Source organism: Hippopotamus amphibius, chromosome 15 (assembly GCF_030028045.1).
Source record: "Hippopotamus amphibius kiboko isolate mHipAmp2 chromosome 15, mHipAmp2.hap2, whole genome shotgun sequence".
Lineage (NCBI taxonomy): Eukaryota > Metazoa > Chordata > Mammalia > Artiodactyla > Hippopotamidae > Hippopotamus > Hippopotamus amphibius.
This window is the reverse complement of record NC_080200.1, coordinates 3,332,819-3,401,368: the sequence shown is the minus strand read 5'-3', so window position 1 is coordinate 3,401,368 and position 68,550 is coordinate 3,332,819. Positions and strand designations below refer to the sequence as shown.

General features: G+C 58.3%; 3 protein-coding genes across 3 annotated transcripts; all 3 read left to right on the top strand.

Moving 5' to 3' along the window:
• Positions 1-25,458: 25,458 nt before the first annotated feature.
• On the top strand, positions 25,459-38,284 carry SEMA6B (semaphorin 6B). Its single transcript, XM_057709224.1, has 17 exons — positions 25,459-25,713; positions 26,455-26,604; positions 26,745-26,868; positions 28,517-28,577; positions 28,740-28,802; positions 29,206-29,307; positions 29,714-29,804; positions 30,152-30,271; positions 30,760-30,848; positions 33,127-33,344; positions 34,174-34,305; positions 34,543-34,692; positions 35,052-35,234; positions 35,323-35,469; positions 36,572-36,649; positions 36,779-36,837; positions 37,261-38,284. The coding sequence occupies exons 2-17, from the start codon at positions 26,484-26,486 to the stop codon at positions 38,181-38,183; spliced, it is 2,661 nt and encodes an 886-aa protein (XP_057565207.1). The 5' UTR covers positions 25,459-25,713; positions 26,455-26,483; the 3' UTR covers positions 38,184-38,284.
• A 4,564-nt stretch (positions 38,285-42,848) lies between these two features.
• PLIN5 (perilipin 5) lies at positions 42,849-54,765 on the top strand. The gene is given in 11 exon segments (XM_057709129.1): positions 42,849-42,976; positions 47,341-47,422; positions 48,175-48,370; positions 49,282-49,364; positions 49,769-49,949; positions 50,965-51,164; positions 53,280-53,310; positions 53,313-53,398; positions 53,935-54,024; positions 54,026-54,226; positions 54,228-54,765. Coding segments are annotated over 11 exon segments (1,443 nt in total). The 5' UTR covers positions 42,849-42,923; the 3' UTR covers positions 54,468-54,765.
• Positions 54,766-58,387: 3,622 nt separating this feature from the next.
• On the top strand, positions 58,388-68,265 carry PLIN4 (perilipin 4). The gene is made up of 7 exons (XM_057709395.1): positions 58,388-58,460; positions 58,996-59,143; positions 59,989-60,050; positions 61,948-65,500; positions 65,612-65,799; positions 67,754-67,810; positions 67,933-68,265. The coding sequence occupies exons 1-7, from the start codon at positions 58,410-58,412 to the stop codon at positions 68,263-68,265; spliced, it is 4,392 nt and encodes a 1,463-aa protein (XP_057565378.1). The 5' UTR covers positions 58,388-58,409.
• The last annotated feature ends 285 nt before the right edge of the window (positions 68,266-68,550 follow it).

Below are 68,550 nucleotides of genomic sequence, written 5' to 3'. Positions count from 1 at the left end.
CCTTAGCTGGAAGGACCCTACTTCAACTCCTAGCTCTGGCATTGCTTGGCTGTGTGGCCTTGGGAAAGTTAATCAACCTCTCTGGTCACTATCACCACCAATAGGAATAACAGCTGGCACATCCTCAGAGTATATTATGTGCCTGGGCTGTGTTTAGAAGCTTTCTATGAATGCACTCTATCTTCTAGCAGGATTCTGAGTTCCCAAGTAGTGTTGACCCCATTTTATAGATGCGAAAACTGAGGCACAGAGCAAGGTTATATGACTCATGGGGTGAAATAACCCAATCAGTAATAACTACAATTACACACACCGTGTGCTCACTGGGGGCCTGCTTTGCATGGAGTAGCTCATTTAATTCTCCTCCAAACCAAATGAGGTCATGGGGACTGCTAATAGAAGTCCCTTTTTACAGATGTGGAAACTGAGGCCCAGAGAGAATAAACAATTTGCCCAAACTCACAAATCTATATAACTTTGAACACACATCATCATAGAAAGTTCTACTGATGAGCATCGCTCTGTGAGAAAATGCTTCTATTTGACTTTGCTCTCTGTCTTCTGATAGGAGCCCAGGCCCTGGTAAGTTACAGTTAACGTGTAGATTTCTGTCTGCTAGAAAAAAGAACTCCCCAGTTATGGTTTTGTTGCATGTAGGACATTCACGAGTTTGTATCCAGCCTAATCTTATTCTGACATTCTTAAAAAAGAAAAATCCTGATAAATACCCAGTCCCTTAAATGTTCTCAGAACCAGCTTGACCATTTAAATGGTTCCCTGAATAATGAGTTAATTAATCATTGACCAGAGTGTACGTTTTCAACTTTCTGAGAACTGTACCTTGACAGCCCCATTTTGCAAATGGGGAAACTGAGGCCAGTTCCCTGCCTTCCCCGTCCCAAGCGCAGGGGCCCAGCCATTGCACACCTGGCTCCTCCACATCCAGGCACCTCCCCCCCCACACCCCCTCTGCCCGGCTCCCAGAAGCAGAGCCGAGAACCTGTCTTCCCGCAGCGGCTGAGAACCAGGTCAGCCAACCACTGGGACATCAAAGGGAATCTATAAATACAGCTGCAGAAGGAAAAATAGACACTTTTCTAGCCCCTCCCAGCCTTGCCTCTCTCCCACTCCAGATCTTTCCTGGCTAGACTCCCACTGTGGTAGCTGGGCCGAAGCCCCCAACCCCAGGGACCCCTACTGGAAAACAGTGGGGGAAGCAGCTGGCAGTTCCTTGGTTCCCCCCAATGGGCTCAACCTCTTCCGCCCTCCCCTTCCCCTACCAGGGGGACTGAGAAAAGGAGGGCCTCACTGGGCCCATCCCTGGGAGGTACAGATGAGATTCTAAGCCCAGAGGTAAGGGTTACTGGTTTGTAGAAATCTTCAAACTCCAGAACCCTGGACTCTTCCCTCCTTCCCAAAGAACACATAGGGCTTCTGCACTGTGTTGGGTGCTGGGACGCTGGTAGGACCAAGGCAGACAATTTAGACTTGACCAGAGCAGTCTGGAGGGCTTCCTGGAGGAGGTGACATGAGCTGAGCGCAATGGAAGATGGGAGAGATGGAGAGAGGAGAACGAGACAGGGGAGGAGGTTGCAGGGGGAGGAATTCAGAGTCTTCCTGGATTTTCTCCACCTCCTTGCTCCCCAAGTCCCCAAGTCTTTGCTTCCAAAATGCCTTTCAAGGGACTTCTCTGGTGGCCCAGTGGTTAAGACTCCGTGCTTCCAAATGCAGGAGATGCAGGTTCAATCCCTGGTCTGGGAACTAAGATCTCACATGCTGCACTGCACGGGCAAAAGAAAAAGAAACAGCTTCTCAAATCTGCCTATTTCTCTTCACCTCCCCAGCCCCTCCCCTGGTCTAGGCCCTCACGTAGCGTAGCTCCCCTAGACTAGTCCCTCCTCCCCCAGGGCCCATTCCTGCCCATCATTCTCTGCAAGGCAGCCAGAGGGACCTTTTTAAAAGTTAAATCAGATCATCTCACAGCTCACTATAAACTTTCCCATGGCTGCCTAGCACCCTTGAAATAAAATCCAAACTTTTCCCCATGTCCCCAACACCTCTCTGCCCTGCCCTCCTCCCTCCCTCCCCCTCATTCTTTCTGCTGCAGCCACATGGGCCTCCTCGCTGTCCCTCCAATATGGTCCTGCCCCAGGGCCTTTGCACATGTTGTTCCCTCTGCCCTTCCCCTATTTCTTCTTCCCCAGTCTGGCTCCTACTTCTTCAGGTCTCAGCTCAAAAGTCGCCTCCTCTGAGAAGCCCTCCAGACAGCTGCTGCTCTTCCTCTTTTCTTCCTGGCCTTTATAATGATCTGAAATTATTTCAGTCATTCGCATGGTTCCTTATTGTCTGTCCATGAATGCCCTGAGAGGGCAGAGATCCTGCCAGAGACCTCACCTCCATGGGCTTCAGTTTCCCTGTCTATAAAACAGGTGGGCTTGCCTCATTTGTCATTAAAGTTACTGTTTCCTTTACAAACTCTTTGTAATCGATATGCAAATTGATGCAGGTTTTATGTAAATGACACGAATATTTATTTCTCCTCCCCCTTCCTCCCGCAGCAAATTCCCCACTGGCCTAAGGAACCCAGAAGCTGAGGGTAGGTAGCTATCTCAGCCCACATCTCTTGGGGATATTTGGAGGTAGGGGGGCAGCCTTGGGGGCAGGCAGGAAAAGGGGCAGGGGGTGGGGGCGGGGGATAGAAATCTGGAGACCTGGGGGAAGACTGAGACCAAGACAGTAAAAGAACAAGATGGAGAGATGAAGAAGAGGGTGGAAGATGGAGAGGATAAGAGAGCAGCAGAGAGGGAGACTGGGAGGGATGAGGTAGAAGGGCCAGGCAGGGGTCCCCTGCCGCCTCAGGGAGTGCTGGGGACCGACCTGCTCCCCACCACACACTTGGATCAGTGGAGTGACCTTCCCACCTTCATTCCCATCTTAGCCTATTGGAATCCTCTGGCAGGGGAAACTGAGGCAGGACAAGGGTAACCACTGGCCCCACTGGCCATTCCAGGGCAGGTCTGGGATGCGAACTGACCCACGGCTCCATGGGACCCTGGAGGCAAGGAGGCTTCCGTGACACTTGCCTGGACCTTAGCCAATACTCCATTGTCTTTATTTATTTATTTTTATTAATTATTTTATTTATTTATGGCTGCGTTGGGTCTTTGTGGCTCCGCCCGGGCTTTCTCTAGTTGTGGTGAGCAGGGGCTGCTCTTCATTGATGTGTGCAGGCTTCTCATTGCCATGGCTTCTCATGTTACAGAGCACCAGCTCTAGGCGCGTGGGCTTCAGTGGTTGTGGCACGCGGGCTCAGTAGTTGTGGCACAGGGGCTTTGTTGCTCCGCGGCATGTGGGATCTTCCCGGACCAGAGGTTGAACCTGTGTCCCCTGCCTTAGCAGGCGGATTCTTAACCACTGCAACACCAGGGAAGTCCCTCCATTGTCTTTATTGAGTGCTGGCTGGTTTTCTTTTTTTCCTTAGTTTTGATTTTCTTTTTTGTTTTAATTGTGGGAAAATATACCTAATGTACTATTATTTTAACCATTTGTAAATATTCGATTTAGTGGCATGAAAGACATTCACATTGTTGTTCAGCCATCACTACTACCTAGACCCAAACTTTTCTACCTTCCGCAACGGAAACTCTGTCCCCATGAAACACGGACTCCCCACCCCCTCCCCCAGCGCTGCCCCCACCATCTACTTTCCGTCTCTGTGGATCTGACACCTCTAGGGACTTCGCCTACGGAGTGGAATCAGTGTTTATCCTTTGTGTCTGGCTTCTTTCACTGAGCATCACATCCTCAAGGTTCATCCATGTTGTAGCAGGTGTCAGATTTCCTGCAGAGGCCACACCCATTCTACCTCCAGCTTGCTTGATCCTGATGAAGGCCCGCTCACCACTCCATCACTGATTTTAAAATGAATTAACAAGAGCCCACTCGGAGAAAAGGACATTGGCCAAACACATGAGGATCTTCCCAAGAAGAGGGAACAGCAAGTGCAAAGGCCCTGGGGTGGAACCGAGCTCCATGTGTTGGCTAGGCCGGAAACAGGAAGTCCAGAGGAGGGTGGATTTCCAACAGGGAGAATGTGACACTTTTCCCCCTCCTCCAAGTGATGCTGGCTTCCTGCCCCCTCTGTGTCTCAGTTTCCTATCCACACCCAGGACAGACCCCAGGGAGCTCAAAGGTCCTTGGGTCCCTTACCACTTCTCCCTTCTAGGGATCAGGATGTCCCTTACCTCATCTGCATATTCAGCTGAGGCCTTGGGGCAGGGGGTTCTGGGAGGACCCTGGATACACCCAGGCCTTTCTGGGGATGTCACTGCTTCTGACCGGCAGGAAGCGCTGTAATTGCTCTAATTTCCACTCACAAATCAGGCAGTGGGTCCTGCTGCTTCTGTCTCTACTGCTTCCTGGGGCTAAGTGTGGTGCTTGGAGCTCCAGCCAGACACAGAGTCAGCTCAAGCCACAGCCCTGGGCCCAAGAGGCTGGAGAGAGGGTCTCAGGCTGGGTAGCCCCCAGCCATCCCCACCCCCACCCCGGCTGCCTGGTTGAAAGCCTACTGTGCATCCAGGTCTGGCAGACACTCTCCACTGCAACAGAGGGGGCCTCGGGCAAACTCTGGGGCCAGGCATCCTGGGTTTAAGTCCTTGCTCTGGTGCAAAAATGTGTACAGTACCTGGAGCTATGCAGCGCACACAGCAGGCACTTCATAAGTGCTCCTGAAATTATTACTTCACTGGATACCCCTCCCCCAGCCTGAAGAGGTGGCTTCATGTTGCCCCATTTTGCTGCTGAGGGGACTGAGTGACCCTGGGCTCCTGCCCAGCCTCAGTTTCCCCATCTGTACAATGAAGGCAGAGCTCTCAGGCTCCCATTCATTCATTCATTCATTCATTTGTTCAACACATTTGTTGAATGCTTACTGTGTGCCAGACCCTGTTCTAGACCCTGGGGACACATCCAAGAGCTGTGGCAGAGCTGATGGGGGTGGGGGGAGTGCAGAAAAGGGGGCAGGAATGGGAAGGGAAATAAGTAAATGGATAAAAGAAATACTGCTGGTGAAAAGTACAGCAAAGCCATCCAAACAGAGAAAAGGGGGTGATTATTTAGATATTTAGATGGGAGGTTGTTGGGGGAACACTTGAGCTGAGGCCTGGACTAGGTGAAGGAGGAAGCCATTCAGGAATCTGGGGGAAGGGTGGCCGCAGGGACAGCCAGTGCAAAAGGCCCTGAGGCTAGACTGTGTCTGACAGGTCAGAGGAACATGGAGGAAGGAGGAATTCAGTGTGGCTGAAGCAGAGTGACAGAGGTGGGGCCTCGGGAGGACCGGATGAAGGGGGCACAGGACAGGGTCATGGCCAAGGCGCCTGGGCACACACCAAGACAGAATTACCATATGGACCTTCCGCAGGGCTGCTATCTGCCTTCCAGCCCCTATTTGTGCCCATGTCCCTGAGATTTCTGGATAACAAGCATTTATTAAGTACTTACTGTGTGCGAGGTGCTGTTCTAGCCAATGGGGATTCATCAGGGAACAAAACAGTGCTGTGGGGGAGACAATAAACAATATTTGGTTGTAAAAAATAGAATAAAGAAAACCAAAGCAGGGTAAAGAGATAGAAAGTGACAGTGTGTTGCTGTAGGTGCAAGGCCAGGGTGGCCTCACTGTGGAGGTGACATTTGAGCCGAGACTTGGAGGAGCAGAGAGGCCATGTGAATAGCTGTGGGGAGAGCATTCCAGGCAGAGAACAGCAAGTGCAAAGGCCCTGGGGCAGGACAGCCTCAGTACAAAAACTGCATTTAGAGATACCATCAAGCCCTTAACAGCTATATCCCCAGCATTTCAGAGCAGAGCCTCTTCCTTCTCCAGAAAGCCCCCTTGGATCCTCAGTGCTTCAGGATGAGAATGGTACCCTGATGTGGCTGAAGAAGGAGGAGATGGAGGGTCTGTGCCAGGCTCAGAGGTGCCCAGGCAGAGGGCAAGGAGGAGGTCATCAAATCCCACTCACTCACATGAGTGACCACAAGTCACTTCTCTTCAGAACCTTCCAAGCTAGGAAGTCCTTGAGGCCTTGGAAATGATTAAAAGCATGGGGTTCAAATTTCAGCTTTATTTCCTGGCTGTGTGAGTGGCCAAGCCATTTCTCTCTGGGCCTCAGTTTCCACACCTGAGAATGGGGCAATAAGGGTAGTCATGCTCTAGAATCGTGGGGCTACATATAGTAGGTGCTCAATAAATGTTACCTCATCCTTATAAAGATTACTGTATACATAAGATGGGTCATGTTCTGGGCAGCAGGCCCAGGGGTGCTGTGTCATCTCTGGAAAGGGCCACACCCTCTCTGGGCACCAGATCCCCCCAAATCCTCCAGGGGCCCCAGGAGTGTTTTTGAACCTGGGGAAGAGTCCAAGAGAGGAGCCCCTCAGCCTGCCCCACTAGCAGGCAGGGGTCAAAGGGCAAGGGGCAGGGATGGGTCAAGGCCATGACCACCCACACCCCCACGGACACCCACCCCCCCACACACACCCCTACCCCACCACCAAGAGCTCTAGGCGGTTAGCTCTGCGGAGGGACCAGCTGGGCGGATTTAGTCAGCGCATCTGCCACCGGAACAGCTGCCGTTCTGGGGGGGCTGGAGGGGGATTTGGGACGAAGGAAAAATCTGTCCGAGGAGAATCGCGTCTGCGCTGCCCAGCTGCCGGCTCAGACTGGGGGGACACCCCGAATCCGCCCGGACCCCGGGCCCCTCCCCTGTTGCGGCCTCCCCCACGTGCCTCTGGGGGGAGGGGGCGTCGGGGAGGCCCTGACGTCACAGGCGGCCTCAGCCAATCAGAGCTGCCCTTTCCGAGCCCCCGGGGGATTCCCAGGCCGGAGCCGGGACCTGGGGCGCGACCGAGCAGCGACGACCCCCAACCTGGGCTTAAAAGGGGGCCCGGACCTGACTGGGTCAACCAAGGCTGGGACCCTCCAGGAAGGGGGCGCGGGACCCAGTTGACCCCTCCCAGCCTCTGCCCTCCTGCCTGGCTCCGGCGCGGCCCAGAGAGGGGCAGGGACCAGCGGGAGTCACACAGCGGGGCGGCGAGGTGGGGAGCGCTGATGGGGGGCGCGCAGGCGGCGGGGCGGGGTCTCCCTTCCCCCGCAGGCGCCAGGCACCGAGGCCGGGTTTAGCCTCAGCCCATCCCGGGGGACCCAAAGGCCGCTTGACCCACTCCAGGTCTCCCCGGGACCCCTCGGACCCGGGGCCGCGGCCCGGACGCGCTGGGAGGAAGGTGTCTGTGGCCGCGGGCACCCGCAAAACCCGCACTGGATTCCTCCCGGGCCGGAGCTGGACGGGAGCGCAGCCCTGCCCAAGCTGGCCTGAGAAACTGAGGCCCAGAGGGGCGGGGCTTTGCTCAGAGGCACCCAACTAGGAGGCCGCTGCCGGCGCTGGTGACCTCGGGCGAGGCCCTGCCCCTCCCCGGGCCTCCCTGGCTCACCCGGCGGGCAGGCTGTGAACTTCCTGCCACCCTCTTCCAGGTCAAGTCTCAGACAGTCAGGAGCCCAGGGCGGGGGAGGGAGCAGCCCGGTCTGACCTTGCCCTGGTCCGGGGCATGAAAGACCCATTCATGACTGCTGAAGCCTGGTTGGCAGCTGAGCCGGCCCGCGGGGGTGGGGCCTCCCTTGGGGCCTTTGTCCCCACCGGTCCCTCTGCCTCATGTACCTTTCCCACCACCCCCTGCACCTCGTGTGCTCTGCCAACTCTGTCTGTGGTCCTTCTGTGGCCCCCACGTCACCTGGTGGGCCTCTTCGGCCGCACACTGCTCTATCTCAGCAGGTACCTGTACCTTGGATTCTGCAGCTACAGACTCTACTGTCTCCCTTGGTAGACTGTAGGCAGGAAGCCAGTTTGCCTTGTTGACTGCTCAGCCCAGGACCAGGCACGCAGTAGATGCTCAGTAAATGTGTGTTGATGGAACAGGTTGCCAAGGAGCCCAGTGGGGCCAAGGCTGCAGGTGGGAGGGCACAGCACGTGGAATGGTGTAGAGGTGGGAGGAAAATGCAAACCTTGGACACCAAGCTGAGGTGCTGGGACTGTGCCCCTATCTCCACCCCCTACCCCCAACCACCAGGCAGGCCTCAGTCTCCCCAGGGGGCGGGTCGCAAGGGGCTAGAGTCCGGGCAGACGCAGGCAGGTGCTTGGCTGATTTGCCTGGGACACGGGCTCAGCCGGAAAGCTGGTCGGAGCAAAACCACTGGCAGGAAGGCCTGGCTGCTGGCGGAGGTTTGTGGTCGCCAGGACGGCCCCTGGGCAGCTTCAGGGGGCCTGGAAGAACTGGGTTGTCTCCGTGGATGCCAGGGAGGCTGTAGGTGGCCCAGGATCCAGTGTCCCACTGCGTGTGCCTGCCACTGGGAAGCCGCACAGCCTGCCTGAGCCCCCAGACTGCTGGGAGCCCTGAGTGGGACTCAGCAGGCAAGGCACACACCACAAGTGCTCAGTAACCAAAGGCTAGAGGATTTATGCGAGCTGGTAGACCTCTCTGTGCCTCAGTTTCCCATCTATGGGAGCCTTGTGGGGCTGCCCTGAGGACTGAACGATGCAATTTGTGCATCAAACATAAGCCCACAGCAGGTGTGCAAGAAATGTCACTAGATAAATACGCAATACCGAAACTTTTATTGAGCACCTCCTGTATACTGGAGATGCCAGAGGGACCAGGACAGAGTGCAGCCCACTGGGGGAGATGTACAGGGTCACACCCACATGGGGAGGTGCTTTGCACAGAGAGAGACATTGAGGTCCTGAGAGGGGCTCCCGCAGTTCTAAGGTCACAGAGGGGCAAGGAGGTTACAGGGAGGTCTCAGGAAGATCAGTTCATCTAGGAGTCCCAAAGGCAGGGGACAGGAGTGCTCCCCACCCGCTGAGGGGATGCTGCAGCCCCCTGGGAACCTCTTCCCATCAGGCCCCATGGGCGCTGGGACAGAAGACAGCAGTGGTCTCTGCAGCCAGCTTGCTCTGTTCAAATCCCAGGTCTGCCACTTTCTAACTGGGTGACCTTGGACAAGACGACCCCCGTGCCTCAGTTTCCTTACATGTCTACTGAGTGTTGTGAAATCTAATGCTTGTGGACTGGATAAATGTCCTCCTATATGAAGAGGGCCACGTAGACCCCCGGGGGGGCTCCTGATGCCACAGCATCCGTCATCCCCGATGATCTGATAGAGGACTGGTCCTGGGGATGCGGGTCTGGCCAGAGTGGACCGGGGAAGTAATTCGGAGAGGGGAGCGGCGATTAGGCCCTCCATCGGGACGAAAGCAGGGTGCCTTCTCTTGGGTCGCTCCTCCACCCCCGCCCCCGCCCCCAGCGCCTCCGGCCGCCCACCCGGCTCCGCCCTCCGTTCCGCGCCGCCTTTGCTCCGGGCCGGGTTTTGCGCAGCTCCGGCTGGGGAAGGTGGGGGGGTTGCCGAGGGGGGGCGGAGGTGGCGGAGTCGCGAGTCGCAGCGGCGGCCGCGGCGGGCAGAGGAGATGCGGCCGCGGCGCGCCCCCGGTCCGGCCGCCGCGCAGCGCCCCCCCCGGAGCCGACGCCAGCGCGCCGGGGGCCGGGGCTGAGCCCCCTCCCCCAGCGCAGCGCCGCGGGCCCGGGGGCGGGGAGAGCGCGCGCCCCCCGCCCCCCCTCCCCACCCCGGGATGCCTGGCTGAGCCGGCCGGGCCGGGACAGGTGCGCGCACGGACCCCCCCCCACCCGCGCCCTCCCGCCCTCGCGCTCCCTCCCGCGCACTCGCGGCGGCCGCGGCTCCGAGGTGAGCGCCCCGGGGCGTCTGCCAGAGGGGGCTGGGGAGGCGCTGTCCTGGGGGTGTCTGTCTGCACGCAGCCGGGGGGCTGAATTGTTGGCTGGGTTGGCCGGGTCAGGCGCTCTGATGGGGGGCCTGGGGGCCCCGCCACTGGGAGGGAGATGGATTGGGGCCGGGGAGGGGGTTTGTGGAGCGCTGGAACGGGAGGATCCGTCGGCCACGCAGCTGGGGAGGGGGCTGGATCTTAGGGGGGGGTCGCAGTATGGAGCGATATAATGGGGGTCCAGGAACAGCGCTTAGAAGGGTCTGGATTTGGGCCTGGGGCGCTGAATGGGACTCCATAATGGGGGTGTTTAACGGCACCGCAGCTGGGGGGGGCCTGGATTGTTGACGGGGGGCCTGTATGTGGAGCTATAATGGGGGTTCTGTCGGCACCGCAGCGGGTGGAGGTTTTGTCCGGGGCGGGGGGCGTAGGAGGCACAATAAATGGGGGCTCGCGGCTGCGCCGCTGGGGAGCTGGATTTGGGCCCAGGTGGGAGGTTCAGGGCAGGCAGGGGGCCTGCTGGCTGGGGGTGGGGGGGGGTGTTGGGGGGCGGGGCCCTGAGCGCTAAGTCCAGGGCCACCCGGGGCTGGTGCGGTGGTCCCGGCGAGGGGAGGCCCCTCCGCCCCACTCCGCGGTCCAGCCGCCGCACCTTGGGCGCCCGTGAGCTCTCTACAGCCTCGAGCCCGGCCCAGAACCGGCCCAGGGCCCGGGCCGCGGGGGAGGGACCGCGGCGGGGGGAGAGAGTCAGCCGGTCCCGATCCCCCCCGCTGCAGTGGGGGCCCAGGGGTTCGGGGCCCCCCAAGAGCTGACAAAGGGACAAAGAAAGCGTCTCTCTTCGAGCGCGCCGGGAGGGGTGGGGGGTGCCGAGGGTGGCCCCCTCCTGTGGGCGCTGATTGGTCTTCAGGGCGAGGGTCACGTGCCCCCTGTCCCGCTCTCCCCCTCGGGGTGCCCTCCGAGTTTGGGGCACCCCCGCCCCTGCCCTGCCCCTGCCTGGACGTATAGACGCTGAAGCTGGGAGTATTTGCAAGTGTCCTGGGGCTGGGGGCGATTCCCAAATCCTCAGCCCCTGTTTGGCCCTCTCTGGCAGAGGTCTTTGGCATCCTCACGGTGAGGTTGTCATCTTTGACCCCCCAGACGGGCGGGGAACTGGGGCTTGGGGTTAGAGGATTGCGCCCTCAAGTTTTGGGGGTCTCTTTTTGGGTTTACGAAGGAAGGGGAGGGCTAATGGCTTCAGAAGGGCCCCCCCAATTTGCAAAACTGAATTGCTTCGTATTTTCCTGGGCTCCCTCAGCTTCTCAAGCGTACAGTGCACTTTCCAAAATCAAAGTTCGGTACCCCTGGGGCATCCCCTCTTCTACAGACGCCAGCCCGGCCTTTTCCCACATCCTAGTAGATAGGGTTTCTTTCAAGGATGAAATTTTTTGGATGTATCTGGGCAATTGCTGAAACTCTGTTTACACAGAGTACAGGGTATGGGGGCGGGGTGTATGGGAATCGTGGGTGGGTCAGGATGCTCCTGGGAGGGGGTCCTGAGCTCTTTGGGAAGGTAGCTGGAGGTCCCTGTGGCCCAGAGGGCGTTGGATATTGGGTAGGTGGCAGCTCGACGGAAGACTCATTAAACTGTAGCATGTCGACCCTGATCTGGCCCATTCCCAAAAACAGACAGGGAAACTGAGGCCGGGGGAGGCGGCAGAATGGGTGGAGAAGGAAGCCAGGCCTCTCCGCTGCTCGGGCTGTTAGATGGGGTCATGGGGGAAAGGAGCCCCTCAATCCGCTGAAACCCAAAATGCCAGCCCAGAGGTTTCTTTGGAAACCCCAGCCCGCCACCCAGCCGACCTGGGCAGGGCAGAAATTAGACCTGGAGCTTCCAACGCCCCACCCCTCTCTCTCAAAAAAAAAAAAAAAAAAAAAAAGCATCATGGAGAAGGCTGGGGCCTGAGAGGAGGGGTGCTGCTGTGTGGCCTCTGGCACGTCTCTAGCCCTCTCTGGGCTGCAATCTCCCCAAAAGGTGCTATTGGTTTTAGGACCTGAATGGAGAGAGAGAGATAAGGCAAAGAGAGGTCCCAAGGAATCCTTTGGATTCCTGTCCTCTCTCTCTGGTCCCCACCTGCCTTCTGCCGGGGCTGAGCACCCACGGGGCCTCAGGGTCCTGTCGCCTCCTCTGCTTTGAGGTGAGAGGGTGTCTCCCAGCAGAGGTATTGAGTCACTGGGGAGAGGCTATCCACCTCTGTCCTCTGGGCAAAGAAGGTGCTGGAGATTTGGGCTGCAGGAGGGTTTGGCATCTGCAGCGGCCGCCCGGGGCTTGAGCTGGGAGTTGTGGGGTTACCTGGGACTGGACCAGGAAGATAGACATCACACTGTCCTTGCAAAGGTGACCCTGACATCAGCTGGCAGGACAGGTAAGCTGGGTCCCCAGGGGCTGAAGGACGTGCCAGTCGCTGCGCATCTCCCGGGAAGCAGGGTGTCCCTAGCTGACCCTAGGGTGTGGCCCTGTCCTGTGTGTCTGGCCCTTTACCAGGTGATGATGGGGACCCAGAGAGGACTCAGCCAGGGTCAGGACAGGGGGAAGCAGGGAAGGCTGCCTGGAGGAGGGGGTGCTGGCACTGGGCTAGAAGGATGTTGCCAGAAGGGGAGGGGGACAGGGATTCCAGGTGGAGGGTGTGGCGGGGAAAGCCACCGAGGGGTGTGTTGGGGGACCCCTGAGTGGCTGGGCTATTTTAAGGGGGAGAGACAAAAATGAGGCCTGAGAGGTGGCAGGGGCCGTGGATGCCAAGCTGGGGAGCGGGCTTTATCCCAAGGGCAATAGGGAGCCATCGAAGAGCGTAGAGCAGGGGAGGGAATGGACAATGTCTCAGACCTTGAGCAGCCGTGGGGAAGGGTAGCAACCAGGAGACAGGTTTTCTAGAATGCTGGAAAAATGTTTAGGACACAGATGCCGAAATCCTAAGCCACTTAAAGGGTTGACCATGGCGGGGGGGGCCTCATGTAGCAGAAACAGGGACGTCGAGGCTCATGGCAGCCTGGGAGGGGGCTGCGGCCACCTACCCCACATCCTGTGGTCAAGCTACCTAGGAGTCTGCTTCAGGGGACAGACCCCCAGGCCGGATACCCCCACCATTGTGATCAGTGGAGGTTTGGCTTGCCAGAGCCAGGGTTTGATGTGCGGCCTGAGAGGTCTGGGCCTGAGCCACATAATTCTCTCTTATTATCACGGTCGTTCATCACCTGCCCTTGAGGGATGTCCAGATGAAGTGGCAGGCATTAGAATGTGCTAGGGAGGCGACTTGGGAGGCCGAGGACCCCTCTTCCATCTCTTTGGACTGGGATACAGGGGGCTCCCCACCAGCCACCCTTGAAGCCCCTTCCCTGGCCCCAGGGTCCAAAGGTAGCCCCAGGGCCTGCTGTGAGGGAAGCCCAGTCTAGTGAGGACTACATTTCCCAGGATGCATCTTGTCCCAGGCTGAGCCTGCCTTCCAAGGGCAGACCTAGGAGAGAACTTCCCAACTGCAGGATCCCACAGAGGATTGTGGGTTCGTGGGTTCTCAGGAGGGCTCTGGGGGAGACCTGGTCCAGAGCAGTTGGGGAGATCAGTCACTAAACAGTTGCTCCCAGTGGCCCCCATGTGCCAGGTAATGGGCTGGGTGATGCTGGGATTCCAGAGAGGGAGATTTAACTCTAGTGCCTGGTTGGCCCTCAAGGGTCGTCCAGGCTCAGGGAGGGGAAACAGGCAGACACTGGCCCTCTTTGCTGCGTGGGATCAGAGTTGGGGCAAAATGGGGCTGGGGAAGCTGACTCTTCCCAGTGGATCAGAGAAGATGCATCAAGGAGGGGCATTACAGCTAGGACCATGACGGATGTGTAGGAGTTCACCAACGGAAGGCCACAGGTTTTCTGATAGTTTCAGAACCTTCTCCCTTCCCTGAAGGCCCAGTCAGAATCCCCTCAGGCAGTTGAGACGGCCCTTCTGAGTTTTTGCCCTCAGAGATTGCCACAACAGATCAGACTTACCTGGGTTTGAATCCACCTCTTCATTCACTCACTCACTCATGCCCCCTCTCTGAGCCTCAGTTTCCCCATCTGTGAAACATGGATGCTATTCTCCCACCCTCAGGGTTGAACATTTAAACAAGAGGATGTAGGCAAAAAGCCAGGCATGGTCCTGTTCTTTTTCTTTTTAAAGAACTTTATTATTTTTTGGCTGCATTGGGTCTTCATTGCTGCTCACGGGCTTTCTCTAGTTGCAGAGAGCGGGGGCTACTCTTCATGTGGGCTTCAGTAGCTGTGGCACGCAGGCTCAGTAGTTGTGGCATACGGGCTTAGTTGCTCAGTGGCATGTGGGAGCTTCCCAGACCAGGGCTCAAACCCGTGTCCCCTGCGTTGACAGGTTGATTCTTAACCACTGCGCCACCAGGGAAGTCCCACTCCTCTTCTTTTCTTACTCTAGTAAAAGAAATAACTTTGAAAAGCAGAAACTTGTGGCCTTTGGTTATGATCTCTTTGGGAGCTGCGGGGTCTTTGCTCTCATTTCATGAGTTGACAGATGTTTGACAAGTGCCTACTATGTGCCAGGCGCTGGGAGCCCAGCAATGACCAAGGCAGGCCAGGCTCTGCCCTGCCAAGCTCACACTGTTCGGGAACATGGACACTCACTCGGGAAAGAAAGTAAATCGAGTATGACAAGTGCCCTGAGGACAATGACACTGGATGATGTGGCTGAGAAGGGTGGGGCTGTTTTAGCTGATGGTGTCAGAGAGGGTGTCTCTGAGGAGGTGTCCTTTGAGCTGAGACCTGGAAAACAAAAAGGAGCCAGTCATGCAGAGAACTGGAGGAAGAGCATTCCAGGCAGCGGGCACAGCCTGTGCAAAGGCCCCGGGGCAGGACCATGCCTGGCGTGTTGGAGGAACAGTGAGGAGGCCTGTGTGGCTGCAGCAGAGTGAACGAGGGAGAGAGAGGGAGGAGGGGAGGTCAGGGAGGGGACGGGGCAGGTCGAGCAGGGTCTTGTGGGCCACGGGGAGGGCTTGGGCTTTTGCCCGAAGCAAAAGAGATCTCTGGAGGGCTGTGAGCAGAGGAGGAGCAGGGCCTGACAGGTGCTCACAGGTGCCTTTTGACTGCTGCAGGAAGTGCAGACTGTGGGCAGCAAGGGCCATAGCTGGGGGACCAGGGTGGAGGGGTCTGTGCTGGTCTGGGTGAGCAGTGATGGGGGCCAACCAGGGTGATGCAGGAGAGGGGAAAAGAAGTGTGTGGATCAGGGTAGATTTTGGACTTGCTAGATGTGGGGGACTGAGAATCCCTTTCTCTGTGGCACATAGTGTGTGATGTCTGGACCATATGACCTGGGTTCAAATCCCAGTTTGGCCATTTCTGAGCTGTGCAACCTTGGGCATGTTACTCGCCCACTCGGAGCTGCCTCAATTTCCTCACCTGTAAAATGGTGAGGAAACCCCTCCTACCTACCCCACCAGTACTTTCTGCAAAGCCCTTTGCACAGGGCTTGGAAAACAATAGGGGCTTCATAAATGTTTGCTGTTATTCCTCTTTGAATGTCTAAGCCCCAGGGTCTGGGAAGAAATGAGGCCCAGATTGGGGTGGCAAATTCCTCGAGGTCACCCATCAAAACGGGGGCCCCTGTCCCCTCACTGTTTTGCTCCATTGATGTACAGTTCTCAGGCCCCCACCCGCCAGAACCCACGTCACTCTGCCAGCATCTTCACCATTCCTGAGCCCTGACTCACCAAGACTTGTGGTCCACTGTGACCCCAGGGCCATCCCCCAGCACCTATTTCCGCCTTTGTCTTCTTCAAGTTCATCCCCCAGGTTTTCCGTTCCGAGCAGCACTTGACACGACCCCACCTGCCTCCTGCCCAGCATCTCTCAGCAGTGTCCCCCTCCAGACCTGCCTTTCTGGTCCCATCCCACTCGGGGATCCCTGTGGCCTCCCAGACAGGGCCTCTAGGGAGGGGCAGTGACTGGGGGACAGCTGGGTGGGAGGATCAGCCTGGGAGAGAGGAGGGCTCCCAAAACCCCAAGTGAGAGGGGCCGGGCTCACCATCTTCTGCTTCCTCCAGGTCGAGGACCCCGAGGGCAGGTACCAGATCTGTTTGGCCTCCCTACAGTGAAGCCCCCTAGAGCCCATCCTCTGTCCCTCAAAGCTGGGCCCAAGAACAGGACCCGCCTCTTCTGTGTTTCCTCTAAATTGAGGTTGAGACCACAGTCTGTTTGCCCCCAGGCTGGCTCAGAGCCCCCCCAACTTGGGAATCTGTGGGTTCCTGACCCCCAAGCCCCAGCCCCAGCCAGGATTCCCTAGGAGCCCCCAGCCTCCTCGAGTGGCCCCCTCCGAGGCCCCCTAATTACCCGCTGGGTAGAAATGACACTTTAATTTCTTCAGAATGGTCGCCGCATCACCGAGAAAGCAGCCCCCCCTTCCCCATTCCTAATTACAAGACGCTGCTTCCGATTTGCCTCCCGGCGGCCAAATTTCCAAACAGTGATTAAAATTAATTAGCCGGGAGCCCCCCCGTCTGTCTGGGCTGGGAGCCCCGGGGACCTGTCCATGTCCCCCACTCGAGGTCCTGCTTCTGCCACCTGCCTCCCTGAGCAGCCTGTCACTGCAGCAGCCTCTCTCTGGGTCTCTGCTTGCTTGTCTGCAAAATGTACACTTAGGCTGTGCAGCCTTGTTGACAGATGGTACTTTGTGGGCGCTCAGTAAATGTCAGCAAGAGGCGGTATAGCCACGTGGCCTAGGTTAGAATCCCGACCACACCCTTCTGTGCTGTGTGACCTTGGCCAAGTGTCTTAACCTCTCTGAGCCTCAGTTTTTCCTTCTGTGAAATGGAGATAATGGTCCTGGTCGCTGCCCCATAGGGTCGCTTTGGGCAGGAAAGCAATTGAAACATGCGAAAGGCTTGGTCTGGCAGCCAGCACACAGTAGGGGCTTCATCAAATTTTAGCTTAAATCCCTGCTCTGCTGGGCTGCCATGGGGTGCACCTGGGAGATGACTCAGGGACTCTAAGCACCGTCCTCTTTAAAGGACATGCTGAGCATTAATTGGGTGCTTACTGCATGCCAGGCTCTTTGCATCATCCTGGTCAGGGCTGAGTCCCCGGCCATGTTGGCACACAGTAGGTGCTCAGGAAGTCTGGAATAAACACATCCGTGTAGCTCTTTCATACATCGGGACTGTTTGTGGGATGTTCATTCAGCCGGTATTTGGTGAGCGCCTACTATGCGCCAGACCCCCCGCCCCCGTGAAGCTGATGTTCTCATCCCCGATTTACAGAAATGGAAGCCAGCCCAGAGAAGGGAAGGCTGTAACCCTAGGCTGCCCAGCAGTCAGTAGTTTATTAAGCACCTACTACGTGGAGCTCATTTCCCATCATGATAACCAGTGGGGATGGTTATCACGCTCAGGTCACTGATGGGGAAGCCGAGGCTCCAGGAACCGAGAACACAGGGAGGGAGGCTGAGGACAAACGGGATGTGCTGGCCGCCTCCCAGGCTGGGGAGGGATGGGGTAGCCAGTGTGGAGCGAGCGTTGCAGGGCTAGGGGGCCTCTCTCCTCAGGACCCCCATGGCCCGGCCCCCGAGGGACACCCTCTAGCCGTCCTGCCAAGTTCCTAGACAGCCCCGGAGCCCTGCTGGGCTGCGCCGGGGGCGACTGAGGCAGCTGGAGGAGGCAGCTGTAAGCAGAGCCGGTAACCAGACCTGGTCGGCGCAGGGGCCCGGCTGCCCGGCCTGGTTACTCGATCCCCCCGGGGACGCCGGGCCCCGGGGCTGGAATCCTGGGGCGGCCGGGCTGACAGGAGCTCCTTCTATAGAACAGGAGATGGCATCCCGCCCCCATCCTTGCCACGGCAGATGGAGAAACAGGGGCTCTGAGCCTGGCCCAGGGTCACTGAGTCACCTGCTGTGGTATAGAGGGGCCCAGAGAGGGCGAGCTGCTGGCCCAAGGTCACCCAGCAAGGTCATTTCACAGAAAGCAAGCACGTGTGCCAGGCCTTATTTTACAGGCGAGCAAACTGAGGCTCCTTGTCTCATCTGGAAAAGGGGGAAAGTCCCAGGGGTCTTCTCTTATGTTATAGCAACCTCCCTGCGCGCCAGCATCTTCTTGCTGTTCCTTTGACAGTTCCAGCCTCCAGGGCTTTGCCATTAAGGTTTCCTCTCCAGGAGGTCCCCTGACCACCGACCACAGCAGCCCCTTTGCCATCACTCTCCCATCATTCTCTGCATTTTCATCTTGAGGCTTCAACATCATTGTCAGAAACCAAGTTCTGTTTTTTGGTAACGCGTGTACCCCCATTTCCCTCCACTGGACTGGGAACCCCCCAAGGGCAGGGCTTTGCAACTGTCTTGGCCACCACTGCGCCCCCCCCCCCCCCATGCTGGGAACAGTGGCACACAACTGGTGCTCAATAATTGCTCATCCAATGAGTGAATGAATAGCTTCCAATTTGGGGTACAAGGAGCCAGAGCTGGTCACAGATGCTCCCAAGTTGGTGAGGTTGGGTGGAGCCGAGGGCACGGTCATGGCTGGGGGAGCCCAGGGAAACGGAGCTCCCTGGGGAAGGCAGTTATGGAAGGCTTCCTGGAGGAGGGAGCATCCCGACATAGACTTTTTTGGGGGTGGGGGGGGCTGCACTGCGTGACATGTGGAACTTCCTCGGCCAGGGATTGAACCTGTACCCCTTGCCATGGAAGGTCAGAGTCTTACCCCCACTGGACCATCAGGAAAGTCCCCCCATGTAGGTAGACTTGATGAGTAAGCAGGAGTTGGCTCTGGGGCTTGGAGGAGAGAAAGCAAGGTTACTATGTTTGGGTGATTGGGAGGGAGTTCTGGGGGCAGCCTAGGTCTTGAGAAGGTGGAAAAGGTCCCCTAGCAGAGGGGACAGCCTGAGCAAAGGCCCGGCTGTGGGAATTGTGAATTCTGGGCCTGTTTGGCAGGAGGCGAGGTCAAGTGGAAGGTTAAAGTCATTCCCAGGGTGGGAGCTGTCCTTAAACAATCAAAGTGTGAAGTTGGCGCTTTCCTCTGGGGGCACTAGGGAGCCATAGCAGGCACTTGAGCAGGGGAGGGGCAGGGTCTGAGCTGAGCTTGTGATGTTCAGTAAAGGAGTTGCTTGGTGGGAATGGGGGTGAGGATTAGAGAGGAGGGTGGGCATCGCCCTTCAAGCCCACATTCTCAAAAGCCCAGGCTGGGAATGCACATTCTAGAAGAGGGACCAAAACGCTAGCCCCCACACCTTTCAATTCTGGCAGTCTCCAGAAGCAAGAGGGATTGAAGGCAGTTTGAAAGTAGAACCTCCAGGGACTTCCCTGGTGGTGCGGTGGGTAAGACTCCACGCTCCCAATGCAGGGGACCAGGTTCGATCCCTGGCTGGGGACCTAGATCCCGTATGCCAAACTGAGAAGTCTGCATGCCGCAAGTAAGACCAGGCACAGCCAAAATAAATAAATCTTACAATTTTTTTAAAAAGTAGAACTTCCTTGCTAAGGCAGGGAGTGTGGGGGCTCTTCCCTACCTACACGCTTATTCCAGGGGAACTCGTGGCTAGACCCTCCAGCACAGAATTGGAACACGAAACAGAATTGGATATTTTTTGAATAATACCAACAACACGATAATATTAATAACTGATGCCTACTGTGGACTTACTGTGTGCTATTCCCGTGCTCAGCCCTTCACCTACAGCTGGGCTGTCCACAACAGTGGCCACTGGCCACCTGTGGCTAATGAATCGCAGTTGAGATGCACCGTAAATGCAACACACATCCCAGATTCCAAAGATTAAGTAGAAACAGACTGTGGACTGTCTCGTCCATCCTTTGTACGTTGATTACAGGTGGAAATAACAATATTTGGGGTTAAATGAAACATACTATGAAACCGAATTTCACTTTTCGAATGTGGCCACCAGGAAGTTTAACACCACACGTATGGGGACGTCCCTGGTGGTCCAGTGGTTAAGACTTCCCCTTCCAATGCAGGGGGTGTGGGTTCGATCTCTGGTTGGGGAGCTAAGATCCCACATGCCTGGTGCCCAAAAAAACATTAAACAGAAGCAATATTGTAACAAATTTAATAAAGACTTTAGAAATGGTCCACATCAAAAAAATCTTTCAAACAAACAAAAGCACACGTACGGGTGGTTTTCTGTGGGACCGTCTGATCTAGATTATGTCCTTTCACCCTCACAGCAATGTTTTGGGCTTGGACTTTTAGTCACTAGCAGTTTATAGATGGCGACACCAAGACTGAGACAGGGAAGTGACCATTGGAGGTCTGGAGGCTGGTAAGAGGCAGAGCTCGAATTTGAACCTGGGCTACAAGATTCCAGAGACTAAGCTGCCACCCCGGGGCGCTTCGGCTGGCAGTGTTGTCTGTCCAGCCCTCATTCCTGGCCCTGCCAGCAGGGATTGGACGGAGCAGGGTGAGAGGGTGGGTAGACACAGGCTTGGCCAGCCTGGTAACTGCAGTTAATTGGGGTCCTTGGAAACTGTTTCACAGCCAGAAAGCCATCAATGGGGGGGGAGAGGGCAGCAGCTTTGTGCGGGGGGGGGGGGGGGGGGGGGGACTAACAGGCTCTGACACGCTATAGGCATGTGCACGCACGTGCAGACAGCCTGCCCCTGCTGGGGCACACGCGTGTGCTGTGGTTGCATCTGTGGATACGTGTGAACACACAGATGTCGGGGCCGGTGGACATTTGCGGGGGGGACCCACTCGCCTGTGGACACACGTGCATGTTGAGGGCGGGGACGGGCAAAGGTGAACCGAGGAGGAGGTCAGATCAGGGTTTCAACTCCCGATTGCTGACACAGTTCCCTGGCTTGTAACAAGACCACCAATGGTGCCACGTGCTGTGGGGACCCTGCGGTGGCCAAGACACACCGGGCCTGCCCTCTCGGGGCTCCCGGTCCAGGAGGGCGGATGGGCTCTGAACAGACTGTTACCGGGGTGATCATTCCCGTTGGCGAGATCTGTGGAGAAGCCGAGCTTCTCAGGATTCTTCCGCCTAGAATGCAGGCTTTGGTTGGGCACGTCTGGGGTGCGCGCAGGACTCAGCACTTTCTTTCTTTCCATCTTTCTTTCTTTTTTTGCTTTGGCCATGCCGTGCAGCATGCGGGCTCTTAGTCCCCTGACCAGGGATGGAAGCCGGGCCCCCTGCACTGGGAGCGCGGAGTCTTAACCACCTGACCAGCAGGGAGATCCCAGGACTCAGCACTTCTAAGCGCTCCCAAGTGAAGCTGCTGCTGCTTGTCTGAGGACCACGTCCGGAGTAACAGAGGGTCTAGAGGACCCTTTGAGAGTGTGACACTGGACATTGGGTGGGGGTGGGTGCATGGGGAGGGGAGAGGTTGCTGGAGCCCAGGGGGTGGGGGTGGAGACCTGAAATAAGGAGGGAGCCCTGTGGGTATCTGAGAGAAGAAACGTTCGGGAGTGAGGACCAGCACATGCAAAGGCCCTGGGGCAGGACTGTGCCTGGTGTGTTGAAGGAACAGAGAGGAGGCCCGTGTAGCTGGAGCAGAGCTAGCGAGGGGGAGAGAGGGAGGTGGGGAGGGGAGGGAGGGGACGGGGCAGGTGGTGCAGGGCCTTGCGGGCCGCAGGGAGGACCCCCGAGGGACCATGGAGGGCTGTGGGCAGAGGAGGGGCGGGGCCTGATTCAGATGCTCGCGGGCGTCCTCCGGTGGCTTCTCGGGGGAGAACAGACCATGGGGGTGAGGCGGGATCTGACTCAGGTGCTCACGGGCGCCCTCTGGTGGCTGCGGCGGGGAGGACAGACTATGGGGATTAAGGGTGGAGGGGACTGTGTGGTCCAGACAGGAAATGTTGGGGGCTGAGCAGGGAACAGACTAGTGAGGGGTGAAAATTCCGGATGAATCTGGCAGACCCCACAGGACTTGCTGGCTTTGGATGTGAGGGTGAGAGAAGGACGGGGCGGTGTTGGAGGCAGTTGGGGGGTGACCCCCAGGTGTGGCCTGAGCCATCAGTGGAGACGGGAGCCTGTCTGTCAATAAATCAACCTGCTCTGTCTGTGCGTTCAGCACCGTTCCGGTGACAATCCTAGCAGGTTTTATGTTTTACGATGTTTGTTTTGGAACTTACCAGCTGATCCTAAAATTTATGCTGAAGTGCTGGGGTAGCCCAGACACCCTGGCCAGGTGGGAAAGACGTTTCAGAGGAAGTTTGAACTTATGGCGAGGTTAGAGAAGCTAAGGCCGTATGGTACCTGGGAAGGTGGAGGGCGGGTGAAGCAGGGTGGCCTGGGGGGGATTTGCATCCCTGCCTCAGTTTCATCATCTGTACAGTGGGGCTGTGCCCGGACTTGGAGCGATGGTGGGGAGGTCGGGCAGAGAGGCGGGGCCACAGCTCGAGCCCTCCGGGCTGGGGGCGGGATCTTGGTCTCTTTATGACCGTCCCTCCCACCCCCACGGGCGTGAATGCTCGTCCCCAGGGCTGCAGGCAGGCAGACAGGTGGGTGCATGGGTGCCCTGCACGTCTTGGGGTGCACACCCCGACCACGCAGCTCCCCCCTCTCAGCCCCAGGGTGGGGGGAGCAGCTCCCGGTGGCCAGGTGCCGGGGCAGGTGGTGGAGCTGCTTCCGGGCAGGCAGGCGCCGGGCGCTGCTGGCAGAGACGCCTCGAGTTTCACGGAGAGAAGCAGATGGTCTTGGGGAGACGAGGGAGGTGCCGAGGCCTCCGATAACCCCAGGTCAGGGAGGTAAACTGAGGCCAGGCACAGTGGGTTGGCCCCGACGTGACCTTGAGCATGCAGGGCTCAGTTCTGCAAGAGCGTCTAATTGACGAATGTCGATTGAGCGGGTTTCAGTCTTGGCACCACCGTTTCCATTTGGGAGCGTAATCTCGCCTCTCTGCGCCTCAGTTTCCCCATCTGTGCGAGGGGCATATTAACGACACCCATCTCTTGGATGTGTGTGCGGATCAGGTGAGTTCATTTAAGTCCTTAGGACAGTGCCTGGCACATCGCAAGTGCTTGGTGTTTGCTATTTTTATTATTTATTGAGCTTCTACTGTATGCTGGGCCTTGTGCTGGGCGACAGGGACACAGTGGTGGCCAAGACAGACGCAGTCCTGCCCTCTCGGGGGGTTCAGAGTCCAGTGGGGAATACAAACAGTTCACCAGGTGTTCAGAAGATAGGGTGAGCAGGGCACTCCTGCAGAGGCAGGCAGGAACTTGGAGGAAGTCCATCCGGGCTGATCTGGGAAGGCTTCCTGGAGGAGGTGTCTGAGACCTGATGAACATGTTCATTAGGTTACTGGGAGCAGGAGGAAGGTGTTCCAAATAGAGGGAACAGCATGTGCAGATGCCCAGAGGTGGAGATGGAAAAGAGGGAACTTCATTTCAAGGGCACTGGGGAGCCATAGAAGGGTGTAGAGTGGAAGTTCTCAGCTGGGGGTGGTTTTACCCTCCAGGGGATACTGGACGGTGCTTGGGGACATTTTTGGTTGTCACAACTGGGGGATGCTCCTGGCAGCAAGTGGGTGGGGGCCAGGGATGCTGCACCACAGCCCGCAGTGCCCAGGACAGCCCCCCACAGAGAATGATCTGGCCCCGGATGTCAGCAGTGCCAAAGGGGGGAAACCTGGTTTAGAGCAGAAACAAGTGAGGTTTGGGTTTAGAAAGATTCCTTTGCTACCTTGAGGAGAGTGCTTAAGGGGCAGGACTGGAGGCCAGGGGACCAGGTGGGAGCTGGGTTATGGGGCACTCAGGGGAGGGGACTGGGAGGCTGACACCCTGATCTTTGGTTCAGGGACAGTGGGGCTGATAAGAGAAGCAGGTTTGAGGCAAGAAAGCCCAGTTTGGGTTTCAGGGGTCTTAGGGTGGTTCTGAGGGGCTGGGGGCAGCTGTGCCCAGACGGAGGACAGGAACACCCTTCTATCCCCAAGTTGCTGCATCACACAGTTACAAAAACCAGGAGAAAAAGTGAGTCACTGAGGTACCATCCCACCCTGGGACCTCCGTGTGCCCATCTGTGAACTGTGTGTTAAGTAACTGCCAGCCTCACCACGCTGAGGATGCGTGAACAGATGGTTATGAATCTTGCCATGACTGTTCACACCCTCAACCCCTAGGAGCAAAATCCTGGAGCCAGAGAGCCCTGAGTTCAATCCAGCTGCCGCACCCTCTCAGGTGGGTCACAGCCCTGAATCAGCCTCTCAGTTTCCCCATCTGCAAAGTGGGCTGAATGTTATACCCACCCTGCTAGAGCCATCGGGGGTCTCCATGAACCAATTCCTGGAAGCCATCCAGCCCAGCCTCTGATACTTAATATACCAACAGCCACAACAATTAGCATTTAATGAGCACCTGCAGCTTGCCAGGCACTGTGCTGACACCCACCATAGGCCTGTGGGGTCGAGACTGTTACCATGCCCATTTCACAGATGAGGAATCTGAGGCCCAGAGGGGTGGAGTGACCTGTCCAGGGTCACACAGCGTGTACGTGGCAGATCCGGGACTTGAACCCTTGGAGCCCGCCTGTCACCACGATGTCGTGTGGAAGTTTCTGATGTTAAATATTATTCCAATAAAACATGGGGTGAAAGGCACAGAGCACCACCTCACACCCGATAGGATGGCTACTGTCAAAAAACAGAAAATAGTGTTGGCAGGAGAAATTGGAACGCCTGGGCGATGCCAGTGGGAACGTAAAATGGTGCAGCCGCTGTGGAAAAGAGCTTGGCGGTTCCTGCAAAAGTTAAACATAGAATCACTATACGATCCAGCGATTGCACTCCTGCGAACACACCCGAAAGAACTGAAAGCAGGGTCTCAAAGAAATGTTTGCACACCCATGTTCGTAGCCGCTCACAAGAGCCAAAAGGATGGAAGCAGCCCCAGTGTCCGTCGACAGGTGAATGGATAAAATGTGGTCCATCCACGCAGTGGACTATTACTCAGGCTTAAAAAGTCAAGAAATTCTGGTACTCGCTACAGCATAGATGAACCTTGAGGATGTGATGCTCAGTGAACTAAGCCAGACACCGAAGGATAAATACTGTCTGACTCCACTCCCAGGAGGTCCCTAGAGGAGTCAGACCCACGGAGACAGGAAGTAGAGGGTTGGGGAGCTAGGGGCTGGGGGAGGGGGTGAGGAGTCAGTCTTTAATGGGGACAGAGTTTCAGTTTGGGGAGATGAGAAGGTTCTGGAGATGGAGTGTGGGGATGGTTGCACCAGAATGTGAATATACTTAGTGCCACTTAAAAATGGTTAAGGTGGCAAATTTTATGTTATATACATTTTACCATAGTGTTAAAAAATGTTTTAAAAAAGGCGGGGGAGGGGACAGAGCAGACAGAACACCGCAGAGAGAGACGGGATGCCCCCCGCCCCGCCCTCCCCCCAGCAGGTGTTGTGAGAAGGAGGCTCGCAGGGTGGGGTGGGGTGGAGAGCAGCAGGGCTGGTGGTCGACTTGGGGATCTTGAATGCAGTGTCTGGGGCCTGGCTCAGGGGTCGCTAGAAGTCACGGGAGGTTGCGGCGCAGGGGAGGAGCCGGAGAAGGAAACTTAAGGAAGCAGAGCCCGATCCGCGCACACGTGGGATTCTGGCGTCCGCTGAGTCACAAATCCTGGAAGTTCAGGGTCACGGAGAGGAAACGCCGCTCTTCCACGCAAGGACTTCCTGTTTTTTGGCCCTGAATCCTCCGAGGCAGGCGCTCCGGGGCCAAAGTTCCCGCCCGGCGTCCACCTCCACGGGTTCGGAATCCCCGCGCCCCGAGGCAGCGTAGGGCTCGGAGATGTCCCCGCTGCTCAGATGGGGACACTGAGGCACGGGGCTTGCCCGGGACTTCCCAGAAGGACGAGACTGCGGGTGTCTTCTTGAGGCCTCCGGACTTGCACCCCTTCTGGAAGGGGCGTGGAGGGCTGGGTTGCAGAGGGTGAGTTCTGCTCACACCATCAACCAGATCATCGCTTGGGGGAGGGGGGCGGGGGGAGGGCCTTTCCTCTTCCACACACCTGGAAGTTGCCTCAAATTCCCTTGAGCCGGAGCGGGAAGCAGGGAGAGGTGGTGAGGCTTCTGTCGCAGAGGTATCCCAGCAGAGGTATCCCAGCAGAGGTCAGAAAGGCTGGACTCGGGAAAGAAGTCGGGCTCGCCGGGGCCTCTGAGGTCCCTGGCCAGCTGGAATATTCTGCGATTCGAAAGTCCTGCAGTTCCCAGATCGTGGTTTATAAATTTCCAAGAGCATTTGAATTATTATTTTTTTGAGCCTTTCATTTTAAGATTTTTGTGTGTTAATTCTAAGAATTCTTAAAACATACGTTTTGAGGTTGAATTTTTTGTAAATATATGTTTTGAAACGTATCTATTATTACTAGCTTTCAATTGAAAATCATTTAATTTTTAAGTTATTCTCATTATTAATTTTTTGTTAGAAACTGTTTCCTGAGCTTTCACTAAAATGTGGTCAAGAAAGTTGTTCTGGTAATTCATAAGTGCTGGTATTATTGTTATTGCCGTGATTGTTTTCGTTTTTAAATGATTCCTCCCCAATGGGGAAGGTTTCTGGAAATTGAAGGTCCCGGCCGCCGTGGCTCTCGCGCTCCCTCTCCTGGCAGCAATCGGGACTGCAAGCCACACGGCTCACCGCCCCGTTCACCCCCACCCCCCTCGCTCCCAGGTGTCGCCTCCTGTCGCCCCGACCTCGCCATGCGGACCCCGCGAGCGCCCCCTCCCCTCCCGGCCCTACTGCTGCTCCTGCTGCTCCTGGGAGGCGCCCAAGGCCTCTTTCCCGATGAACCACCACCACTCAGCGTGGCCCCCAGGGACTGTGAGTGGGGGTCCTGGGGAGGGGGAGTCCCAAGGGAGGGTCTTGCACCCCAGCTGGATCTGCTGCGCCCCCTCCCTTGGGGGCTTATCAGGCCAGGCTCACCCTGGCCCTGGATCACACCCCTTCTTGCCCTCCCCCAGACCTGAACCTCTATCCCGTATTCGTGGGCGGCGGGCCAGGGCGCCTGACCCCCGCAGAGGGCGCTGACGACCTCAACATCCAGCGAGTTCTGCGGGTCAACAGGACACTGTTCATCGGGGACAGGTAGGGGAGACTGTCGGGCAGAGCCTGCAGGGTGCGGTGGGGAGCAGGTGGTCGCACTTTATGGAGGTTTGCCGTGCTAGGGCCTGGGGTGTGAATGTGTGTCCCTGGGGTGGGACTTTTAAGGGTGCTGAACTCTGGGTGTGGTTGGAGCCCAGAGCTTGCTGTGGTGTGTTTGCAGGAGGGGACGGCTATTTCCTCCAAGTTTACTGGGTGCTACAGAGGGTGCTGAAGTGGCACCACAAGCGCTTCTCTGAAAAGATGGCATTTGAGTTGAGACGTGAATGATGAGGAGCCAGCTATGAGGAAATCTGGGGGAGAGGGAGAAGTCAGGACAGAGGACACAGCCTGTGCAAAGGCCCTGGGGCAGGGCTGTGCCTGTTGTGCTGGAGGAACAGTGAGGAGGCCTGTGTGGCTGGAGCAGAGTGACTGAGGGGGAGAGAGGGAGGAGGGGAGGATAGGGAGGGGATGGGGCAGGTCGTGCAGGGCCTTGTGGGCCACAAGGAGGGCTTGGGCTTTTACCCCAGGGAGGTGGGAGCCCTGGAGGGCTGTGGGCAGTGGAGGGACGGCGGCATGGCTCAGGTGCTCACAGGCGCCCTCTGGCCGCTGCGGGGAGGACAGATTGTACTGGCGAGGGCAGGAGCCACTAGACCAGGGCAGAGGCGACAGCGGTGGTCCAGGTGGGCAGTAATGGGGGTTGAACGAGGGTGGTGGCCGTAGAGGGTGTGAGAAGTGAGTGAACTCTCGATAGATATTGAAGGCAGAGGTGACAGTATTGGGAGGGAAGGAGAAGAGGGAAGTTGAGGGTTACTCCCACGATGTGACCTGTGCTCCTAGAAGGACAGAGTTGCCTCAGCCGGGATGGCGCACAGGGGGGGAGCGGATCTGGGGGAAGATCGGGTGCAGCGTGGCCAAGCTGAATGTGAGAAACCTGTGAGCCCCCTTCATGGAGACCTTGAGGGTTAGCTGGACCCCAAATCTGGAGCCCAGGGGAGGCCCCGGCTGGAGACATGGGTGTCATCTGGGCAGAGACGTGGTTCCAGCCCTGAGAGTGGACGGGCCACCCAGGAGGGGTGTGGATGGGGGAGGGAAGAGGCTGGAGGACCCAGGTGTGGGCCCACCAGGGACAGAGGAGGGCCCAGAGGAAGCCGGGCCAGTGCAGGGTCCGGGGGCCCAGGGAGGTTGGAGTTCCCAGGAGGAGGGCGGATTGGCAGGGGGAGACACCGTGGACAGGGGGAGGAGGACAGAGAAGTGACCGCTGGACTTAACAATGGCCAGTGACCTTGATCAGGGCAGTTTCTGCGGCATGGGGGGAGGGGGGAGAGCCTGGGGGAGACTGAGGGGTGCTGAGTGGGGACGGCGTAGGTAAAGGCATCAGACAGTTCACTGTGTTGGGTGTAGGCCATGGGGTGTGTGAGCGCGAGGTGGCGCGGCAAGGCACGTGGGGTGTGCTGGAAGCCGTGGCTCACTTTAGGGCACGAGGAGGCGTGTTAGGGCAAGCACAGGCGCGTGAGGGCACCCCCAGTGTTGGAGCTGCGCGTGGCAGAGACACGCCCCTGTTTGGAGCGTGTTGGACAGCACGTCCGCCGTCAGAATAGAATCTGTATAGCGGGGATGCCCCCCGATCTCATTGACTACACCCCTCCGCTAGGGACAACCTGTACCGGGTGGAGCTGGAGCCCCCCACGTCCATGGAGCTGCGGTACCAGCGGGTGAGGAGGGGGTGCAGGCGGGAGGGGAGGGCGTAGCGCTTGGGGCTTCCACCAAGGGGGCCGGACACTGCTTTTGGGAGCAAGGCGGATTCGGGCCTGCCTAGCAGGGTTCCTAGGGCTGTCAGGGACCCTGCCGCCCTCACCAGCTCTCTGTGTCCCCAGAAACTGACCTGGCGCTCCAACCCCAGCGACATCAACGTGTGTCGGATGAAGGGCAAGCAGGAGGTACGTGGGCCCTGGCCGTGCCCCCACCAGCCATGGCCACGCCTCCAACCACGCCCCAATCCATCCTGGCCACTCACCCCCAGGGCAAATCCTCTGCTCTCATTCCAAGCCGGGGCCCTGGTGTTGCCATGGCTACTCCCAGAGCCTGGCCACGCCCCATAGGTGGTCCTCAGTCGTGGCCACGCCCTTAGCCCGTGTCTGGCCATAGCTCCACCCCTTCAAATGCCCTATTTCCTTGTCTGGGCCCCTCCCTTAGTCATGGCCACTCCCCCAGCCTAGTCCTAGTCTAGCGCCCTGCTTTGGCCACGCCCACATCATTGGCCCCTCCCTTCAGCTCTGCCCTGGCCCCGCCCATACCCATGACCACACCCACCCTGGCTTCTCGCTTCCTCCCCCAACCCAGGGCGAGTGTCGAAATTTTGTAAAGGTGCTTCTACTTCGGGACGAATCCACCCTCTTCGTGTGCGGTTCCAATGCCTTCAACCCTGTGTGTGCCAACTACAGCGTGAGTCACCGCCCTTCGAAGCCCTGCCTGCCCCGGGTTCAACCTTCGCGCCTTTGCGCACCGGCCCACCACTGGCCATGCCCTGTCCCCAGGCCACATCACCTCCTACAGGAAGCCTTCCTGGATATGCCTCCCGGCCCCTCACCCGGAGCTCCAGATGAGGCTTCCCAAGGAAGCCTGTAGAGGCTACAGCTACGTAAGCTACAAACCCATTATAGGATCCATTAGGATCGACTCAGACCCACTTACAGATCAGTAAACTGAGCCCCAGAGAGGTTCAGTGACTGACCAAGTCACACAACATCCCACGTGGCGCCAGGATTCCCCTTGGAGTAGGGGCCTGGGAGAGCCAGGGGCTGCTAGGCACAGCCCGGAGCCCTGTCACTCAGGCCCTGTCCCCCGGCAGGTGGACACACTGCGGCCCCTCGGGGACAACATCAGCGGCATGGCCCGCTGCCCATACGACCCCAAACATGCCAACGTCGCCCTCTTCTCTGGTGAGTGCCCCTGACTCTGAGCATCTGATGGGCCCCAGCCCCGAGCAAGGCCTGGCATTTTCCACTCTGGGAATCAGGTCATTGAGAAGGTGCCTGGGAGACCATCACTCCAGCTGGGAACCCAGCAGACTCTCGAGAGCGGGACCCAGTTGAGGTCGGGGATCAGCTGGGGAACTGGGGTTCAGCCTGAAGTCAGGGCCCCAGCCGGGTGGGGCTCAGCCTGGGGCTTAGGGCTCACTTAGGCTCAGGGCTCAGTCTTGAAGATCAAGTTTTGACCCAGCCAGCCCCTGGCCTCTACGATCTAATCTCTCACCTGCCTCCTCCCTCCCCGACTCACCCCCACCCAGAAGGGATGCTCTTCACAGCCACCGTTACCGACTTCCTAGCCATCGACGCTGTCATCTACCGCAGCCTTGGGGACCGGCCCACTCTGCGCACCGTGAAACACGACTCCAAGTGGTTCAAAGGTGGGGCCATAGGCGCAGACCTGGCAGGGCTGACATTCATTGAATTCCCCTGCCAGAATAACAGTCCCAGAGGAGACAGGCAGGGACTCCATCTCATCTTTGGAACCTACTGGCCTCTTTGAAGATAAAGTTAGAGGAAGGGTTGAAATTGGATCTAAAGTAGAACTTGCTGGAAACGGGGGACTTAGAAGCCCGAAATGGAAAGGCACAAGGGGTACAGCAGGAGCTCAGCTTATCACGTGAGGGAAGAAGGTGACAAAATAGGAGACGTTGCTGTTTGTGGAAAGAAGACCCAGTGATTGTTAGGATTTTGACACCCCCCCCCCCAAAAAAAGCCCCAAAACTTTGAGTCTCTTTTATTTTGCCTGAGTAATCAGCAGATGTCACCCCTTCATTGTAAAAGCAGCCAACCAAGCTACTGTGTTCCCAGCCCCAGAAACTCCGTTTCTCCTGTCACGGGCTGGGTTCTGACTCCTCCTCTCCTACAGAGCCCTACTTTGTCCACGCGGTGGAGTGGGGCAGCCACATCTACTTCTTCTTCCGGGAGATCGCGATGGAGTTTAACTACCTGGAGAAGGTAAGGCCCTATTTCCCCTCCCAGAGAGGCCCATGCAGTGGGGCGTGCAGCTGAGAGGTTCTGATCTCAAGAAGTGGGGCGCAGAGGTGGGTCCGTGAAACTCCACCTGGGGCAAGAGGGTCCCTCTGGTCCTCAGGGCTCTCCACTCTAGCCGGGTCCAGACCCCTGGGGCTTGAATACATTTCTGGAGCAGTCCTGGGTGAGGGTCCTGTGTCTGAAGTCAGATACACCCCTGGGTCCAGTGCTGGTGCTGTCGTTGTTCGCCTGTCCATCCACCCATCTAGCAGTCATTTATCCACCCTTCCTCCATGGAAGGATGGATGGCAGGAAGGATCCCCCCATCCGTCTGCGCATTCACCCTCCCACTCAGCTGCCGTCTCACCTACCCATCTATCTGTTCTTCAGCGCACCCGTGCTTCCAATCAAACCATTTATCCATCTCTCCACCCGCCCACCCCCAGACTCAACCATTCTCCATTCATCTATCTGTCCACTCATCTACCCTTTCATACACTTATATATCCACCCACCCACCTCCCACTCATTGACTTCATCCATTAATCCTTCTCCCTGTCCGTTCATTCATATACCCAACCATCCATTGATCTCTCTGCCTACTGATCGTCCATCTACCACGAATCTCTCCATTTACCTGCCCACCCCTCTATATCCAATTATCTAGCCCCCATCTCCTCCTCATAACCTGCTCATCCATTCCATTCAATCTTCTCTTCACCCACGGATCTACCCATCCATTGATCCATCATTACATCCTTCATCGGCCTCTCCATCCATCCACACGCCCATTCATCTACCCATGTATCCATCCTTCCTTCCATCCATCCTTTCATCCATCCATCCAGTCTTCCTTCCATCCATCCTTTCATCCATCCATCCATCCTTCCTTCCTTCCATCCTTCTTTCCATCCATCCATCCTTCTTTCCTTCCATCCATCCATCCATCCATCCATCCATCCATCCATCCTTCCTTCCTTCCATCCATCCATGCTTCCTTTCATCCTTCCTTCCATCCATGCTTCCATCCATCCTTCCTTCCATCCATCCTTCCATCCATCCATCCTTCCATCCATCCTTCACACGCCCATTCATCTACCCATGTATCCATCCTTCCTTCCATCCATCCTTTCATCCATCCATCCAGTCTTCCTTCCATCCATCCTTTCATCCATCCATCCATCCTTCCTTCCTTCCATCCTTCTTTCCATCCATCCATCCTTCTTTCCTTCCATCCATCCATCCATCCATCCATCCTTCCTTCCTTCCATCCATCCATCCTTCCATCCATGCTTCCTTTCATCCTTCCTTCCATCCATGCTTCCATCCATCCTTCCTTCCATCCATCCATCCATCCATCCATCCATCCTTCCTTCCATCCATCCATTCTTCCTTCCATCCATCCATCCTTCCATCCTTCCATCCATCCTTCCTTCCATCCATCCATCCTTCCGTCCAATCTTCCTTCTGTCCATCCTTCCTTCCATCCTTCCTTCCATCCATCCATCCATCCTTCCACCCATCCATCCATCCTTCCTTCCATCCATCCACCCATCCTTCCTTCCTTCCATCCATCCACCCATCCTTCCTTCCTTCCATCCATCCATCCTTCCTTCCTTCCATCCATCCATCCATCCTTCCATCCTTCCTTCCATCCATCCTTCCATCCATCCTTCCTTCCATCCATCCATCCATCCATCCATCCATCCATCCATCCATCATCCTTCCTTCCATCCATCCATCCTTCCATCCATCCATCATCTCTTTCTTATCTTCATTGTCAATCCTTGTCTCCTTCAAATTCATCCATCCATCCGTCCACTAATCCATCCATCCATTCACGCCCCCATCCCTCCCATCCCTCAATCCATGCAGACATTTAAGTGCACAGACTGCCACTTACTACTAGCGTGACCCTGGGCCTCACTTTCCCCTCCCCCGTACCACAGGGCTATCAGTAGGCCCTCCCCTGTAGGGCTTACCGATACTGAGAGTGAGGGATGAGGAGGATGAGGTGCCTGCCACCTAGCGAGTGATCCGTACGTGGGAGCGATGAAGACTGTGACTGTTGTGGTGCCTGTGACCATCGTCATCCCATTTCCACTGGGGAATCTGGTGCCCGGGGGCTGCAGTGACTGGCCCGGGACCCACAGTGACCCAGGGCCAGGCTCCTCCCTCCCGTCCTGGTAGCGGGCAGTAGGACCTGTGGGCAGGCCTTTCGGAACACAGTGCTCAGGCCCCCATCTGTCCACCAACATGCCAGGTGGTGGTGTCCCGTGTGGCCCGGGTGTGCAAGAATGACGTGGGCGGCTCCCCTCGCGTGCTGGAGAAGCAGTGGACGTCGTTCCTGAAGGCGCGGCTCAACTGCTCGGTGCCGGGGGACTCCCACTTCTACTTCAACGTGCTGCGGGCCGTCACGGGCGTGGTCAGCCTGGGGGGCCGGCCCGTGGTCCTTGCTGTTTTCTCCACGCCCAGCAACAGGTCAGCGGACACTGTCAGGAACAAGCTGGGGGCATTGGATGGGCATAGGCAGAGAGTTCCCACGTTATCTCAGCACATATTCCCCGGGTCCTGCACTGGGCAAGATGGGACTGCCAGGAGGCTTCCATCTCATGCCAGGGGGCACCAAGCCAGACACTGACCGTCCAAGGCCCTTTGGCCAGAACTTGGCAGATAGGGGGACATCCTTATCCCTCTGCCTTTGGAGGAGGGGTCAGGGACAGCTTCCTGGAGGAGGCATCAATGGATGTGAGATGGACGAAGAGGGAAGAGCAGTGCAAGTTGGAGGAACAGCATGTGCAAGACCCTGAGGCTGTAATGAGCTCGCTATGTTTAAACCACAGGAAGGAGGCCCATGTGGCTGGCATGGAGGGAGCAAGGGGGAGAGTGGAGGATATGAGGGCAGGGAGGTGACGGGCTGTGAGGAGGAGCCTAGATTTTATTCTGAGAGCACTAGGGAGCCATGGGAGAGTAAGGAGCCAGAAGAGGGACCAGGTCAGGTTTGCATTTTTGGAAAACTCCCTGGGGAGTGGGTTGAAAGGGAGCAAGAGTGGCACGTGGGAGACTCGATGTCCAGGCAAGTGACACAGTGGCCCTGGACATGGATGGCTGTGGAGGGGCTGAACTGTGGTCCAGTCTGAGAACTGCTCAGCAGGTGGAGTGACTGGATTGGGCTGGGGGCAGCAATCCCTGGCCCAGGGGACTGAATATGTGACAGCTCCAGTGGACGAACACTCCTCCACATGCTCGCTCAGGGTGGTCCCCCCCCACCCCAGACTCACTGTTCCCTTTCATCTGCCCCCACCCACAGCATCCCCGGCTCGGCCGTTTGCGCTTTTGACATGACACAGGTGGCTGCTGTGTTTGAGGGCCGCTTCCGTGAGCAGAAGTCCCCCGAGTCCATCTGGACACCCGTGCCGGAGGATCAGGTGCCACGGCCCCGGTGAGAGCCCCCTCCACCCTGAGACGGGTGCCTGGGTAGGATCCTGACCTGGACCGAGAGCTGGGACTTCCAGGCAGTTATTTATTTCAGTAGCTGTTGCTGAGTTCAGCTGTACCCATTATGCAGGTGGGGGAAACCAAGGCCCTCTGGGCAGGGCAGCAGGTCCCCTGGTGAACCAGAGCCCCTATATGGGGGCCTCCACGTCTGCCCTGACCACCCCCTTGTCCCCCCCCGCAGGCCCGGGTGCTGTGCAGCTCCTGGTATGCAGTACAACGCCTCCAGCGCCTTCCCGGACGAGATCCTCAACTTTGTCAAAACACACCCCCTGATGGACGAGGCGGTGCCCTCACTGGGCCACGCACCCTGGATTGTTCGGACTCTGATGCGGTCAGTCCCTACGTGGGGCTGGGGTCCTGGTGGCTGGGCCTAGATGGGTAAGGAGGGAGCACAGGGCCAACTTCTGACATGAGGGTGGAGCTGGATACTCACGACCGCTGGGCATGTGGCTCTGGGGCTGCCCAGAAAGATGGAGACAGAGAGAGACAGAAAGAGGGGGAGCGAGACAGGGACAGAGAGACAGGCAGGCCCAGGTAGGAGCTGGGTTTGGGGGTCTGTTTCTCTCTGTGACATGCCTCCTTGGAGTCACACCCATGTCCACCTTGCCGGGCGTGGGTGGTGTCTCTGAGTGTGCCCAGGATCCCAGGGGGCTGGGAGGCAGCCTGACCTCTGCCCAACCCTGGCCCCAGGCACCAGCTGACGCGCGTGGCCGTGGACGTGGGCGCTGGCCCCTGGGGCAACCAGACTGTCGTCTTCCTGGGTTCTGAGGCCGGCACCGTCCTCAAGTTCCTTGTCTGGCCCAATGCCAGTGCTTCGGGCACCTCCGGGCCCAGTGTCTTCCTAGAGGAGTTCGAGACCTACCGACCGGACAGGTGAGGCCAGGCAGAGGCCAAGGGACAGGGCCAGTGGGCAAGGAGATAGGGCATGCTCCTTGAGTCTTACCAACCTGCTCACCCCCAGGTGTGGACAGTCAGGGGGCAGCGACACAGGGCAGCGGCTGCTCAGCTTAGAGTTGGATGTGGCCTCTGGTGGCCTGCTGGCGGCCTTCCCCCGTTGCGTGGTCCGAGTGCCCGTGGCACGCTGCCAGCAATACTCAGGATGCATGAAGTGAGTATCCCCGCCACCCCTACCCGCCCCCACCGGGGCCAGCTGTGGGCAGGGGAAGCAAGGGGAGGTGAGCACGGGAAGAGGGAGAAAGTCAAGTTCAAGTCCAGGCCCCAACAGCATCCTGACTCACTGAAGGATGAGCAGGGCATCAGACAGAGCATGTGCAAAGGCCCTGGGGCAGGACTGGGCCTGGTGTGTTGGAGGAGCAGCGAGGAGGCCCACGTGGCTGGAACAGAATGAGCTACAGGGAGAGAGGGAGGAGGGGAGGGCAGGGAGGGGATGGGGTGGGGGGAGGTCATGCAGGGTCTGCAAGCTGTGGGGAGGACTTCCTCTCCTTCCCCCACCCCTGGGGTGATGTGGGAGCCCTGGAGGTCTGTGGGCAGAGCAGGATGGGATATGATTGACCTTTCTAAGAACAGCAGGAGCAGAGGCTGGGGACCAGGGAGGCAGTTGTTTATCTGCCTCTAAAATGGGTGGGAGGGACTTCCCTGGCAGTCCGGTGGTTAAGACTTCCCCTTCCAATGCAGGGGGTGCAGATTTGATCCCTGATCAGGGAGCTAAGATCCCACATGCCTGGAAGCCAAAAAACCAAAATGTGAAACAGAAGCAATACTGTAACAGATTCAATAAAGACTGCATTTCCAATGGGGGGGGAGAGGGGAGGCACAGTTTCCCTCCCTGATCAGGGAACCAAGATCTCACTGTGGCACGTGGCGTAGCCAAAAATAAAATAAAATTTAAAAACAAAAATAAAATGGGTGGGAAAATCAGATGCAGATAAAATACTGGCAACACCTCTGGACTCAGAGTGAGCCCTCTACAGGGAGCACCCTGGCGCCGTGCCCACCATCTTGGCAATAATGACACCATCACACAGACCCAAAGCACAGACCCAGGGGCAAGCCTGTCTGGCCTGTAATCCCGGCTCTGTCCCTTGGGCCAAAATAAACTTTCCTGAGGCTCAGTTTTCTCATCTGTAAAACGGGGAAGGAATAGCCCCCATTACTGAGACGCTTCTTGAGAACTCCCAGAGTTGACGGGTAAGAGATGCCTCAGAAAGGACCGTGGTTGATCTGTCCCCCGGGTCCCTTATCTGCTCCAGGAACTGTATTGGCAGCCAGGACCCCTACTGCGGGTGGGCCCCGGATGGTTCCTGCATCTTCCTCAGCCCAGGCACCAGGTACCGGGCAAGAGGGAGGTTGAGGGGAGGGTATCTCACCCACCTGGTGATCGGGAGTCCTCTCTCCCCACCCCCACCCCCTCCAGTGCGAGGGGTTTCTGCTGACTGTGCCTCTCTGCCCCTCATCAGAGCCACCTTTGAGCAGGACGTGTCCGGGGCCAGCACCTCAGGCTTAGGGGACTGCACAGGTGAGTGGGGGAGGGGAGGAGGCTTGGGGACTCTGAGTCCTGGTCCTCTGGGGCTCTGATACGCATTGCAGCCCACACCCAGATGGGTGTGGGGGGGTGGGGCTGGCTTCCATCAGGGCTTGGGAAGGACGGGGGGCCCCACTTCCAGGCAGGGAGGGGAGAAAAGGACAGACGGACGGCTGGGCGGGGGTGGCGGTGGCGCAGAGAGAGGCCAAGAGACAGAGAAATGGGCAGACAAACTTTGAGAAGACAGATGCCAGGGGACAGACAGATGGGCGGACGGGCTTTGAAAGGGTCAGAGACACGCCACGAGGCAGAGAGGTGGACAAACGCTGAGTGGACAGACCAGCCGGAGGCCGCGGGAGGCGCGCAGGGGAGCGGCCCGGGCCGGCCCCTCTCACGCCGCCCGCCCTCCCCGGCCAGGACTCCTGCGGGCCAGCCTCTCGGAGGAGCGCGCGGGGCTGGTGTCGGTGAACCTGCTGGTGACGTCGTCGGTGGCGGCCTTCGTGGTGGGCGCCGTGGTGTCGGGCTTCAGCGTGGGCTGGTACGTGGGGCTCCGCGAGCGGCGCGAGCTGGCCCGCCGCAAGGACAAGGAGGCCATCCTGGCGCACGGGGGCGGCGAGGCCGTGCTGAGCGTGAGCCGCCTGGGCGAGCGCCGGGCGGGCGGCCCCGGGGGCCGGGCCGGGGGCGGCGGCGGCGGCCCGGGGGGGCCCCCCGAGGCCCTCCTGGCGCCCCTGATGCAGAACGGGTGGGCCAAGGCCACGCTGCTGCAGGGCGGCCCCCACGACCTGGACTCGGGGCTGCTGCCCACGCCCGAGCAGACGCCGCTGCCCCAGAAGCGCCTGCCCACCCCGCACCCGCACCCCCACGCGCTGGGAGCACCCCGCGCCTGGGAGCACGGCCCCGCGCTGCTCACGGCCTCCGCCTCGTCGTCCCTCCTGCTGCTGGCGCCCGCCCGCGCCCCCGAGCCGCCCCCCGCGCCCGGCGAGCCGGCCCCCGACGCGCGCCTCTTCGCGCGCCCCGGCCGCGCCTCCCACGGCGACTTCCCGCTCACCCCGCACGCCAGCCCGGATCGCCGGCGGGTGGTGTCGGCGCCCACGGGGCCCTCGGACCCGAGCTGCGCCGTCGCCGCCGCCGACGGCCTCCCCCGGCCCTGGAGCCCGCCGCCCACGGGCAGCCTCCGGAGACTCGGCGCGCACGCCCCGCCGGCCGCCGCGCTGCGCCGCACGCACACCATCAACAGCGGCGAGGCCCGGCCGCGCGGCCGCCACGCCCGGCCCGCCACGGACTTGGCCCACCTCCTCTCGTACGGGGGCCCCGACAGGACTGCGCCCCCCGTGCCCTAGGCCGGGCCGCCCCCCGCCCCGACTCGGCGGTGCCAGCCATGGGAACCGGGAGCGAGAGACCGGGCCAGCTCCGAGTGGGTGCTCAGACCCCCGCCCCAGCCCAGCCGCGCGTGCGCGGGGCCGTGGGGAGGGGGGCCCCCCTCCGCCGCCCGGAAGCACAAGGGGCTCGGGCCCCCCACCCCCTGCCCCGCCGCGCCCCGCGGCCGCAGGACCCTGGGGGGGGCGGCCGGGCGGCCGGAATTTGCTCTGGACTTGAGGTTGACCTTCTGCGCGTGGAGTTTTGGTTTGTTTTCCAATTTGGCGTTTCTTTTGCAGTTTTCTAACCAATTGCACAACTCCGTTCTCGGGGTGGCGGCCGGGGGGCTTGGAGGCGGTGGGAAGGGGAGGGGGCACATCTGCAGACCCAAGCTTCCCCCCCCCCACCTACCCCCACCCCACCCAAAGGCCCCTCCTCGACCCGGCCCCCCCCCCGGCGTGTGTGGGTGTGTGTGCGTGTGTGTGTGTGCATGCCGTGTCCGTGTGCAAGGGGCCGGGCAGCGGAGGGAGGCGTGTGCGTGTGCCCGCGGGCTGCTGCCGCGTGTGCGTGTCTGTGTGCGAGCGCGGAGGCCCCAGCGGCCTGGGCGTTGGCTGAGCCGACGCCGGGGCTTCCAGAGGGCCGGGGGCCTCCAAGGTGCCGGTTAGGAGTTTGAGGGGAGATGAGGAAGGGGTTTCAGGCAGGGGGTCGGGAGCGCCTGCCCAGAAGTTATATTGGCAGCTAAGGGCTCGGGCGGTCTGGGGGACGGCGAAGGCGGGCAGGCCCCCCTGTAAATACGGCCCAAGGGTGGTCAGAGGGTCCCATGCCACCCGTCCTCCGTGACCTCCCCCTTGACCTCCAGCTGACCATGCATGCCAGCTGAGAGTCCTGGACGCTCTCTGGACTTTGCCTCCCCCACCCCACCCCCATCAATAAAACTGTTTACAACCACCGGCCCCCAAGGCTCTGTGTCTGCTCTGTCTCCTGGGGGGTGGGACTTGGACAGTGACCTGGCCTGGGGCAGTCAGAAGCACCCGGGAGAGTCCTGGCTCGGTCACAGCAGCAAACAGAATTCTGGGGAGCTGGGTGTGGAAATGCAGAGAGTTGAGGGGGGTCCCAGTCTTCTGGGTGGGGGCTGGTTTCTGACTGGTCCTTCAGCAAATCTTTATTATGTACCGCTATGTGTCAGACACTGTGTGGAGACAAAGACCCCTGTCCTCATGGAGTTCGCAGCCTAATGGGGGAGGCCGACCACATACAAGCAAATTAGGACTTGATTGGAATTAGTGCTACGTGGAATGAAGAAAAAGCCAGAGAACGTGCCAGGTAGGGGGGTGACTGTATGTTGGGGAGGCGGGCACTTGAGGGCCTGCCAGAGGAGGTGACTCTTAAGCTGAAATGGGATGAGCTAGAAGGAGTCGCTGTGGGGAAATGTGCAGTGTGAGTGTTGTAGGCAGAGGGAACAGCCAGTGCAAAGGCCCTGTGGTAGGAACAAGCTTGGGGGAGGGCTGAGGCCGTTAGTGTGGCTGGAGCAGCCTGGGTGAAAGGGGAGCGAGCAGCTAGAGATGAGGAGGGAGAGGAGCACAGGGCCCCAGGCAGTCAAGGCCTCGCCTGTGAGGAGTATAATTTTTTTTTTAATTGTGGTAAATAACATTTATGATCAAATGTACCCCTTGAACCATTTTTAAGTGCACAGTGCAGTGGCATTAAGCACATTCACAATGTTGTGCAGCCACCCCTACCATCCATCTCCAGAGCTCCTCCATCTTCCCAAACTGAAACTCTGTCCCCATTAAACACTAACTCCCCACTCTTCCCTCCCTCCAGCCTTATGAATTTTAAATAGGACAGGAAGCCATCTGAGAGTTTTAAGCAAGGGACATGATCTGATTTCATTTTAAGAGATCGCTTTAGCATTATGTCTCTGCAGTTCACAACTCTTCCTTCCCGCCTGTGTCAGTTAAGCGCCTACTGTGTGCTGGGCTCTGGGAATGGAGCAACGAATAGGACGGACACCCCCCCCATCCCCCCCTTATCGTAGGGAGACTGATTTAAACAAAGAAACACAAAACACGATGAAGGCATCTAGCAGCTTCCTCCTGAACCTGTGTGTCTGTTTTTTTCAGCTTGATTGAAATATACTTGACATATAACATTGTGTAGGTTTCTGGTGCCTATCTTGATGATTTGATATATTTGATATATATTGTAAGATGATTATCACTAGAAGATTGACACATCCATTATTTCCCAAAGTTACTTTGTATATGTGTGTGTGGTAAGGACATTTAAAATCTACTCTCTCAGCATCTTTCAAGTATACAGTAGTCTTGTTAAGTCATCACCACATTGTATGTTACATCCCCAGGATTGCCCTGACTAGGGATCGAACCCACGCCCCCTACGTTGGAAATGTGGAGTCTTAACCACTGGGCTGCCAGCGAAGTCCCAGTAGTTCTATGTTTTAATTCTTTGAGGAACCGCCATTCTGTTCTCCACAGTGGCTGCACCAATTTACAGTCCCACCAGCAGTGTACAGGGTCCCCCTTTCTCCACATCCTCACCAACATGTTATCTCTTGTCTTTTTCATGAAGATGTGGATTCTAATAGGTGTGGGCGACATCTCTGTGGTTTTGATTTCTCCTGATAATTAGTGATGTCGAGAACCTTTGCATGTACCTGTTGGCCATGTATATGTCTTTTTTAAAAAATTTATTTATTTATTTATTTATTGGCTGCGTTGGGTCTTCGTTGCTGCACGCGGACTTTCTCTAGGTGCAGCGAGTGGGGGCTACTCTTTGTTGCAGAGCGTGGGCTTCTCATTGTGGTGGCTTCTTTTTCTTGCAGAGCACAGGCTATAGGCTCGCAGGTTTTAGTTGCTCCACGGCATGTGGGATCTTCCCAGACCAGGGATTGAACCCGTGTCCCCTGGATTGCCAGGCAGATTCTTAACCACTGCACCACCAGGGAAGTCCCCATTTGTATCTCTTCTTTGGAAGAACATCTGCTCAGGTCTTTTGTCTGTTTTTGTGCGTGTCTGTTTTTCTGTGTCCATCTCCGCAAATCTGTTGTTCTTTTCTGTGTGTCCTGCTCTGTGTCTCTGGTTCTGTCTATGCATTTTTCCCTGTCTCTATGTCACTGTCTACGTCTGTGTATTCACGTAGGTGGTTATCTGTCTTTCTTTTTCTGTGCCTGTCTATGCCAGCTTGCGTGTTTCGCTCTCAGCCTGTGTGTCCACTAAGACAGAACACTTAGTCATCCTCACAGCTGAAGAGGGAGAAAACCTTTCAGAGACTGGGCTGGGAAAAAGAGGCCATGGCCAGGCATGAAGATAAAGATAATACATTACACCTGAATGTTTAGAACGCAACAAGAATTAAAGCACTGAACAGGCACACCTGTGAGATGTAGTCAAAGCCGTTCTTAAAGGGAAATGTGTAGCCTCTGAATGCATTTATTAGGAAACGAGGGGGATCCAAAACAAATAGCACATCAGCTTCAGCTGAAGAAAGAAAGAACCGAAGGGGCCCTCGGAGACTGAGTTCAACTTCACAGATGGGGAAACAGCGGCCAAGAAAAGTTAAGCCTCTTGCCCAAGTTCACAATGCAAAGTAGTCACAGCAGAGCCGGAATTCAGAAGCAGGTTTAGTCCCTCCCAGACCATTGTTCAAAGACTCTGGAGACTTTTGGCATAGCTTGCTTTTGAATTCTATTTTTAAAAATTATTTTATTAAAAGAAAAACACAAGAACTTGTCATGAATTTAAGACACGTTTTTGTTGTTGTTGTTGTTCTCTTCACTGAACTTCCTGGTTGCTCAAATGTTTTGTAAATAGTGCCTCTTGGTTCAAAGAGCTGTCCCCACCCCCCAGGACAGACTGTCGCCTTGCAAACTTGACCCTTGACTCCTAGGTTGGGGGAAGTGGAGACAGCCTCAGAGACTTTTGGGTACTATTGACTTTTAAAAAAAAAGCACAACATGAGAGCTGCAAGTTAAGTTTTATTTGGGGCAAAATGAGGACTGCAGCCTGGGAGACAGCATCCCTGATAGTTCTGAGAAAATGCTCCAAAGAGGTGGGGTTGGGGGGGGGGGAAGGTCAGTATATTTGTGATTTTTGTGAAGGGGGAATACATGCAATCCAGCATATATATATATTTTAGCAGAAGGGTTCAAAGGTTTTTTAGCAGAAGTCATGAGGAGTCGTCATCACCATGAAGGATTTTAGTGTTTTTCTAAATATGAGGAAATATAAGAATTGGGCTCATGAAATAGGCTCCTGAAAACATCTAACTGTCTGAAGACCTGTTCTGCCAGTTTTTCCCAGAACGCAAAGAGCCTCATTTCAGCTCTCCACCCTGAACTCCTTTCGGGGGGTATTGAAAAGTAGCAGCTGCAGCAGCACAGGACTTAATCCTTGTAGAGGTAGATGGCAAGTGCCCATGGCGAGTGCCAATGTGTAGTTGACAGTACCCCTTCCCCAAAAGCAGGACTCAGGGGACAGAAAAACTAGGTAGAAACAGGGTCAAGAAGGGGGGAGGGCAGCCCCCCTGCTGTCCTCCCCCTGCCAGGAAGCAATTTTGCAATCCTGACCACTCCCCTTCCCCTGCCTGGCTCAGGTCCGGGCCCTAACAGGAACAGGATGTGGGTGGAGACTTCCCTATGGTTGGTGCCCCTGTCCCCAGCCCAGGCAGGTATAAGGCCACCTTGCCGGACCAAGGGAATCTGGATGGAAAAGAGAGAGGCCGCCATGTCCTCTTGGAGCCTGGAGCGAAAACAGAGGTAGGTCCCCACCCCGCCCACCCTGGGCAGGCCTGGATACCAGGCAGCGCAGAGAAATATGGACATTCTGTCGGACCCACTGAAGCTACAGGGCCAGACATAGGCCTGCAGGCTGGAACAGACTGACACTCAGGCTCTAACTATGGACAGACACACTCCCATACACACACTCGCTGCAGAAGCCCCAGGTGGTCCACAGGCTGCAGTAACCAAGGGGGTCTCTAGTGCTGCTGGGCTAGGGCATCACTGCTGGTGGAACTGGGAGGAGAAGAAGCCCCAGCCCTGGAAGGGTTCCAGTACCCTATGCAAAGCAGGATGTACTTTTCATGCTCAGAGTCCCATTTGTATCTGGAGCCCTAGGTTGCACCCTAGCACTTCGGAGCAAGATGGGCCTGAACGCAGATGACCTAGATAGGGCTAGACAGAAGAAGGAGGAGTCCAGAGGGGGAAATTGAGAGTTCTGCTTGGGAGGATCAGAGAACGCTTTGTGAAAAGAGGGGCATTGGAGCTGGGGTTTTGCAGGATGAATAAGAGTTCGTGGGCTCTGCCTTCAAAACGCAGAGCCAGGGAAATAAGAAATGACCCAGAAAACAAGTGAGAGCCAAAGAAATTAGTAGGTTGGACTGCGAATAATTAATAGCCCATTGGGGCTGGGCTGTCAGTGGGGAAGGGTCGCATGTAGGGGTCAGACTAAGAAAGTCAGGTTTCATAGAATTAGAATTCTTCCTGGAACAGGAGCTACTTCTTGCAGCTGTGGTGGGTGGTGAGGGTGGAAGCCTGGAGAGGAGGAGACATTGACTGCACTAGATCAGGCCAGCAATGAGGTGACACGCTCCAGGGTGGTGAGAGTAGAGATCAGAAGACGCAGGCAAATTCTGGGTCTGTTTTCACCTTGCTGGGTGTATAATATCTTTATTTTGATTTATTAAGCACTTTCTGTCACTGCCTGCAGCCCAGCAGGCTGGGACTCCCATCTTTCTAGAATCCTCTTCCCGCTGCTGCTATTTGTGGTCTCAGCCCAGGGGGTCACCCCAAATGCAGACGCCTGCATTGTGTCCCACTCGAGCAATGGCAGCTCCGTCTCCTGCCAGCCACCTGCCAAGCTGCCTCACTCCCTCCCAGCAGACACCATCTACCTGGCCGTGGAGTTCTTTAACCTGACTCAGCTGCCTGACGACACCCTCCTGGGCGTCCCTAACCTCCAGCAACTGCATCTTTCCAGCAACCAGCTGGAGGACCTCTCCGCCAAGTTCCTGCTGCCTGTGCCTCGGCTAAAGGTGCTCGATCTGACCCGCAACGCCCTGACCCGGCTGCCCCCGGGCCTCTTCCGGGTCTCGGCCGCCCTCCAAACCCTGGTGCTGAAGGAAAACCAGCTGAAAGTTCTGGAGGCCTCATGGCTGTTTGGGTTGAAAGCCCTGCAGCATCTGGACCTGTCTGGGAACCAGCTCCAGACGCTGCCCCCTGGGATGCTGGCCAATTTCACCGACCTGCTCATCCTTGACCTTGGCAATAACCAGCTGCAGACGTTGCCCCCTGACCTTCTGAGGGGCCCCTTGAAGTTAGAACGACTGCACCTCGAGGGCAATAGATTGCAGGAGCTTGGAGAGGGCCTTCTGGTGCCCCAGCCAAAACTGTGCTACCTCTTCCTGAACAACAACAGCCTGGCCACGGTGGCAGCTGGTGCCTTCCGAGGTATGCAAAAGCTGGACATGCTGGACCTCTCCAACAACTTGCTAACCACTGTGCCCGAGGGGCTCTGGACATCCTTGGGGAAGGCTGCCGGGAACATGAAGGATGGCTTTGATCTCTCAGGTAACCCCTGGTTCTGCGATCAGAAACTGCACGACCTCTATCGGTGGCTGGTGGCCAACGAAGACAAGATGTTCTTCCGCAATGACACACGCTGTGCTGGCCCTAAAGCCTTGAAGGGCCAAACGCTCCTGGCAGTGGCCAGGTCCCCTTGAAGCCTGAGGCGGGGCTGGGGATGCAGAGGCAAGGCTTGACAGGAAGCCACACCCCACTTAGCAAAGAATCCCACCTTCTAAGGGTGACACTGGGCTTCCCGCAGTTGCTGGAACGTGTTTTGCCCACGTTACCCCAGACAAAGCTTGGGCTCTTCCTGCCTCATTGCCTTTGATCAAGCTGAGAAATCTCTTTCCTCTATTTCCCAGATCTCTTGGTCTCCGGCTCCTCCTGCCTTCCCTGGCCACACTGGGGTTGTCTCAGTCTGGCTCAGTTTCCCCCAGTTTGGGGAGTTCTCTGAGTGTAGGGCCTGGGGCTGGGTTCCCTTTTACCCAGCATCACTCGATTTGGGGTCAGACCAGGAGGGGTTAATAAATGACAGTTGAAGGGAATTGGTTGTATTCGCTGTGTTCCTTGCATTCTCCCAAGTCGAATTCCTAGGTCTCTGGGAAGAAGCAGAAGGAAAGGAGAAGCACACCATGAAATCCCAAACGGACAGCAATTGGGATCTGATGGCCGTGACTGCCCCTCCCCCCCGCCCCATCCCTGGACTTAACTGGAAATAAAACCCTGACCATTGCCCAAGGTATCGTTTTACCAGTGGATTCCTGCCAGAGCTTGTGTCCTGGGGAAGGTTTAAATTAAACCAGATTGCTTCAGAGCTCCAAACATTTTTGTACACTGGCCTGTGATAACCAGGGAGGCAGCCACGCAGGGCAAGCGTGGGCAGGCTGGGCGGGGCTCAACAGATGGGCAGAGGCCCAGGGGGCTGTCTTTTCACAGCTCCAGAACCTCAGGGCTACCTGCAACAGAATGTCGGGCATGGTAGAGCTAGAGGTCAGATTGGGGGGACCCTGGGATGTTTGGGGGCTCGCTCGGTTTTTGCAGCTCCCTGGAAGCAGGGCCACGCCCACGTTGGTGGTCATGTGAGGCGTGGAGATGAAAGCCAGGTTTCTAGAGTCTGGCAGAGTCGGGTTTGAATCAGATTCCTCGATCACTAGGCGCCCCAGGGCATGTGATTTAAGCATTTTATTTGTTTATTTATTTATTTAGCAGTGCTGTGTGGCTTGTGGGATCTTATTTCCCTGATCAGGGATTGAACCCGGGGCCCCTCAGCATTGAGAGCGCGGAGTCCTAACCACTGGACCGCCAGGGAATTCCCTAGTTTAAGCATTCTGATCCTCACTTTGCTCATCTGTAAAATGGACATCCAAGGGAACAGGCCGGCCTGTCTCCTGGCTTAGTTAACCGGCAGCTTTTAACAAGTAGAAAGGAAGACCTTGAGGACTTGCCCAAGGTCACTGCGCGAAGCGGTGGGGGGCTGTGATCTGTAGCAACAGCAGTGAGGGCGACCGGTGACCAAACTTGGCCAAGGAAATGTAGCTCAATCCTTGGGCATCCGGCGTCCCCAAGTTGCTATGGCAACCGCGGGGCGCTCTGAGCGCCCTCGGATAGGGTGAGGGGGCCTGGAGCCCCGCCCGAGACACGCCCCCTCACGGCCTCTTCCCATTGGTCTGTCCCCAAAGGCCCCGCCCCCAAGTGGCTATTAGGCAGGCGGGGCAGGCTGGGGGCGGAGACTGGAGTGCAAGTTTGGGGTCTGCGGCGGCACCTGTGGACTGAAGCGGACCGCTCCCAGGTAAGTGCCTCGCGGGCGGCGTCCAGGAGTGCCCAGCAGGCCCGGGGTCCCAGCGTGCAGACGGGCGAGAGTCCAGCGGCTTGGGGAGAGGAGGGGTGTGACAGGCCTGAGCAGGTGGCTGAGACCCTTGGCCCAGTTGGCAAAAGCTCAGGACCCAGTTGGGCGAGGACTAGGGTTCTGAGGGCGCTGGGTGGGGACAGGGGAATAACTACAGGCCGGGAGTCCGAGGTCGAACTCCCGCTCTGAGTCTACTTAGCTGAGTGACCTTGGACCCAGCATGGACCTGCTGCGTGCCTCAGTTTCCCCGTGTGTCAAACTGGACTGTGGGTTTTACTGGGATTCTGCGGCAACCACCTGCACCCCTGCTGGGGGCTGCACGGTTCCACCCCGGGCCAGGGACAACAGGGATCTCCCTGGCTTTGCAGAGGAGGAAAAAGCCCACCCAGGTAAAAGCATTTGCCCCAAATCACCCAGCAGGTAATGGCCGGACTCGAACTCAGGTGTCTCTCTCCCCAAAGCCCATGCTTTGAAACATGACAGTGCCCCCACCATGTCAGAGGGTCTCTAGTATACACCTACTGTGTGCAGAGCCCTGTGCATACATTTTTCCTGCCCAGGACACTCTACGGTAGGTATTATCATTGCCTCATTGACAGATGAGAAAACTGAGGCCCCAAGAGGGAATGAGACTTGCCCAGGTCACCAAGCCCAGCCGGACAGAACCCAGGGCCTGGGCAGGAGCCCCTCACTTTGTCCTGCCCCCCAGGGTGGCCCTGTTTGCAGCAGGCATGTCAGAAGACGAATCGGCTCAGGCCTCCAGGCCCAGCTTGTGGGAGCAGGACCAGCAGGTAAGGGGCTGCGCCTCCCATGGAGCTCGGCACAGGAGAAGGTGGGGGGACAGTCCCTCGTGGGACAGTTTCAGACTGGGTCCCCCCCTCCTTGCTTTGAGCACCTTACTCTGGGGGCATTTGGGACCGTGGTTGGGGGAGGCACATTCTACCCATTTCCCAGAGGGGCAAAGCGAGGCCCAGGAAAGGGAGTGTCTCTCTAGATGCTCCCAGCCAGCTTACCTGGCCTCTGCCCATCTCTCTCCCTCTCTCATCTCTGGGTCTCTGCCTGTATCTCTCTGTTTCTGTGTCCGCCATCATGGTATTCTTAACAACAACAACAATAATAATAGCCGCCTATACTCTGCATCTTTCACTGTTCCCAGCAGCACTTCACGTATTGTGCTCCTTGAATCCCCAGCACAGCCCTAGAAACCCACTTAACAGGTAGGAAGACCGAGGCACCGAGCAGTTCACCCACTTGCCCAAGCTCACACAGCTTGGAAGTGGCCAAAGCAGAACTGGTCTTGCCAGACACTAATGGCCCTTCCCTCGAGCAGACCAATCCCTTCAGAACCGGTCCTGCTCTGTGTACGCTGTTGAGAACAGGAGCCCTGCCTCCCTGTGGGTCGCCATTGCCTGCCCGCAGCTGCGCTCAATGCACTTCCTCCCTGCCCCTCCTCCTGGCCCAGAGAGGGCGAGTGGGCTGTCTGGCATGTGGCTGAGTCCCCTACCTCCACCTGGGGCCCCGCTGACACCACCCCTTCCTGCAGAACGTGGTGCAGCGCGTGGCGGCCCTGCCCCTGGTCAGGGCCACGTGCACCCTGGTCTCCGATGCCTACAGCGCCGCCAAGGACAGGCACCCACTGCTGGGCTCCGCCTGCCGCCTGGCCGAGCACTGCGTGTGCGGCCTGACCTCATGCGCCCTGGGCCACGCCCAGCCGCTGCTCAGCCACCTGCAGCCCCAGCGTGAGTCCCCCCGGCCCATGTCCTGCGGTTTGTCCCGCGGCCCCACCCTCTCAGGACAGGCGCTGCAGCAGACCCCCTGCGTCTGGTGTCCCTCCGCGGTCCTACCGATGCTGTGTGCCTTTAGCCTGTCCACCTCCCTGTCCCCCTCCACCCGCGTCACCCTCGCGTGGTCCTTCTGCCTGTGCCATCTCCCCCTCCATTCTCTGCCTGTCCCGCTCCCCCGTTTTACATGCATCCCTCCTGCCCTCCATCTCTGCTTTCCTGTCCCTCTGTAGTTTGATCACCTGCCCGTCTGCCCTTAGCTGTTTCCTTGTGGTCCCCTCCTTCTGTCCCCATCTTGTCTCTCACTGTCCTCCTCCCTTTGGCTAGCCTGATGTGTCTTGGGTCCCTTTGCCTGTCCAGTCTCCCTCCCCTGTCTGCCCCTCTCTCCCTGCCTCCGCCTGTCCTGAGCCTGTGACCAGCTCAGGGGGGTCTAACCTGGCGGTGGGGGTAGGGGGCAGAGAGACCCCTGGCCTCACATCTGGCTGAGAAGGGGATCACCTGAGGGTCTCAGCCCAGGGCCTCACCTGCCTCCTTAGCTGGCTTGTGTGACCTTGAGCCTGCTCGCCGGGGCATCTGAGCTGGACATGGGTGAGGAGTCACCTTGGTGCTGGCAGCAGCGGTGGCAGGGCAGAGGCAGGAAGGGCAGAGATGTAGGGTCCAGCCTGCCGGCCCGCCCACACCCTCAGGGTCCCTAGCCCCTTGTGGGGGGCCAGCCAGATGCCCACCCTCCCTATTTCTCTCTTTTCCTCTACATGTGTGTGTCTCCTTTTATCTTTGCCTCTCCCTCCAGCATCCCCCCCGCCATGTCCCTCTGTGTGTCCCTATCTCCCTCGACACCACCCCGATTCTCTCTCCCTGCCTGTCTCCAGTGGCCATAGCGAACGATCTTGCCTGCAGGGGCCTGGACAAGCTGGAGGAGAAGCTGCCCTTTCTCCAGCAACCTTCGGAGACGGTACCCAGCACCACCAGATCGTGGGGGAGCCTGCAGGGGGTGGAGGTGGGACCAAGAAACGCAGCCTCCTCCCAGACCCAGCCTGAACACCTGGGCCAGTTGGACCCCAGGACTCAGTCTGGCTTTGGTCAACTGGAAAAAAAAACAAAACAAAAAACACCAGCCAGATGAAAATAATTGACACCTGTGTTTACTGATCACTTAATATAGGCCAGCTGGTGCTGGGAATCCCTTCAACACCCCCCGGAGGAAGAGATTTGATTTTCCTCCATCTTATAAGAGGGGAAATTGCAGCCCAGACCCAATCAGGGACCAGGGACCCTTGCCTCGCAGCCCCAGGGAGCTTGGGGCAGGGGAAGGGAGCTGGAGACCGACGGCACCTGGAACGGCACCCCTCCCGCCAGGTGGTGACCTCCGCCAAGGATGCGGTGGCCAGCGGCATGACAGGCATGGTGGGCCTGGCCCGGCAAGGCCGCCGCTGGAGTGTGGACCTGAAACAATCCATGAGCCACGCCGTGGATGTCGTACTGGGCAAGTCGGAGGAGCTTGTGGACCACTTCCTGCCCATGACTGAGGAGGAGCTCGGTAAGCACGGCGCCCTCCCCACCCACCCTTGAATCCTCCTACCCATCCCTAGAGGTTGCAGATCAGAGAGGTCCTGGCCTCACCCAAGGCCACACAGCAGGTCAGCAGGAAACATGGGACTTATAGACTTGAGGGCCACGGTCTCAAACTGGTGGCCCTCCATATTGTAGTATTTGGTCAGTGCGATGCCTTTTAGTTATATATTTATTTACTTATTTAATTGGCTGCACTGGGTCTTTAGTAGCCGCAGGCGGGATCTTCATTGCCACCTGCAGGACCTTTAGCATGTGAGATCTAGTTCCCTGACCAGGGATCAAACCGGGGCCACCTGCATTGAGAGCACAGAGTCTTGGCCACTGGACCACCAGGGAAGTCCCTGCAGTGCCTTTAAAATGGTTTAATTCATCACGTGCATTTAAAAATCATATTTTGCCCTACAAAGCCTGATTTCTAGTTTGCCTTGAAAAAAAAAAAAAAACCAAAAAAACAAACTTAGGTTGACTAGCACCCTCCCTTTTACATGGTTCCCTTAAACCCTGCCGTTCTCTGATGTTCTACATCTAGTCCACTGGCCCTGGAGACAGTCTGACATCTCAACCCTGCTTTACGGCACTAGAGGAACATGAAGATGTGCTCCCGCCTGTGCAGAAAGGCTGTGAGCCATTTTTAAAGCACCTACTGTGTGCCTAAGATTTGTAAGCGGCTCTTTCAGTATTATTAGCTCCATTCACAGATGAGGAAAATCGAGGTAAAGAGACCCGGAATTTGAACCTAGGCAGTCAGTAAAGTGGTTACAAGTGCCTGGTTTGAATCTCGGGTCTGCCTCTTGCATCCTGTGCGATTTCGCCTATTTTTACCCTGGTTTTCTTCATCTGTAAATAGAGCTGATAATCATGCCTACATCGTAGGGTTTGGGGACGGTCCAGTGAATTGATAGTGCAGAGGGGAAATAGACACGCCTTGGGAGCCCACGGGTGTGGCCACGCTGACTCCCCTCCCCCATACCGACCTCCAGCGGAGCTGGCGGCGGAGGCTGAGGGCCCGGAAGTGGGGTCCGTGGAAGAGCAGCGGAGACATCAGGGCTACTTTGTGCGCCTGGGTTCCCTGTCGGCGCGCCTCCGCCACCTGGCGTATGAGCACTCTCTGGGGAAACTGAGGCAGAAGAAACACCACGCTCAGGACACGCTGGCCCAGCTGCAGGAAACTCTGGAGCTGGTGAGAGCCCCCCGCCCACCTCCCTCTCCTGCCCAGTGATGCAGACCTGCATGCATGGATTGAGTGCCAACGGAGTACCTGGTCCCCGTGCTAGTCTGAAGGGGGAGGCAGAACCGTGTATGTGCAGGGCTGGGGCGGAGGAGGGACCTCCGGGCTGGAGGCACTCAATGGGGATCAAGGCTCAGCTTGAGGAGGCAGGAAGGGGTTTTGTGGAGGAGGGGAAGTAGCAACTGCAATTTGTAGGCGGTGAAGGTGGATGGGAAGAGAGTGAAGATACCTTCCCAGGCTCTCCCATCACTAATCAATCTTCCCCAGCCTTTAGGTTCTAGCTCATAACCCAGCTTCTTCCCCCATTGTGCATCCCTCCGTGCTCCACAGGAACTTAACAGTTCCTGTTTTCTGGGCTTGCTGCGTTCTGACACCCCCAGCCTGCTCCTCCTGCATCCCTCTCCCCATCTCAACTGATGGCAGCCCTGTCCTTCCAGGGGCTCAGACCAAAACCTGGGAGTCACCCTCAACTTCCCTCTTCTCCTCCTCCAACATACGACATATGAGCCAGTACCTTGGCTCTGCCTTCAAAGTCTAACCCTGAACCTGCCCACATCTCCTCCTTCCTCTTCCTCCACCTGGGCCCAGCCCGGATGATTACTACCTGGTCTCCATTTCCCATCCTGGACCCCACAGTCTGTCTTTCCTGAAGCGGCCACCAGAGGGCACCTGTGAGCACAAGGGTGGGCTAATTTCACTGAGCAGTGTCCTCAAGGTTCATCCATGTTGTAGTGTCAGAATTTCCGTCCCTTTTAAGGCTAAATAATACAGTCATCCCTCGGTATATGCGAGGGATTGGTTCCAGGACCCCCCACGGATACCAAAATCCGCGGGTGCTCAAGTCACTTCTATAAAATGGCCTAGTACACTTTGCCCTCTCTATCAACCGGTTCTGCTTCCACGGATTCAACCAACCGCAAATCTTGGTTGAATCTGCAGATACAGAACCCGCGGATGCAGAGGGCAGACTGTGTTCTATTGTATGGATGGACCACAGTTTATTTCTATTAATCACCTTTTTATTTATTTATTTATTTATTTATTTATTTATTTAGCTGTGTCGGGTCTTAGTTGAGGCACGTGGGATCTTTGTTGCAGCACGTGGGATTTTTATTTTTTTAATTTTATTTATTGGCTGTGTTGGGTCTTTGTTGCTGCGTGGGGGTTTTCTCTAGTTGCGGACAGTGGGGCTACTCTTCGTTGCGGTGTGCGGGCTTCTCATTACGGTGGCTTCTCTTTGTTGCAGAGCATGGGGTCTAGGCGCGCAGGCTTCAGTAGTTGTGGCACACAGGCTCAATAGTTGTGGCTCGTGGTCTCTAGAGCACAGGTTCAATAGTTGTGGCACATGGGCTTAGTTGCTCCGCGGCAGGTGGGATCCTCCTGGACCAGGGATGGAACCCGTGTCCCCCATTCGGGATCTTTAGTTGCGGCGTGTGTACTCTTAATTGCAGCATGAGGGATTTAGTTCCCGGACCAGGGATGGAACCTGGCCCCCTGCATTAAGAGTGCGATGTCTTAGCCACTGGACCACCAGGGAAGTCCCTCTATTAATCTTCAAATACCTGCTCTGTCCTGGGCACTGAAGGCACAGTGGTCCCCTCAGGACACTCACAGTCCAGAAGGGGGATCAAGGTCACGATGGGAGAGCATGCTGGGTGCTGTGGGACCCAGAGGAGGGATCACCCAGCCAGGAGCGGGGGTGGGGGGGTGGGGTGGGGTGGGTGTGGGAGGGTGCTTCTTGGAGTGGGTGATGTTTACAATGAGACTTGACGTGAACCAGGCAGGGGGGTGGGGTGGAGGGGAGAGCGTTCCTAGCAGAGGCACAGGCATGGGCAAAAGCTGGTCGTGAGTCTGAGCTTCAGGGGAACCACAGGTTGCAGGTTCTGGCCAAGGGCAAGGGAGAAAAGGGGCGGATCTGCCAGGCTGGGTCAGAGGCGGGGAAGGTTTGCATACAGTGGATGCCCCGTACATGCCTGCTGAGGCCAGATCCAGGCTTAGGGTCCTGGCCCCCCCCCCAACTCTCCCCGAGTTCTCCAGCTCTGACTACCACGGTCCCGGTCCCCACAGATCGACCACATGCAATGTGGGGCGACCCCCATCACCCAGCCCGCCGCGGGAGGGTGCACGAGCTGTGGGAGGACTGGAGCCAGAGGCCCCCGGAGAATGGCCGCCGACGCTGCAGTCAGGTAGGGCGGCGTGGAAGATGGGGGTGGGGGAGGGTGGGGGAGGGTGGGGGGGTGGAGAAGGGAGGGGTTCCTAGGTCCACCCAGGGTTGCCACCAGGGGCCGGCCTCTAACTCGCTTCAACCAAGTGCTGAGGTCAGCGGCTTGGAGTGTCGAGGGGAAACCGAAGCGGGGGTGTGGGGTGGGGAGGGAAGCTGGGCGGGGGGTGGGATGGGGGCGTGGTGTGTGTCCTGGCGAGGTCCATCCGGGACACGGAGGCCCCTCCCTTCCCCACTCCCCTCCCCTCCCCTCCCCTCCTCTCCCCCCTCCTCCCCTCCCCCTCCTCCCCTCCCCCTCCTCCCCTCCTCCCCTCCCCCTCCTCCCCCTCCTCCCCTCCTCCCCTCCCCCTCCTCCCCTCCTCCCCTCCCCCTCCTCCCCTCCCCTCCTCCCCTCCCCTCCCCTCCCCTCCCCTCCCCATTCCCCTGTCCTCCCCTGCCCCACCCCCACCCACCCCCACCCCACCCCACCCCACCCCACCCCACCCCTCCCAACCCCCGCAGGCGGAGCTGGAGACCCTGGTGCTGTCCCGCAGCCTGATGCGGGAGCTGCAGGGCAACGTGGACGCGCTGGAGACCAGCGTGCGGGGCCTGCCCCCCCAGCGCCCAGGAGAAGGTGGCCGAGGTGCGGCGCAGCGTGGACGCCCTGCAGGCCGCCTTCGCCGACGCCCGCTGCTTCGGGGACGTGCCGGCGGCCGTGCTGGCCGAGGGCAGGGGCAGCGTGGCCCGGGCCCACGCGTGCGTGGACGAGCTGCTGGAGCTGGTGGTGCAGGCCGTGCCCCTGCCCTGGCTGGTCGGGGCCCTTCGCACCCATCCTCGTGGAGCGGCCGGAGCCCCGGCCCGACCTGGAGGCCCTGGTGGACGAGGTCATCGGGGAGCCCGACCCCCGCTGGGCACACCTGGACTGGCCGGCCCAGCAGAGAGCCTGGCAGGCCCAGCACGGGGACGGGACGGGGCCCCCGGGGGACATTTCTGAGGAGGAGCCTGAGCCCCCCAGCCGTCCCAAGCACACCCTGATGCCAGAGCTGGACTTCTGACCCGATGGGGCCGTCCTGTGCCCCGAGATCCCTGCTGCCCACGAGCGGCCATGCACCAGCACTACAAGGCGAGGCCTTGGCCCCGGCCCCTGGCACGGACTTGGGGGGCTGGGGGCCGCATTCAGAATCCTAGACGAGCTTCACTGATCGCAGACCGGCCCCAGTCTTGCCCTTGGACATAGGAGGACTTGAACCTAACTCAGGTCTGACTGGCCCCAAGCTGGGCTCTCTGGCTGAGGTCCTTTATTGCGCCACCCCAAGAAACTGATCAAAACTCCTCGGAGAATCCCAGGTGTTGCCCCAAATCAGAAGCAACTTCTGTTTGGGGCTTTGAAAAGCGAGCGTCCCCTTCCTTCCCCAGCTTGTCCACCCCGGCCTGAGGGGTCCCCAAGGATGCTTCAACACCCCGGACCTGCCACAGCCACTTGCTTTGCGGTTTGGGGTTTGCTCTCCAGAATAAAGGTGCTTCATGTTGCCCAAAGGCCCGTGACCTCTGTTCCAGCCGAGGTGGGTCTCAGGGGCGGGGTGCTGGGGGCCTCAGAGGTGTGCGACTGTATGGCAGAAGCCAGGGTTAGAAATCTGAAAGGAGTGACGCCACCCTTCCTGACCAGCTTGACATCCTGTCTGAAGTTCCACTGTTAGCGCCCTACCACCCACATAGGTTAAGCCACTCAGATGTAGCTTCCTGGAATGGAAGCTGTTCACACTTTAGTATAAATGAATTTCTTGGAAACCACAAGGAGCAGGATCAAGAGGAGGGGGCTCAGAGGGAGGAGCCTCTCCTATGCCCTCCTTGCTGGACCTGTAGGAGCTGAACTTGCCATGGCTTCTCTGGCTGCACTGGTCAGGCTGCGGGACACAAACGCAGGGCAAGAGGCACAGGCCAGTCTCGTGGGGGCCCTCCTGTCCTCTGACCGCGTTCTTGGCTGTCCCTCAGGCTCCCCTGTGGCTGGGCAGGGTGTTGAGAAACCACAGTTTGATGTGGTGAGGTCAGGGTGGCCCCTGGCTTCCCTGGGACCTGGTCCAAGGGTGGCTCTGGGAGTCCAACTACTTCCGCCAACTAGATGCACCTCCCCGCCTCTGCCCAGGAACATCCATGGCTCCCTGTTGCCCTCAGACCAAACATCCACGCTCCTCACCCTGGCATTTGAGGATTTCTGGTTTCATCCTCAGGCCCAACAGAGACACTGCTGCAGTGCCACTGAACGGTGCGCGTTCCCCCACCTCAGCGCCTTTGCTCAGGCTGTGCCTGGAATGCCTTCCCGCCCTCCTACCTGTCTGTCAGATACATCTTGTCCATCCTCAAGCCCAGCCCCAGTGCCGCCTCCTCCAGGAAGCCTTCCCTGACTCTTCCCTGGTGGGATAGCTCCAACCCCTCCACAGCTCACCTTCTGGGGCTCCAAGTCCTTCCTACCTGGACATAAACCACAGGCAGCCTGCCTTCTCTTCCCCGACAAGGCTGGGGGCCCCTGGAGAGCCAGGCTCTGTGAGGATGAGCACGGAAGGGCATGTGACCGGCAAGGGACCAGCTCGGGCAAAGGCACGGCAGTGGGGAATCAGGTTGACCGGAACTGAGGGAAGGGAAGAGCATGAGGTGAGTCCTGGAACTGGGGGTGGGGGGAGCAGTAGCTAAGGCCCTGGGGTTGAGCCCCGCCTCGCCTCCTAATGGGGTGGGTAAGCGACTGCTCCTCTCTGAACCTTAGTTTTCTCCTCTGTGAAATGGTATGAGAGTGGGAGTAAGGCAGCAGTGCCTAGTCCTAATAGACTCTTCACTCATAGAAGCTATCACTCATTCACTCATTCATTTGTTCATTTAACAAATAGTTAACACCTGCTGTGTGTCAGGCAGTCTTCCACCTTGGGGGGCATGGCAGTGAGCAAAACAGGTAAAAATTCTGCCCTCTAGTAGAGACAGACCATAAACAAGAAGTGTTACTAGATGATGAAAAAATAAAAAATAAAGGATGGGGAGCATGTGGGGGTACAAGGAGGGTCATATTTTTTTTAAATAGGAGAGGAGGGGTCCCAGGAAGACCTTTCTGAAGAGGTGACATGTACAAAGATGGACAAACATTCCTGATGAAGGGCATAGCTGGTGCAAAGGTCCTGGGGCAGGACTGGGCCTGGTGTGTTGGGGGAGCAGGGAGGAGGCTCGTGTGACTGCAGCACAGTGAGCGAGGGGGAGAGAGGGAGGAGGGGAGGGCAGGGAGGGGGTGAGGCAGGTTGTGCAGGGTCTTGTGGGCCATGGGGAGGACTTGGGCTTTTACCCCAAGAGAGGTGGGAGCCCTGAAGGGCTGTGGGCAGAGGAGGGGCAGGGCCTGACTAGATGTTTATGATTGTTTTGGTTGTTTTTTTCTGAGTTTCTCCCCGTTCTGTGCTGTGGCAGCCCTGCTGGGAGGGGAGGGGAGGTGCACACCCTGGGTTTCCACCCCACCCCACCCCCGCCACCTTTGGGAAGCATTGGCTGGGGAGAGAGTTTGGAGATACCCCTGTTTTGCTCCCCAGCTGTTGGCAAACACAGTGATGGCTCCAAGGAAACGACCTGGGGGTCATCAGGCCAGTGACTGGACCCTCCCTCGTCCCAGCTTAGCGCCCAGAGCCACCAACTGGGTCTGTCCCCTGACCCCCACCAGCACCCAGATGGTATCCCTGTCCCAGGGGCAGGTGGGGGGTGTTCAGGAGGGCGTAGCAGTCATTTCTCTGCCTGCACACCCACCCACAGACCCTGCTTGCCATACAGGCTCCGGGTCTGGGTTCAGATCCTGTCTCTGCCCCTTCTCAGCTCTGTGGCCCCAGGCACAGGATACCTCTTCCAGGAAGGCACCCTGGTTGGCCCAAGCCCACCAGGCCTGGATCTCACTCCTGGGGGCACCCCCAGCTCTGTTGGCATCCTGTCTTGGTCTGTATTTAGCCCCTTTCTCAAGGGAAGTCCCTCCTGGAGAGCAACACGTCCCTTCCCTGCTCCTCTTTTTCTGCCTGGACAATGCTAAGCTGATGTTTGTTGAGCACCTGCTAGGTACCAGGCACTGGGATAAACAGGTTACACGAGTGGCCTCATTTCATGCTCACAACCACCCCACGAGTTGCTCCATGTAGCCAAACGTTACTTAAGTTGCCGACCGTGTGCCAGGTATTGTTCTGTTGCAGGGGACACAGCAGGGAACAAAAGACAGGCCTGGTGGAGGTGAGGGAGGAAGCTGTGTGGGTGTCTGGGGAGGATGCTCCAGGCAGAGGGAATAGCAGGTGCAAAGGTCCTGGGGCGGGAGCAGGCCTGGCGATTTGGAGGAAGAGAAAACAGGCCTGTGTAGCTGAAGCATGGTGAGGGAGAGGGCGGGAGGGAGCAGGTGAGGGCAGGAAGGAAGTAAGACCTTGTGGGCCACGGTGAGGAGTCTGGAGGGGGCAGCTGAGGCACAAGAATGGTAACTGGCCAAGGCGGCCCCCGCAGAGCGATTTGAACCACACCCATCACACAGATGGAAATTAGAGGCTGAGAGCACACAGGCTGTACCTTGAGGGTACAGGACGGCCCAAATCACTCAGCCTGGTGGGGGTGGGTGCCACGGGCAGAGGGTGCCTGGTGCTCAGAGCAGGGGAAAGGTGCTGGGCCCGGGGCCCAGGCTGGGCCGGGCGGGCAGGCGGACTGGCAGTCATGTGACCATCCAGAGCCCTCCCCCCGGCCCACTGGCCGCCTGCCTCTGCCGGCCAGGGCTGCACCACCCCAGACCCTATAAGGCCTGAGAGCCGAGAGCAGAGCCAGCTGCCAGCTGTGCTGTCTGTCACTCCAGGGGACCCTCACACGGTGCAGGTGAGCAATGCCAGGGCGAGGCCAGCCTCTGGGTGGGTACTGGGGGACTGCTTAGGGTTATGGGTGTGGGGCAGGAGGCCCGGGAGCCCCCGTTCACATCCCTTCTCTGCATTCTTCCGGCTGCTTAGAGGATTACCATGTCTGCTCAAGACGAAGGAGGCCGGGATCCCCCCAAACGCAAGGGCAAGGTGAGGGCAGGCGTTGGAGGGGAAAGATCCCAGCTGGGCCCTGCAGAGACCCCAGAACCTTGGGAAGGTGACCCCCAGAGTCCTGGGGTATCAAGGGGCTTCCTGGGTGGGGTGGGAGAGCTCCGGGAGCCGCAGTGCCAATCTTCCCTCTGGTCCCAAGCTGGGAGGTGGGTGGTGGGAGGATGCACACCAACCTCAGGTCTTTCCCTGCTGTGTGACCCTGGGCCAGCCTCGGCCCCTCTCTGAGCCTCGGTTTCCCCATCTGAGAAATATGGGCCATGGAAGGAAAAGGTCTTTAGAGACCCAGAGGATGACCTTTGCCTGTGTCTATGGGAGGCAGACTGAACCTGCCCATTGCTCAGGCGAGGAGACTGAGGCTCAGGGTGGCTGGGACACTTTCCTGAGGTCACCGAGGAGCAAGGGCCTGAGGCGGTTTGGGAACCCAGGGGTGTTTGATGCACCCTCACTCCACCCGCACCGTGGCCCAGCTCCGCTCATGCTGGCCCCACCCCACCCCCACCTCCACCCCATGCAGACCCTGGGCAGCTTCTTTGGGTCCCTGCCTGGCTTCAGTTCTGCCCGGAACCTGCTGGCCAACGCCCACAGCTCAGCGAGAGAGGCCCGGCCAGTCGCTGATCCCACAGGTGCTCCAGCCGCTGAGGCTGCGCAGCCCCGGGCTCAGGGTGAGTGGACAGCTCCGTGGAGGCGGGGGCTCTGGAGGTGGACTCCAGGGGGACGTCTGCCCGTCTTGGGGGTGCTTCATAGGTTCCCGCATCGTCTCAATAGACCCTACGAGGCTGCACGCTCATTTCGCGCCAGATGGGGACCCAAGGGGGCACAGCCAGCAAGATGAGGGTGTGAACACAGCAATGCCCCCCCCCCCACTCTCAACCCCTCCCCCTGTCTTCCATCACCTCGTTTCTGATGCCCCATGGACCAGGGGCTGGGCATTCCACATGTCTAAGCTCATTGAAGATTTTGATCCTGACTCGAGAGAGGGCAGCTGCTTCCCTGGGGTCACACAGCCTGGGGGGGCTCCCCACCCTCCCCTTGCAGCGCCGGGGTGTCAGGGCAGCCGTAGCCTTAAGTCCCGAAGAGGGGCTGGTGCAGGGGAGCCCAGGCTGGGGCGGTTGCTCTGGGCCTGGAGCCACAGGCAGCTGACTTCTGCTCCACATACCCAGGCCTGGCAGGCGGCTGCCCGCTGTGGTTGGGCGGGGGCAAGCGGGGCCCCGCGTCCTCTCCCTGCAGCGCCTCTGGGTAGGTGTCCAGCACCTAGGACCCAGGCAGAGAAAACTCTAGAGAATCCCTGCTCCAGGAGACTGACCCTGAGGGCTAAGGGAACCCCCGGTGCGGCCAGCGACTGTCCAGACCTGTGGCCGTGGATGTCACCTTCTGCCGCCCCTGGCAGGGCAGCTGGCACATTCCTGACCTTTTGGGTTGTGCCCGCTGATTGCGCAATGGGCACCAGGGCGGCCGATGCCAGCGTGCGTCCCTCCCTGGGCTGCCTGACCAGCTCTTTTCCCCACAGCGGCCACCGACCCGGAGCAGATGGCCAGGGGCGTAGAGAAGACGTTGCCGCCTTCAGACAAGGTGAGAGGGGCTGGCAGAGCCTGGTCTGATGGCCTCCGGCTCCCCCTGGAGTACCTCCTCTCGGGATGTTTTGGTTCCTGCCATCTCGGGGGTTGCTGTAGGCCAAGGAGAGGGCAGACGGCCCTGTGCGCCCTGCTGTGGGGTTCCAGGCCAGTCTTCCCCTGTGAGCCTCTGTTTCTACATCTGTGAAATGGGTGCAGTCCTGCCTTACTGCCCGGCACTGTAAGGCTCCACATGGCCTGCAGTCATCCCCACCCCAGTTCTGTGCTGAGCACATTACGACCGAAATGGTGGTAATTCACTCTGGGCTCAGTGCTTTACATGTGCTGCTTAATAGTTAATCCTGCGAGGAAGGGAGCCATAGTACCTTACACAAAAGGTGAAGCACAGAGAAGCCAAGCCACCTGCTGAAGGTCACACAGCAAGACATGGTAGCATGAGATCTGAATCTCAGGCAGTCAGAATCTGAACAAATGGCCAACAATGCATCCACCCTCGGTCCTGGATGAACGGGGACTGCCCGTGTAATTATGTCCCCAAGGCCCAGGCAAGTGGAGTGGCTGCCGTAAAGACAGCTGAGGGCCACAGCAGGGTGGCAGAGTCCTGATACAGCCCTTCCGCCCAGCACATGCCCCACCCTGGAGTCTTCCTCAACTCCCCTCTGCCCTCAGCTTGGCCAGATCTGAGCATCTCAGGGGGTGAAGAACCACCAGGCTCACCCTCTAGCCCAAATTAAAACAGATCTCAGCAGCTGAGGGCCCACCTCCCCATTTTTTTACTCCTCCCTCTCCACCCCTCTTCACTCGCATTAATGGAGTACCTGCTCCCTGCAAAGTGCTTCCGGCGCTTTGACTCATTTTCCTCTACCAATCTTTGAAAGGGGCGCCATGGTAATCGCAATTTTTCGGATAAGGCTCAGAGAGGGGATGGGGCTTGCCTGAGGTCACACAGCAAGGGTGGGAAAGAGTTGAACCCAGGTCTCGGCGGGCAAGGTGCCCACGTAAGATGGTGCTGAGCAGGAGGTAGGTGGTGAGAAGGTGAGAATCACATTTCAGGGCTTCTCAAATTCAGTAGTCTGGCCAATTCAGGGCCAGGTCATCCTCTGTGGGGGGCCGTCCTGGGCACTGTGGGGCACTGAGCAGCATCCCTGACCCCTGCCACCACCTACTCGCTGCCAGGAGCACTCTCTCCCCGAAGTTGTGACCACCACCGATGTCCCTAGACATCGCCCAGTGTCCCCTAGGGGGCAGGATCACCCTGGATTAAGAACCCCTGAATTGCAAACAGCCTGGTTGAACCTGGGTGGTGGCCACCCTGGGGCCACCACAACCCTTCAGCAGTTTGGATGAATGAGAGGAAACTGCCCTTTGGTAGGTCAAAAATGACTTACCAAGTTCTTGACAGTTTCCTATGGTTCAAACCCAATACTTGGCCCTGTGCTTTTCCAGTTATTACTTTTCTAAACACAGATCCCCTTCTCTTAACGTGAATACATTCATGCTAACAAGCATTTGGTCTCCTCAAGTTTCTCCCCGTGATGGGGAACCCAGGCTGAAAATTTGCCGTAAGTAGAAATTAGGCAAGATGAACAAAACATGTAATTCAGTGGCTTGCTGAGCCCAGGCTAAGGGATATTGGGCAGGGAGGGTCCCAGAGGCGCTCTCGGCAGTGGGGGGGGAATCTATTGAATCGGGGAAACCATGCGGCCCTGTGACAGAGCTCAGTAGGCTGTGTCCTGGAAGCCAGGGAGGGAGGTGTGTTGTGGTGGGATGGGCCTCTGGGAGGCAGGTCCCACCTCCCAGGGCACGTCAGGGATCAGGTGGAGGAGATCTGGGGAGGTGGGGTGTGAGGTGTCTTTCAACTCTCTTGCTTGGCCACAAGTGTCCTTCCTCATCAGGTGATCTCCGCAACAAAGGACCTAGTGTGCTCCAAGGTGACCAGGACCAAGGATGCCATCTCCTCTGGGATGGCCAACGTGGTGGACACAGCTAAAGACGTGGTCCAGGGGGGGCTGGTTATGACCCGATCCACACTCACAGACACCAAGGATGCTGTGGCCAGCGGGGTAACCGGGGCAGTGGGCGTGGCCAAAGGGGCCGTACAGACGGGAGTGGACACGACCAAGACTGTCCTGACTGGCACCAAAGATGCAGTGTCCACTGGGCTCACCGGGGCAGTGAACATGGCCAAGGGCACTGTCCAGACTGGCATGGACACCACCAAGACCGTTCTAACAGGCACCAAAGATGCGATGTCCACTGGGCTCACTGGGGCAATGGGTGTGGCCAAGGGCGCCGTCCAGACTGGCATGGACACCACCAAGACCGTCCTAACGGGCACCAAAGATATTGTATCTACTGGGCTCACTGGGGCAGTGAAGATGGCCAAGGGCACTGTCCAAACTGGCGTGGACACCACCAAGACCGTCCTAACTGGCACCAAAGATGCGGTGTCCACCGGGCTCACTGGGGCAATGGGTGTGGCCAAAGGAGCCGTCCAGACCGGCATGGACACCACCAAGACTGTCCTAACTGGCACCAAAGACGTTGTATCTGCTGGACTCACTGGGGCAGCGAACATGGCCAAGGGCACTGTCCAAACTGGCATGGATACGACCAAGACCGCCCTGATTGGCACCAAAGACGTTGTGTCTACTGGACTCACTGGGGCAGCGAACATGGCCAAGGGCACCGTCCAGACTGGCATGGACACCACCAAGACCGTCCTGACTGGCACCAAAGACATTGTATCTGCTGGACTCACTGGGGCAGCGAACATGGCCAAGGGCACTGTCCAAACTGGCATGGACACCACCAAGACTGTCCTAACTGGCACCAAAGATGTTGTGTCTACTGGACTCACTGGGGCAGCGAACATGGCCAAGGGCACTGTCCAGACTGGCATGGATACGACCAAGACTGTCTTGACAGGCACCAAAGATGCAGTGTCCACCGGGCTCACTGGGGCAATGGGTGTGGCCAAGGGGGTCATCCAGACTGGCGTGGACACCACCAAGACCGTCCTGACTGGCACCAAAGACGTTGTGTCCACTGGGCTCACTGGGGCAGCGAACATGGCCAAGGGCACTGTCCAAACTGGCATGGACACCACCAAGACCGCCCTGACTGGCACCAAAGACGTTGTGTCTACTGGACTCACTGGGGCAGCGAGCATGGCCAAGGGCACTGTCCAAACTGGCATGGACACTACCAAGACCGTCTTGACAGGCACCAAAGATGCAGTGTCCACTGGGCTCACTGGGGCAATGGGTGTGGCTAAAGGAGCCGTCCAGACCGGCATGGACACCACCAAGACTGTCCTAACTGGCACCAAAGACGTTGTGTCTACTGGACTCACCGGGGCAGCAAACATGGCCAAGGGCACTGTCCAAACTGGCATGGACACCACCAAGACCGTCCTGACTGGCACCAAAGATGCGGTATCCACTGGGCTCACTGGAGCAATGGGTGTGGCCAAGGGGGCTGTCCAGACTGGCATGGACACCACCAAGTCCGTCCTGACTGGCACCAAAGATGCAGTGTCCACTGGGCTCACTGGGGCAATGGGTGTGGCCAAGGGGGTCATCCAGACTGGCGTGGACACCACCAAGACCGTCCTGACTGGCACCAAAGACGTTGTGTCCACTGGGCTCACTGGGGCAGCGAACATGGCCAAGGGCACTGTCCAAACTGGCATGGACACCACCAAGACCGCCCTGACTGGCACCAAAGACGTTGTGTCTACTGGACTCACTGGGGCAGCGAACATGGCCAAGGGCACTGTCCAAACTGGCATGGACACTACCAAGACCGTCTTGACAGGCACCAAAGATGCAGTGTCCACTGGGCTCACTGGGGCAATGGGTGTGGCTAAAGGAGCCGTCCAGACCGGCATGGACACCACCAAGACTGTCCTAACTGGCACCAAAGACGTTGTATCTGCTGGACTCACTGGGGCAGCGAACATGGCCAAGGGCACTGTCCAAACTGGCATGGACACCACCAAGACCGTCTTGACAGGCACCAAAGATGCGGTGTCCACTGGGCTCACTGGGGCAATGGGTGTGGCTAAAGGAGCCGTCCAGACCGGCATGGACACCACCAAGACTGTCCTAACTGGCACCAAAGATGTTGTGTCTACTGGACTCACCGGGGCAGCAAACATGGCCAAGGGCACTGTCCAAACTGGCATGGACACCACCAAGACCGTCCTGACTGGCACCAAAGATGCGGTGTCCACCGGGCTCACTGGGGCAATGGGTGTGGCCAAGGGGGCTGTCCAGACCGGCATGGACACCACCAAGACCGTCCTGACTGGCACCAAAGATGCGGTGTCCACTGGGCTCACTGGGGCAATGGGTGTGGCCAAGGGGGCTGTCCAGACTGGCATGGACACCAGCAAGACCGTCCTGACTGGCACCAAAGATGCAGTGTCCGCTGGGCTCACTGGGGCAATGGGTGTGGCCAAGGGGGTCATCCAGACTGGCGTGGACACCACCAAGACCGTCCTGACTGGCACCAAAGACGTTGTGTCCACTGGGCTCACTGGGGCAGCGAACATGGCCAAGGGCACTGTCCAAACTGGCATGGACACCACCAAGACCGCCCTGACTGGCACCAAAGACGTTGTGTCTACTGGACTCACTGGGGCAGCGAACATGGCCAAGGGCACTGTCCAAACTGGCATGGACACCACCAAGACCGTCTTGACAGGCACCAAAGATGCAGTGTCCACTGGGCTCACTGGGGCAATGGATGTGGCCAAAGGAGCCGTCCAGACCGGCATGGACACCACCAAGACCGTCCTGACTGGCACCAAAGATGCAGTGTCCACTGGGCTCACTGGGGCAATGGGTGTGGCTAAGGGAGCCATCCAAACTGGCGTGGACACCACCAAGACTGTCTTGACTGGCACCAAAGATGCGGTGTCCACTGGGCTCACTGGGGCAGTGAACATGGCCAAGGGCACTGTCCAGACCGGCATGGACACCACCAAGACCGTCCTGACTGGCACCAAAGATGCTGTGTCCACTGGGCTCACCAGGGTAGGGCACGTGGCCCGAGGAGGTGTGCAGACTGGTTTGGGCACCGTCCAGAACTGGTTACCTGATTCCCAGGAAGCCTACTCAAGTGGACTTGTCAGTTCCAGGGCCCCAACTGAAGGAGAGCAAACCATCCTGAGCCCTCATGAGGCTCAGTCCTGCGGTGTCTCCAGGCCCCCGGACACTCTCTGTGCAGGCCTGGACCTTGCCGGGGAAGCCACCACCGACACCAAGGGCTTCGTGTCAGCTGAGGCGACATTCACCCAAGGGGCCGCCCTGGGCAAGGAGGAAGATGTGGGGCCCGGGGCCACCACTCGTGGCCACGAAGGCGCCCTGAACTTTGCCACACTCCGGGACGAGCTGGAGGAGCTCGGGGAGATCTTCCAGCCCATGAGTGCCAAGGAACAAGGTGAGAACAGGACAGGCTGGTCCCAGCTCCCAGGGGCCAGGCGTCTGTACAACGCATGGCCCTGACGCCCGAGGGGCCTCTCGGGCTGAGCTACCCTGTCTTCCACTTCAGCTCAGCTGGCTGCCTCCCAGCCCCGGCTGAGGGAGGTCACGGCCGACCAGAGCAGCTACTACGTGCGTCTGGGTGACGTGGCCCCCGGCTTCCGCCAGCGGGCTTTCGAGCACGCCCTGTGGCACCTGCAGCACAGCCAGTTCCAGGCCCAGGACGTGCTGGCCCAGCTCGAAGACACCTTCTTGCTGGTAAGAGCCTTCCCCTCCCCCCAGCGCCTTCCTCAGCCATGTGTTGAGGACTCGACAGACACGTACTGAGCACCTAGTAGACAACGCCCGCCTGCCCCTCGGTCTTGGGTCTGCTCTCAAGGAGCTTGTGTCCCAGGGTGGGAGATGGACACAAGACCCAATACTTGCAGGCAGCGGGGGCGCAGAGAGGGGCAGGGCAGGAGTGGGTCCATTTGAGCCATGTCATGTAGAAAGTGGGGACCCAAGGACAGACAGTGGCCTGCGAACAAGCCAGGTGTGTTCCAAGGGGCAGAAGGGAGGCGTGTGGGGCGGAAGGGTAAAGTGAAGGGGTGGACAGGGTAGGGGACGCCTATGCAATCTGGGTGAGGTTCAGTGATGCAAGAAAGGGTCCAATCGAAGGTGACTTGAACGTCACCGCAGGGAAATGTGCTGGGCCAGCGCGGTCACGCTCTCTCGCCGGCCCCCCTCACTCCTCTGGCCCAGGCTTCTCCCCCTGCAGCACCCGCGGCTCCTTGTGGGTGGTGGGGCTGCCCTGCCCGTGGTAGGAAGTTTAGCGGCATCCTGTCCGTGGCTGACGCAGACGCGGATGGACCCCCAGCCCTGAGGGCCTCCAGATTCTCAAGGTCACAGGTCTTAAATGTTGAGCAGCCCCGCCTACACAGGTGGTGGGGAACCCAGCCGTGCTGCCTGAGTCGGGAAACCTGGGATGTGCTCAGGCACCTGTGTGGGGCTGGGGTGAACTACAATTTGAGGACCACTACTCCAATCCAGAGGGTCTCAACAAGGCAGTCTTGCCCCCAGGGGACACAGGGCCATGCCTGGGGATGGCTGTGGGGGGTCACATGGCGGGTGGGAGCAGAGAGGCTGCGCCACATCCCACAGCACCCAGGAATGTGAGCTGAGGAGCGGCCTGAGCCAAGAGAGGTTGTCTTTAAGGGGATCCCTCTGGCTCCTGTGGGAGGACAGGCCAGCAGGGTCGAGGGCCGGCGCCGGGAGGTGATTGAGGAGGTTTCTGCAAAAATGCTGGCAAAGGCTGATGGGGCCTTGGGAGTAGCTTCGGCAGTGGCGAGAGGCAGCTAGGTTCTGGATGTGTTTCCGAAGCAGAGCGGCCAGCTTAGATGTGGAAAGTGAGAGAGAGAAGACCCTGTGCGGCCTCAGAGGCTTTTTAGCAGGGGGACACTTGGAAGTGCCCCGGGTGGTGAACGGTAAGGCTTGGTCTTGGACAGCGTAACCTGGAGATGACTAGTAGGCCCCCTGGTGGAGTCGATTGAAGGTTGGAGTCAACATGTGGTCCACTGGCTGCGCTCTCAGGAGGACAGTGACGATTAGTCAGTGGGGGTGGGGGGCTTCCTATGGGCCAGGAACCCGAAAAGCAAGGAGGAAAAGGTCCTGACAGAGCTCCCACCCGAGGGGGAGGGACTCTCTTCAGAGGCCTATCACTCACAATAACTTGACAGTGATAGGCCTCTAAGGAGAGTCACAGAGATGTGACAGGGAGGGCCTGGGGGCTACCGCACTGGGCGAGAGGAAGCGCGTTCCAGGCTGAGTGGGCAGAATGTACAAAGGCCCTGAGGCAGCAGCATGCTGGACATGCTCCGGGGACAAAAGGAGGCTGGCCGCGGCCTGAGCAGAGAGCGTGACGGGGTGTCAGCAGGAGGTGAGGTTGGAGGTGTCCCGAGCAGGCCACTGGGAGATGTGGGAGGGTTTTGAGCTGGGGTGTGACATGGTGCCCCTGCCACTCTGCTATCTGAGCTCCCTGACAACCCCGTGAGGAATCTGGATTATTGCCTCTTTACGTGCACCCTCCTGGCGTAGCTGGCCCTAAACCTTTCCACCCTGCAAACGGGAAAGGCGGATGTGAGGCTCCAGGCCAGGCCCGGGCATGCGGCCCCCAGGGGACCGTCGGGAAGGTCCCAGCTGAGAAGCCATCACGTCTCTGCTGGGCTCTTTCCAGGTTGAGAAGGCCCAGCAGCCCTGGCAGGATCTGAGTAGCCACGAGGGAGAAGGAGAGGTGCGTGCCAAAGGGGGCTCCCGCCCCGCCCCGCCCCCTAGCCCCGCCCCCTCCCTCAGCCCCGCCCCACCCCTCCCTCCAGCCACTCCCCTCCACCCTCACCTCCCTCCTTCTGCCCACAGGAGCCAGCCGCCAGGGCTCTGTCCAGGGCCTGCAGCCTCGTCCAGCAGCTGCATGTGGCCTACAGCACCTTGGCCTCTGGCCTCCAGGGCCTCCCCACCGACCTCCAGTGGCCGCTCAGGCAGGCGCGGCACAGCCTCTGCGAGCTCTACAACGTCGTCTCCTCTGCCGCCTCCGTGGAGGAGCTGCCCACCGAGCTCCTGGCCCAGAGCCGCCAGGATGTAGGCCAGGCGTGGCAGGGGCTGGAGCAGCTGCTGGAGAGCGTGCAGCACAGCCCTCCGCTCAGCTGGCGGGTGGGGCCCTTCGCTCTGCTCCCCGATGGGCAGCAGCTGTAGGAGGCCCTCCCCTGCCTGAAACCAGCTCCAACCCCCGCCCCGCCCCGCGCAAGCTCTGGACCCTGCAGGCTGGCGCCTGTGGGGGAGCCGAGTTCAGCCACACCATGCACCCGGCTCCAGGCCTACCTGCACCGTCCACTCTCTCCCCCAGCACGGCTGGCCCTTCTGCCCGAGGAGCCCAGGGCAGCTAAGACCCTCGACGAGGAGGGCCTTCGCCTGATCTCGAGCAAGAGCTCCATTTATGAAGGAGAAGGGCAGTCGTGCCTGTCTCGAGGGTTCTCCACT

Excerpts from the sequence above, each read along its gene's own strand:
- SEMA6B (XM_057709224.1), top strand. The coding sequence starts at position 26,484 with ATGCGGACCCCGCGAGCGCCCCCTCCCCTCCCGGCCCTACTGCTGCTC. Across the intron at positions 29,805-30,151 it reads CAACGTCGCCCTCTTCTCTG|AAGGGATGCTCTTCACAGCC; the intron begins GTGAGTGCCCCT and ends ACCCCCACCCAG. Across the intron at positions 35,235-35,322 it reads GAGACCTACCGACCGGACAG|GTGTGGACAGTCAGGGGGCA; the intron begins GTGAGGCCAGGC and ends GCTCACCCCCAG.
- PLIN4 (XM_057709395.1), top strand. The coding sequence starts at position 58,410 with ATGTCTGCTCAAGACGAAGGAGGCCGGGATCCCCCCAAACGCAAGGGC. Across the intron at positions 59,144-59,988 it reads TGCGCAGCCCCGGGCTCAGG|CGGCCACCGACCCGGAGCAG; the intron begins GTGAGTGGACAG and ends TTTTCCCCACAG. Across the intron at positions 65,501-65,611 it reads CATGAGTGCCAAGGAACAAG|CTCAGCTGGCTGCCTCCCAG; the intron begins GTGAGAACAGGA and ends CTTCCACTTCAG.